This window comes from Quercus suber, unplaced genomic scaffold (assembly GCF_002906115.3).
Source record: "Quercus suber isolate HL8 unplaced genomic scaffold, Cork oak 2.0 scaffold_270, whole genome shotgun sequence".
NCBI lineage: Eukaryota > Viridiplantae > Streptophyta > Magnoliopsida > Fagales > Fagaceae > Quercus > Quercus suber.
This window is the reverse complement of record NW_027069726.1, coordinates 251,339-323,427: the sequence shown is the minus strand read 5'-3', so window position 1 is coordinate 323,427 and position 72,089 is coordinate 251,339. Positions and strand designations below refer to the sequence as shown.

General features: G+C 37.4%; 3 protein-coding genes and 1 pseudogene across 5 annotated transcripts; 2 read left to right on the top strand and 2 right to left on the bottom strand.

Annotated features, from left to right (window-relative positions):
* The first annotated feature begins 33,798 nt into the window (after positions 1-33,798).
* On the top strand, positions 33,799-35,055 carry LOC136070918 (uncharacterized). Its single transcript, XM_065781537.1, has one exon. The coding sequence runs from the start codon at positions 33,799-33,801 to the stop codon at positions 35,053-35,055; it is 1,257 nt and encodes a 418-aa protein (XP_065637609.1).
* A 2,494-nt stretch (positions 35,056-37,549) lies between these two features.
* On the bottom strand, positions 37,550-44,158 carry LOC112012106 (transcription initiation factor TFIID subunit 4b-like; annotated as a pseudogene).
* Positions 44,159-44,531: 373 nt separating this feature from the next.
* LOC112012107 (extensin) lies at positions 44,532-45,301 on the bottom strand. The gene is made up of 2 exons (XM_024044486.1): positions 44,726-45,301; positions 44,532-44,624 (listed from the first exon to the last, which is right to left on the bottom strand). Exons 1-2 carry the CDS (start codon positions 45,299-45,301, stop codon positions 44,532-44,534), a joined length of 669 nt encoding a protein of 222 aa, XP_023900254.1.
* A 4,156-nt stretch (positions 45,302-49,457) lies between these two features.
* LOC112012104 (type II inositol polyphosphate 5-phosphatase 15) lies at positions 49,458-67,473 on the top strand. Of its 3 annotated transcripts, none has more exons than XR_002882933.2 (11): positions 49,458-50,312; positions 50,784-51,036; positions 51,729-52,521; positions 56,115-56,239; positions 57,936-58,020; positions 59,614-59,919; positions 60,025-60,292; positions 60,641-60,764; positions 61,330-61,690; positions 66,507-66,992; positions 67,168-67,473. XR_002882933.2 is itself a non-coding variant. In XM_024044477.2 (11 exons), exons 1-11 carry the CDS (start codon positions 49,607-49,609, stop codon positions 66,861-66,863), a joined length of 3,276 nt encoding a protein of 1,091 aa, XP_023900245.1. In that variant the 5' UTR covers positions 49,460-49,606; the 3' UTR covers positions 66,864-67,473. The 3 variants fall into 3 exon arrangements, 2 of the variants coding, with proteins under 2 accessions (XP_023900244.1, XP_023900245.1); XM_024044477.2 differs by having other exon boundaries at positions 49,460-50,312; positions 59,614-59,779; positions 59,882-59,919; positions 66,507-67,473; XM_024044476.2 differs by having other exon boundaries at positions 66,507-67,473.
* The last annotated feature ends 4,616 nt before the right edge of the window (positions 67,474-72,089 follow it).

The following is a 72,089-nucleotide window of genomic DNA, read 5'->3' as shown; positions in this document are numbered from 1 at the left end:
CTTGTAAGCTTTTTCATCTATAAAAACCCACTTCATGTCAGCCTCTAGCCACTTCTTGTACCCCGAAGTTGAATGAAGGAATTGAGGAAAACAGATGCCTTTGGTCACCCTCCGTTGCGGCCAAGACTCACGGATTCTACCGAAGATCCTATCAATAAATACCAAGCTATGGAAGGAACCATCATCACTAAGAGCTCCTTGGCGATCATCAAATTGCCTTGTAATGCAGCATGTAGAGTAGTAGAAGCAACAACAAAGCCCAACGAAAGAAACATGGTTATCCTTAAAGCTGCGGTTGACTATGCTTGAAACGCACCACCATTCCACTACCCATTGAATATTTGTGACATCAATGTGCTTCATGAACTCAGTGAACTCATTAGAACTCATCTCAGTGCATTTGGGCCTACGGCCACAATAGTGCTTGGGGAGATATTGACTAGAAGGAATAGTGGGAGGATGAAGCAATTGAAACCTCTCATATAGCCATATATAAAAAAGGAAAGGGAAAAGAAAGTATGAGTAAAAAAGGAGAGGTAAAAAGAAAAAGGAAAAAATGATGACGAAGACATATAAGGAGCCTTGATGGGTTGAAGAACGAAAGGCAATCCATGCAAAAATTAGAGGGATCCCGCTAGGTTGAGAACCTAGGCAAAAATTAGGGATTATACCCGAAGAAGGAGAGGGCTCCTTGTAAAGAAATTTGCTTCCTTCTAATGGACTACATGAGGGTTTTAGCCAAGATCATGCCTACATGACTTCCCGCCCTCAGGTCACTAACCACCATGCACATTCATCGATTTATGCGATTTGTCTCATGTACCAAGAAGTGTCTTGCAAGAATGCACAAACAGAAAGCATTGAGATGATAAGAACATGACCTATCGACAACAGGAATAGTCAACTAAGAAAAGTTAGCAAAAATCGAGCGGATATTCAACTTGTTAAACTGTTAGGATTAGTGCCTTAAAATCCTATTGTATAATGCTATGTATAACATTATGTTATAAGTAATAAAGTTGTTTTATTATCTAAAATAATAGTAACATAAATATTTGGACATTATCATATAGTCCTTGAGATGCATAAGTGATTTATATGATTTAGTCACAAAAGATGTAAATCACAAGTTTTTTGTAAACTCAAAATCTTAGTTCGTAATTAGTGATGAAATTGGGCATTTCATCTGCGAAGACTATAACATGTCAACTAAGATGATTTGTCTTGATCATGGAAGTGGAGACTTCTAGTTAATATGTTAATATGTTTTAAGTGTATAAGACATTAAACTGGACCGTTGTGAGATTTATTATTCTATTAGCAACTGTCAAATTAATAATAAATCTCACAACCTTTATTTACATAAACTCTTAATCTTGAGATAATCGTGAACCCGACCATGAAATGTAGGTTGCTTTAATATATCAAGAGTGAAATTTAATCTAACGGTCAAAATCTCAGTATGTTGGGCAACCACACGTAGTGTTGAAGGAATATATATTCTCATTATAGAGATATAAAATATTTCCTTGAGATAAGTTTAATGAGTTTGGTTATTCAGAGTGTTAGGCCAACCACTTTAGTAAAGAATTACTAAAATTTATATTTTATGGAATTGGATTTCATAAATATATATATATATATATGAATAATTTAAAGGATTAAATCGGGTACTCAAGGATCAAGAGGTAGTAATTTTCAAAGTGATAGTTATACATTATGACTTTGTATTACTACGAATATTTTTATGAAGGGGTTAAATGTTTAGATAATAAGTCTTGGGATATAATTTATTAATAAGGCCTAGAGTGCAATTAATAAATGCTTTATTTGTCCCTTTTGGTCCCACTCCAAGACACACAATAAAGCCCAATTGAGCTGGCCTAAAAGGCTAACTCAATTAGATAATCAGTTGTTTATTTAACAAGAGTAATTAAATAAAATAACTGCCAAGTGCAAAAAGATATATCCATATGTTTAAAAGAGAAACATTTTGATTTTAAAAAAAGTCACTCTTTTACTCTCTTGAACAAGTACGTATAGAACTAATTAAGAGAGCACACATCTTGGGCATATGTGGAATTAAGGTGAAGATTGAAAGCCTTCCCATGTTCAATCTTCGTTTAGTTTTTAATTTTACTGCATCAAGGTATGCCTTCTTGTTCTTTGTTTCTAAATTATAAATGTTCCATGTTATCTCACATGAATGAAGTAGATCCCTTTATTTCCACTGCATGTTTTTGTATGAGATGCAAAACTATGTTTTTCCAACACAAACAAGCACCAATGCTGCACCGTGACAAGAGAAACACCCAAAAGAGCTTGGTCCAAGGCAAGAAGATCCCTACCAATAGTAGGAAGGATAAGAGTGCTAACTTCAGGTTAGCCCATGATTGCATTAAATTCTTCAAGAGTGGGGCATATCTCCACACCGTTGAAGTGAAAAACATGTCGAATGGGAATCCAAAAGTTCGTAGCAGCACGAAGGAGAGGTTCATCCACTTTGATTTGGTGATATGGAAAGATGCAAGAGATACCGAAAGGAATGAGAGCCTCTTTGAAACTAGGGTCGAGCTTCCTGATCCATGCAGACTTCTAAAGGAGAGAATTTTGCCATTGAAAAGCCTTAAAAAGTTTTTTTTTTTTTTTTTTTTTTTAAAGCTTAAAATAAGTTGGGAGAGGGTTTGGACCCTAACGGCTATTTTATACTTGAATAGGGCGACTAGGGTTTATCTGACTCGTGGCACACGAACGTAGGGTCAAAGCTACGTACGCATGGTCAAGACCTTCATACGCAAGCACGTGTATGCGTACGCATGAAGGTAGGCAAAGTCGAATTCCTTTTCCTAATTGGATTATGATTCCTCCACCAAGACCCTTCCCATAATTCCTACGACCTAAAGGACTACTCAAGGGACACTCAAGCTTAGATTTTCAAGCATCAAAGATCAAGAAAAGCAAAATTGCATAGAATTGTGCAATTATCCCCATAAGTTGTAAATTAAGTACATGTTTTAAATAAAAGCATAAATGTAAAAGATATTCTTAAATACAACCTAATGTCTTAAAAGAGAAGTAAAAAAAGAAATATGTTGTGTGTCTATGTCAATCTGTCTGTCTACAGTATCACTGAAAGTGCCTCTTCCTTGGCTGATAACTAGGAGTCGCCTCTGAATCGCCACCCCCATGACCACCATCACCATCATCATTATCATCATCACCCAGGTAAGGAAACCCTCTAGGATCGTAGATCTATTGGGAATACTTTGTCATCTTTAGCTTGAGGTTCCCCTTAAGCCAAACCAGCTCCTAATGCTCCTGTATAATGAGTTGAATTTTGAAAGAAAAGGGTATTAGGAGAAGTGTTGGGATGCAAGAATAGAAAGGAAAAATACAAGAATGAGGAGAACTCATTGCTCGTGTACCCTCATGAAAAGGGTAGCCCATGACATTTGTGTTGTGGCCTACCACATGCTCACGGGCAAAACTGTTAGGACCGTAGACACAGACTGAACACAATAAGTGAAGAGAGTCAATAAGAGCACCAGCAGTAGGGCTAGCCTGACATGAGTATCCCATATGAACATCAATATGCGAAGCAATGCAAAGGAAAAAAGGAAATGAATGAGAATGGAGAACACATACCGCAGGAGTGAGGGAAGGCATGAGGCGAGTGTCGTTGAATTCCTCATAGTCCAGCTTATCTAAAACCCGATGGGTGTAGGGGATGCCAGTCCTCCACAACTAATATTTTGCATTTGTCATGGAAGGCAGGGCAAGCATAAACACTGAAGGGTCCATCGAAACCTGTGGGGCATCCTTACCTACTAACTAGCAACGTACCCTCATCGCTAGGCAAAGCACCATCAAGCCAGCACCCTCGAAGGGCTGAGTAATCTCGAAAATGACAATGGTAACTGCCTCCAATTTTAGGTCCCCAACAGTAGAGGCACCTGCCCAAGGACTGTAAATGACTTGTAATAGCACATAGGGTTAAAGAAGAAAAACCCTAAGAGACATGTAGGAGAAATGACGAGAGGCATTAAAATTCTAACTCACCTCATCAAAAGATAGACTCTCAAGATAAGCCTTAACCGAAGAGAAGCTCTTTAGATCTACATTCGTACCATGAGCTATAAGACCGTATTGAACGACCCAACGTTGGAAAGGAAGGAATGGATATAGTTTACAAGATGACAATTTACAATATGATAGTTTGCAAGATGAATGGGTGCAGTTTGCAAGATGAATGGGTATAGTTTGCAAGATGACAGCTTGCAAGATGAATGAATACAGTTTGCAAGATGAAACATAGATACAATTTGCAAGGGCATGATATGCAGTTTCCTTTAAACCTTAATAACACGTAGGTGAAAATAATTGCCAAATTGAGAAGAATAAGAGCTACAAAAGATGAGAAAAGAGAACTAACCTCAAGGAGTTTCCAAAGCCCCACAGTTGGTGCAAAGTCCCCCAGTTGAGTGTGTCTAAGAAAGAGTACAAGTAGGCAAGACGTGCTTGCCCCCAGTTGGTCTCCTAAGCCTTCTCAAAGTCACAAAAGATGGCTAGCTACCTCAAAGACACCGTTTACCCTCCATTGGTGAAAAGGTACGCCCCTAAAAGGTATAGCAATAAGGCCCTAGCCATCTTAGTGCAGTCGTCGGCCGTCACCTATAGAAGAAGCCTATAATCCGCCTTGATATCAAAAAAGTGGATCGTCTCGGTAGTGTACCTTTTCCCGAGCAAGTCTATGCCTAGCTAAGTGTCCGACTCACTCTTCAAGTTTAGGAGAGCCCCATCACACCTAAGGCCAATCTTATGGTGGAAGTTATGGGGAGTCACATTCATCTCCCTATAAGCAATGTGGAAGGTACGAGTAGTGTCCCACCACATCTTAGCCAAAGTTTGCACCATAATGGCATTGGCAGACCTTTCAGTAGTAAACGGATACTTGGCTCGAAGACCATTGCATGAATGTAAGCCCTTATTTTTGCAGTAAGAACCCTACACCATGCCACCACACGGCTAGTGCTTCCCTTACTTGAAAATGGGGGCAAAGTCAGCAAAAGGATGAAAAGAGGGCGTTAGATTTGCATTTGGACAAGAAACAAATGAAACAAAAGTTAAAATAGGGCTCCTAATTAGCGACATGCGCATGCAGGCCCTCGGTTGTGTACGCAGGCACCAGGCATACATACGCAGGTTGGAAACCACATACATATAAACTCAAGAACTAATATGCGTACACTATGGACACAAAGGTTTGGAATCGCCTCCTAGTTTTTGCAATGGTCTAGGAACCATATATATAACGTCCCTTCAAGGAAGAACCTTTTGATCCTACTACCAAAGTTTGGGTTCGGAGTTTAGGTACACTCTTGGAAAGGTGTTAGGCACCCAAGATCGTCCAACCCTAAGGTTGGCCTCCCATCATTGTGCCTTATGTCTTAACCTTATTAAAAACTATTTAAATACTTACATTCTAAACTCACACACACACACACACACACTAACATGCATTTAACAAACAACATGGCATTTTTAAACCTAAACAAGCATACTTATCTATCCATAAAGCAAAAGAGAGCCAATCACAAAAAAAAAAAAAAAAAAAAAAAAAAAAAAAAAAAAACACCTAGCAATGATCTAACATGTGAAAACCTTATCAAGGCAACAGCTCCAAACATGGCAGCAAGCATATCATCAAACAATTCATATTGAAAACAAAGTATTAACACATTAGGAACTCTAATCATACATCTAAGCATGCTTCATCATATCAACAAAATAAAACCAAAACTCAAATGCATGGACATTTCTAATGTATAACTTACCCTTTACTTGCCTTGCAGCAACACAGTACCTATGGCATTATGCATGAGCACGTGAATGCATGTTCATGGAATCAAAGCAAGAAAACAAAACAAACCCTAATCTAAACATGTGATAGCAAACAAGCATGTGAAAGAGGTAAACAGGAACCTATAGAGCCTAAAACATGTGAAAAAGAGGCTAAACGGAACAAACACGTGAAGGCAGAAACAAAACAAACAAATAAAAATTTAGGGTTTCCAGGCAACGGCATCACACATGCTAGAACAAGCCTGTGTGTGTAGGCAAGATTATGTGTACGCAAGTCCTTGCCCAGAAAACCTAAAAACATTGAAAACAGAGCACAGACAAGGAAAAAAAAAAAAAAACCTAATTCTAACAACCTAGCATGCTCAGAACCTAAACAAAACTATATACTAACCTAGGTAAACATGCATAAAAATAAAACAAACTAAAAACAAGATCAAAACAAGAAAAAAAAGAAAAAAAAAAGTTGAAAAGAATACCTTTAAAGCAAAAGCTACTAGGCTTGATTTTGACCGTTTCTCTCAGTCAAATCTATTCGCAAACCAATAAGTAAATGATTAGCAATGTTAAACTAAAAGGATTGGGGCTAGAACAGGTCCCAATCAAATAAAATTGACTTGATGATATTTTGTGAAAAACTCCCTTTTGATTCACTATTTTCTAGTGAATCTTAGGTTTTTCCCATAGGATTTCTGTATGTGCTTAAAAATGTACCATGTAAGGCTTTTTATTGTTTAAAAAATGGGGTTTGGAACGGCTTTCATACAATGTGGGATTCATTCCAAACCTCAGCCATTATTAAAGAAAACTTGTCTTTCTTATACTTCTGAAACCCTAGCTGCATACAGGGGAATGTGTCTGCATATGCATGCTTTGGTCTGCGTACGCAGGTCAAGGGCCGCTTTGGTCATTTTATTTACAAAAATAGATTTTTACTTAATTAAAAGGTTATATTCTCCATTTTAACACTCCTCAAGTCAATTTGATATCTGATTGGGCTCTAAATTGGCCTTGGACCTTAAAGTTCAAGCATCATTGGGGAATGGGGGCCCAAGTCATAAGGGGTATAAAATGCAGTGTCTACATACACATGAATAGGTCCGTGTACGCATAAAGCCTGCTGTGCACGCATGAATGCAAGCTACATACGCAAGCTCGAGTCCGCGTATGCATGAACACTAACAGTGGATCGTTCTTCAACATTTTCAAGCATGCTTCAATCAAAACTAAACATGTTCCCACTACTCCTAAGGTATCAAGTTTTCATCTAAACCTATCCTACTGTAAAACCCAAGCATTTACATGTCCAAAAACAAATTAAAATGTAAGATCAAAGAAAAACTCAAAAATGAGAAAAGTTTGGAAAACTTATTGATTCGGTCCTTGCACCCCTTGAAAGATGATCTTGCAACCTGTATGTCAACGAAGGGGACTCATTCAGCCTCACTGCTTCATTCAGCCTCACTACTCCATTCCAACGCGTGAGATTGAAGGCGTCGTTAGAAAGCACATAGGAGATTTTCTTGGACTTGGGTGCCATGGAGAAAATGAGAAGGCTTGGAAAGGGAGAGAGTTTCAGATGAGAAGATTTGAGAGAGAATAATTGATTGTGAGTGGAAATGAGAGAGAGGTAAGGGTTTTGTAGAGAAAAAAAGATGGAAGTTAGAGAGTTTGAGAGAATGTGAAGAGACGAGGAAGATGAAGAGAATGAAAAGAAAAGAAACGTTCAGTAACCGTTGGAGAAAAATGAAGAGGCGGAAACACATTTGGTGACTAAACTACATGTAGTTGAGGCCCCCTACTAAACTACGTGTAGTTTAGTAAAAAAAAAAATTGCAAATATCCCTAGTGGATTCCCAGAAGGTAGTAAGTGAAAAAAGAAAATTCAACAATGCACCAAAATGACAAAAATACCCTCAATTGGGTAAAGGACACAAAGACTCTTAGAGCATCCCCAATGCAGGGAAAGCATCAAAAGCACCCCTTAACAGATCAGAAGTTACCAAGAAAACTCCCCCATGAGTTTAAATCATCAACCAAATCCCTAGTAAAGTACAGTATCATAGAAGGATTCCCCACGGGTCCAAGGCATAAAGGCAACCCTCTCGTGAGTTGTGAAGAAAACTTCCCCGTGGAGTTGATGAAACCCCCTCGAGGGTAGAATCAACACAAGTTCCCCAGTGAGCCAGGAAGAAGAAGAAGATTTTTCCCCAATGGACCATACACTATCAAGGACTTCCTTGTGTGTCACAATCACCGCCAAAGTTCTCAGCAATTTATCTACCCTAATGAACTACATACCAAGAAGACTCCCTCATGAGTCACCAACACACTTCTCAGCAGATCATACTTCTCAATGAGTCTTTCATCATCCCAGTAAATTCTTCACCCGAGACTCCTTCGTGGGTTGGTACATTAAGGCAACTTGTGCACACACACTATGGGAATTAAATATGTAGGCATCGGCCACATACCAGTCAAGCAAGTCAGAATACGGACTTGTGCACAGATCCCGAGGGAATTGAATATACAGGCATATCATATGGAACTTGTGCACATATCCCAAAGGAATTGAACATGTAGGCATAGTAGAAGAGGTAGAGATAGAGACAAAGACCAAGGTCACCCGGAGGCAAGAGCCTCACCAGAATAGGAAGAGATAGAGATGGAGAAGACAAGTTTTACCTAGAGGCGCAAGCTACCAGGAGAAGTTTGAGGCAAGAGTCCAAGATAGACACCATAAATATATATCATTTTAAGTTCATAAAAGCACCTTGTTAGTTTGGTTAATGGTTATGGCCACTGGCTTTGTTTATTTGTTTTTTTTTTTTTTTTAAATGACTCTAGAATAGTGAGTCACTCGCTTTTTGCTTGCAATTGGCAAAACATGTTCTGGGATAGTGAACTTGTAATTGCTCATTTTTTGAGCAACAAAGGTAGGAATTTGGACATATGAATCCCACGCAACTCTGTAGAGTTGTACCCCGCCCTATGTACGCATGTTGTGTGCCGTATGTGTGGGTTTGGCTCGAGCCGTACGTCAAAACAAAAGGTTTTGTCTCTTATTGTTTTGATTTCATTAGCGAAACTCATAAATCAAAAGAAAGGCATCTATAGACACTTCATTTTGTACCCCTTACGACTCAAGCCCCCGTTCCCTAATGGTGCTAAAATTCTAAGGCTCAAGGTTGGTTTATAGCTTGATCAGATTACAAATTGACTTGAGAAATATTAAAATGGAAAATATAACTTATTATGAGCAAATAAATCTATTTTTGGAAAATAAAAGGCCAAGCAAACCCTCGGTCTGCATACGTAGGTAAGGACCTGCGTACACAGGTTTGAATATTTTGCTGCTGAAGTGGCAAAGGAAGCTATTTGGCTCAAGTAATTCCTTTCTGATCTTGGTGTTGTGAGAATGGAGTAAGTTCCTATCACATTCTTTTGCGACAATAGTGGAGCGGTTGCACATTCCAAGGAATCACTAGAAAGGAAAACACATTGAAAGAAAGTACCACACCATTAGAGACATTATTGCTCGAGGAGATGTAGTAGTAGCAAAGATAGATAATGCAAATAATTTAGCAGATCCCTTTACTAAAGCGTTGCCCCAAAGGACCTTTGAGTCACATTTAGAGGTAATGGGAGTTAGATTAGTGCACAATAGTTTTTAGGATAAGTGGGAGATTGTAAGGATTAGTGCCCTTAAATCTTATTATATGATGCTATGTATGGCATTACGTATGACTTAATGTTGTAATTAATAAAGTTTTTTATTATTATTTAAAATAATGGTAACATGAATATTTGGACATTATCATATAGTCTATGAGCTGCATAGTATATGATTTAGTCACAAAAGATATAAGACACAAGTTCTTTGTAAACTTAGAATCTTAGTTTGTAGTTGGTGATGAAATTAGACATTTCATCTGCAAAGACTACAACATATCAACTAAGATGATTTATCTTGGTCATAGAAGTAGAGACTTCTAGTTGATATGTTGATATGTTTTAAGAGTTAAGATATATTGAACTAGACCGCTTTGAGATTTATTATTCTCCTAACGACTATCAAATGAATAATAAATCCCAAGACTTCTATTTACATCAACTCTTAATCCTAAAAGAATAATGAACTTGATCATGAAGTGTAGGTTATTTTGATATATTGGAGTGAGATCTAAAGTCACGGTCAAAATCTCAGTATGTTGAGCAATCACATTTAGTGTTGATGAAACATATATTCTTAAGATGGAATTCATAATCTCTTAACAGAGATATAAAATATTCCCTTGAGATAAGTTTAATAGGTTTGGTTATTCAGAATCTTAAGCCTAACTACTTTAGTAAGGAGTTACAAAAGTATATATTTATGAAATTATATTTCATAAATATATGATGAATAACTTAAAGGATTAAATCGGGTACTCAATGATTAAGATGTAGTAATCTTTAAAGTGGCAGTCAACCTACATGACTTTGTATTACTACGAATATTTTATGAAGGGGTTGCATGTATAATAAATTCTTAAGATATAATTTATTAATAAGGCCTAAAATGTAATTATATTTATATAATGGTATTAAATATATTTAATGGTAATTTTGGACTTGTCAAGAGTTGATAGAAAGCTCAAGGCCCATTGAAGCTAATGTCTTATTTGTTCCCTTTTGGTCCCACTCCAAGCCACATACTAAAGCCCAATTGGAATGGTCCAAAAGGCTAACCCAATTAAATAATCAGTTATAAGGAGATAAACATACAAAATTTTGTAAAAGAATGAAATAGTTTGTATATAAGTTTTGGACACTCTCTTTTTCTCCCTTAAACACATACATATAAACTGATTGAGAGACCGCACTTCTTGGATACAAGTGGAATTGGAGTGAATATTAAGAGTGTTCCCAAGTACTTCTAATTTTTTGTTTTGGATTTCACCAAGGTACACTTTCTTGTTCTTATATTCTGAAATTTACATAGTACATGTTATCAATTGCAAATGAAGTAGATCTGTTAATTTTCTATTGCGTATGTTTTGTATGCGATACAAACATGTGTTTTTCCAACAGATGTATGCTAGGGTTTGTGACATGATGATAAGCATGATAGATGTATGTTAGGGTTTGTGATGTGATGATAAGCATGATAGATATATGTTAGGTTTTGGATGAAATGTCATGTTATATATTTAGATGTATGCTAGTGTGTGTGTGTGTGTGTGTGTGTGTGTTTAAGATGTGATGTTTAATGTGTCTTTAATATGATTAAGATGATTAAGACGTAGGACAAAGTGAGTGGAAGCCAAGCCACGGGTCGGGCGGTTTTGGGTGCCTAACACCTTTCCAAAATCGTACCTATACTCCAAACCCATACTTTGGTAGTAAGATCAATCATTCCATGTAAGGACACTATATTTATGGTTCCTAGACCATAAAATTAAGTGGCGACTCCTTGTGTCTCTGCCCCAGTCCACTCGACCGAGACATACTCCCCAAAATAGAAAAGCGACATCAACAGTGCATTGCACCAACATAGGCCAACATCATCAAAGTAATAAAACATGTTAGAAAGGAAGGAGACATGCTAAAAAAGCTATAAAACATGCTAGGAAGTAAGATAAAGCAAGAGAATACTATGGAAACCAATAAAACATGTTATAAAGCAAGATAAAACAAAGGTTGTAGATTGTAGCTAAAAAGCTACATCTACACCCTTAAAACTTCCAATCCAAGGTCCCAATACCAAGGAGAGGAAAAAAAGCACAAGAACACTACCTCTTGATTGTTGAGAGAAGAGAGAAATCAAAAGTTTTTGGATGTGTTTAGGAGAGAATTTAGAGAGAAAATGAGAGAAACTACCCTAGAAATGCTTCGAAATACCTTAAATTATTTCACTTTTGGTCTGAGGGGGGTCTGGGGATTAAATAGCTAAAGAAAAGACCTTTTGTCTTCTAGTGGCCGCCTGTCAGCTCCAACAACCCTTTAGTGGCCACGAGGTTTGATGTTGACACCAACAATCTCAGTTTCTTACCCAATTCAACTTCAGATGCATATTTGAAGGTCTTCCTGAACTCCAATTGAGTTGATCTTAGTGTCCCTGAAAAGGTCTAGATGTCTAGTATCTAGAACACTAAAGAAGTTGAAATTCGGATGGTCATATCAAATGTTATGGCCTCAGGAATCGTGCTAATGCACTCTGCCTAGTTTTCATGATATCTCAACCATTTTAACTCTGATTTTGACCTATGAATAGTCATTAGAAAGGGAATTCAATAATCTTTACAATGACACTGGCTCCAACCTGTTCTGATGGACAGGTGAAAATTAGGGTTTTTGGTGCCTTCGGGAGTCAACCTCGGGTCAAATTTAGTTAAAGTTGACAAAAAATCTCTGAGTAGCTCAGGTTTGATGTAGAAACATGAAATATGTTGTTTTGGGATGATTTTGATCAACTTTGACTTCCAGTCAACCAAGGGTTGACTAAGGGCATTTTGGTCAATTTGACCTAAAACGACACTTCGAGTATTCTGATGTCCAAATGGGTTGTGCCATGTCAATCTAGATATTTTCGTGGCCTCATGGAGAAAAGTTAATATTTTTGGAATTCTCAGGATCCGGCATGCAAATTGAAAGTGGGCAAAATACAGTATCTACAGAGATAGGAAGGTGTTAAGCACCCAACTCCACCCGACCCATGGATGAGCCTCCACTTATTGTGTTCCACATCTAATTCCATTAAAAGGTTTTCTTATAAATTATCTCATACACACATAAACACTAAGCCTACCCTGAACATGCACCTAACATCCAACCTACCATTGATCTAGCATGGCATATCCTTCCATTCATTTAACATGCATAACATATCCATATTCATCGTCCATCTCATCATATCATGGCATATGTCCAAACATTCATCTAGGCATTTCATGCTTTACCTTATGGCATAGCTCGATACACATGTCATCACATTACACCCAAACGTAACAACATCATGTTCATAAGAGACAGTTGGCACATAGCATCACAATCATGGCATTAATCAAGCATATTCATCCTCCAAGCATAACATTCAACATGTTCTTCAAGTAATTCAAATTCACAATGTTAGACATGCATACTCATATTCTTATGCATGTCCTTACCTTCAATTACCTCACCGTATCATAGCAACACATCATCTATGCATCAAATTTAAGTTCATATGATTTTCACCCATTCATAAACCCTATTCCTAGATTTTATGAGGAAAGCACTATATCATGTTATCCTATCAACCTGAGACCTATTCATGCGCAAACCAACTCAAACAAAAGCTAAGATGTGTATTTAAACTAATAAAACAGGAGGAAAACAAAGAACAAACAAAATGACAAATCAAAGTACCACTTTAGGTTAAAATGACCAAAATGCCCATGTTCAACTCAGGGTTGATCGAAGGCCAAAATAGGTCTAAATCATACCAAAATAACATTTTCCGTGTTTTTCACATCAAACTTGAGGCTATTGAGAATTTTTATCAACTTTGACCAAATTTAACCTAAGGTTGACTCCGACAGTGACCAAAAGTTAACACTTGATCCAACCGTTCCATCGAGGTAAAACCAACATTATTGCAAATAATATTGGATCCCCTTTCAAATGAGTGCTCATGGGTCAAAATTGTAGTTAAGAAGGTTAAGATATCATGAAAACTGTGCCAAGCACGTCAGCTCACTTCTCAAAGCCATAACGTTTGACCCGACTATTAGTTTTCAAAACCTCAACTGATCTAGAAACTAGACATTTGTATCTTTCTAATGCCACTAGAATCAGCTCAATCAAAGTTAAGAAAGGCCTTTAAATAAGCAGCCGAAGTTAGAGCCAAAAAGCTAGAAAAAGGCTAAACATCGTGCCCTTTTTATGAGAAGTAGTCAAGACCTCATACTTCAAGTTGGTTTAACTAGATTGCTCCAGTTCTTGCCCAATCGATGTAGTTTGTTGCATGAAGTTGGTCCAAAAACTACCTATTTTTCTTTAAAAAATGAGGTATTTATTAGGGTTTTTAGTATTTTGTTGATATCTCATCCATTTTAACTCTGATTTTGGCCTGTAGACTATCATTTCAAAGGAAAAAATATGCCCTATAAGACGATCCAAAATTCAACTTGATCGGAAGGTTGGGTCAAAAAGTCAACTTTTTGACCATACCTGGTTAAGGTTTTGGCCTTAATTGCTGTAAAAAGGGTTTTCAAATGTTGTGACTCTTTAATCCACTATCTGATCGTATTGTATTTATTTGTTACCTTTTTTGGCTTTGAAACTTGCAATTTTCACCATTTTTCATTTCATTTATTTATTTTGTCATTTGTATTAACACATTACTGGAAAACATGGTATTAACACATTACTGGAAAACATGGAAAGAGAGAAGATAGATTAAACAAATGTATAAACAAGGAAAAAAAAGTGACAAGATAAGACTCAAATACTTACTTCTCTCTTCTCTAAGAATAAGACGAAGGATGTAAGCAAAGGGCTTCAGACCTAAAAAAATGATCGTACAAAGACAGTGAATCTACCAACTTGTCAAAATCATTAATGGTCAGAGCAAAATCCAAAGCTGCTTGGACTCTTCCATGGTAATGACTCTTTAGCTTCGGCCGAGTCGAAACTACCCAAAAAAAAAAAAATGAAAAGAAAAGTCAAAAGAAGATTATATGGACGACATTATACCTAAGGAAAGGAGAACACACACCAGGTGAGGGAATATCCCACTTGCGCTACAACATAGGCATCTTGACCTAGACTTTTTTAGAAACAATTTACCAACTTTTCCCCAAAACAAAGAAATACCTCTACTTCCAATCACAAAAGGACGAAGGATATTCACCGACGACCCTGGACTTTCTATCCCATAGTAAAAGCTCAAAGTATCTATAGTGAGTCAAGGGCTTTAAATGATAAAGATGGACAAACTCATTAACCTTTATCATATCCCCAACTTGGATGGTCGTCCATGTTGACATACAACTCATAATCGTCCTCCAAGCGTTTGGGACGAGTTGACCCGGGGCAACTTTCATATGGTTGAGTAATTCTAGAATGAAGGGATGGATGGGAAAATGAAGGCCACACAAGAAAGCAGTATCGTAAAAACATACATCATCATAAGCAAAGGCACAAGCCTTTTCATTCGGATGAGGAAGGCACACTTTTGTTTCAACAAGAAACTGAAATTTCTTTTTAAATTTCCTAATATGTTTCTCTTTCAAAACACAATTCTCAATAAGAGCGTGAAAGGGTTTGGATTGAGAAAGTGAAAAATGTTGGGGTTGGGAAGATGAAAAGGGTTTGGATACAACTGTATCTACCTCTACAAAAGCAGGGTCATCGCTAGATCGATAATCCCCTATCTAGCTCACTCGACCTAACATCTATTCCTTGCTCAACCATTTCACAATTCAAATGATGTTAAATCAAAGATTGGTGGATCAATGGGTAAAGCACAAGCAACATTGGTCTAAGGGCACAAATTTGAGGCACAAACAAACCCACCAAAGGACGTTAACCACTTGAAGACTAAAGGAAAACACCTAACCTAGCAAAGAAAAATGAAACGAAAGGGGAATCTAGCCTAATAGCAAAATAATCAACCATGAATTCAAAAAGGAGTTAGAGAATATGATAGGCCACAAACTGAATGACCCCTAATGATAGAAATTAATTTATTAATTAGCCAAGTTATTAATTAATTAATTTAACATGCAAACGCGTGGTAGCACAAAAAAATCACCAATAACCTAAATAAGCAGCGGAAAATAAAAGACACGGTGATTTGTTTATGAATAGGGAAAAACCTGACGGCAAAAACCCCATCGGGTGATTTTCAGGTCACCACTCCCGAAACTCCATTATTATCACAATAAGCGGTTACAAGTAAAGGAATCCCAAGTACCTTACCAACCTACAGTTGAACCTTTACCCCAATACGCAATTGGACTTGTTCTGTAGTGACATTTCCCCTTTTTCAATGCACGGCTCCTAAGTACGTGACTAACCAATTGTGCAAATCCCAGTACGCGACTTCAATCACCAACTAAAAAGAGATGTTGGTTGCAAAGTTCTTCAGTTCATCCACAATGAAGATCAAGAAGATGCTCGGTCACAAAACCCAAAGGTGCACATACATACCAACTTCTTCAGAAGAGATGAACTAGGGCAAAACTTTGCCTCCATTCACAATTTGCTTCAACAGAGTTTTCTCAATGCTTTTGCAACTTGTGAACACTTTGACGACCCTTAAAAAAATCCTTTTATATGTTTAGGGTTAGAAGAAAAGAAGACCCAAAAACATGTTCACAGATCCTAAGAAATCTGACTAGAAAATCTGATTTTATAAATTTCGACAGATAGCAAGGTGTCGAGCAGCTATCGAGCAGGTGTCGAGCTTTAATGAATTTGAACTTCTTCAGCTTATTTCTTGGACAAACTTGATGACTTCAACACTTGATCTTGAAACCTTGTTTCTTGAAGTATTAAAAACATCTAGAACTATCTAATTATAAGTTGAGTGCATTTTGTCAAAGAATTAGCCAATTACATAAAAGAATGACATATGTTCTTTAATAAGTGAAATCACATATGTCCTAACAATCTCCCCCTTTAGCAATCCGTAACAAAACCATAACAAACAAATGAACATATGAGAGATGTCATAAATCACTCAACTTATATTCACTTGTTGAATACAATAAAATCTATACTAACACAAACTCTTGAAAAACTTTGCAAAAAGAGAGTTTATGGTAAGTAGACTTTGACAACCAATATTTCTGAAACACTTTAAACAAAACTCATCAAGGCATCTTTGTGTAAAACAGAAATAATAAATTGCATACAATAATAAGAAGCATATGTATAAAGATAGAAAAGAAATAACACATGAAGAAGTAGGTGAAAGAAACATACATCCAATATATGAAGAATATAAGTACAATGTATGTAAAAACTGGTCACAAGACCTAATGTACAAGAACAATGTATCTAAAAAGGTAGAAAAGAAAAAGATACATCATATTCTCACTACATCCCTCAGATCAACACTCTCCCCCTAACAAAATGTCCTACACTAACTCTCCCTCTAAGTATGACTACTCTCAATATCCAAAACTACTCCCCCTTTTTGTCATGAGTAACAAAGAGTAAGAGTGTCAAGTAGACATCTCATCAGTAGAGTTAGCATTTTCATCATCATCCGAAGCGTCATCGCCATCACCATCATTATCATCATCATCCTCAGCATCAGAATTAGAAGCCATAGGAGGAGGTGGTGAAGGAGTAGCCTCAGAAGCAAAACCACCCATAGTCGCCTGCCGTCGTGCAATACGACCGACACGAACATTCACCTGATACAACTCAGCAGAGAGTGTATCAAGGCGAGCATTCATGCACTGCAGCTGCGCCATGATGTCTCCAAGAGATACATCGCTCATAGAGGAGGAGGGAGCGGATGTGGATGCCACAGCAGGGCGCTCATAAAAAGCAGCCACGAGCTCATCTTTGGATACAGTCTGTAGACGCTGACAACTAGGATAGTCAGGATGCTCTATCCTAAGAATCCGAAGCTCATCCACAATAAGCTGCGGTGTGATAGGAATGCACGTACCTCGAACGTGAGTGAAAAAGAGAGGTACTGAACGATCAATCCCGTGTATGTTGGAGTAAAACTCCTGAATGAGAACAAGAGGACATGTGACCAGGACGTCACACAGTGACTCCCATCCCCTACTATGAATGACAGAGGGAAGGTCAGTGGTGACGAAGTCCACCAAAATGACTTGGCATTCCGAATGAACACCTCGTCTAAAGAAGTTCTTCGAGAAAGCCTTACGAGCATCCTCATCACGAAACCGAATGTTAGAAGGAGTAAGATCAGAAGATGAAGATGTCCTAGAACATAGAGGGTTCTGGGACGGAGCAGACTTACGTTTAGGTGCCATAGACACAACTAATGTAAAAAGAGAGAGAGAGAGAGAGAGAGAGAGAGATAGAGAGAAAAAAAACAATCAGAAAAGTCCTAAGCAATTCAATTATATCAAATATATTGAAAAGAGAGTACATATGCATGGGAAATGCATGAACATGTGATATGTAAAAGAAAATTCATCATGGGCTCATCCCAATCCAATCCTACCAGCACACAAGCATATTACACACATCTAAATGCATGAGAATATCATTATAATGCAAATGTGATGCTTTTAAATGAAAACGCAACCCAAAATTTCAAGAAACACTCAACAATTTTGAAAAACCCCCAAAAGTTTTCAAAAATCCAAAAACCTAGGTTTTAAAACATGAAATGCATGAAGAATGAAGAGATAAGAGAGCATACCAAGTGATTTGAAGCAAGAATAGGCCGAAAATCACGTGGATTGAAGGTTTTGAGTGAGAAAAAAGTGTTTAAGAGTGAAAAGAAAGATTCTGTCAAGAGAGAGATCGAGAAAAGTGAGAATCAGACCGCAGAAGGAACTTATATAGGAACCTCAGTAAATCTTAACAGCTAAGGTGTCGAGAGGTATCGAGGTAGGTGTCGAGAAAATGAACGTCGATAGATGCAGGTGTCGAGAGGTATCAATGATCAAGAATCACCTTCAAAGAACAGAAGCTCGATCGATCCACCAGGTGTCGAGAAGGTATCGAGGAGGCAGGAACTTTCTCGATCGATCCACTAGGTGTCGAGGAGGTGTCGAGATTGTGATAAGAAAAAGGCTTGAGAAGCTTGACAGATAGCTAGGTATCGAGGAGGTGTCGAGCCAGCCTTTTTTAAAAAAAAAAAAAAGTTTTTCGAGAAGAGAAAAACATAGACATGAATGCAATCCAATAGGCAACTCAACCAATGATCCAATCAACATATTAAGCTCTCAAATTTATCTCTCAACAGAAAATATAAGCACATGGATCCTCAAAAACACACACATACAATAAACAAGTCTAACCAATTTTATATTTCAAAAACAAGTCAAGACAATTTAGTGAGTATACATTAGCACATACAAAACTTTTGTAATGGCCAAATCACATTGTACCTGCACAAGTATCAAGAGTAGTAAAGAATATTGCGTGTTATGTGTGGAAAACATCGCAATATTGCATATGTGTATACATGTTATGACAATCTGAGATATGAGAAAATAAATTTAACTCACACACAATCATAACTGTTTGATAGGAACTATCACCTTTGAGGTACATCCTATAACTCCCACATCTCCTAGAATACACGCTTGCAACCATATTTAAAGCATTTTTTTTTATCTTTTTGCTTTTTTTTTTTTTTTGCATATTTTCTTTTATTTTAGCATATGATGCATGGGCATATGAAAGAGAGAAAACAAATACCCAAGATATTAAGCTTTTGACACTACACTTTTGCTATGCCGAAGCATACAGGTGTCATATTATGATTGGCGGGCAATAGTGGTGAGATGGTTATTTATGCCTTTCTCTTGGGATTTTCTAGTCCTACCCGTCAAAAAGAGTGATACGAGTGTTAAGTTCAAGAAATGACTTAATCTTACTCATCACAAACAAGAGCCACAAAGCTCACTTACTTAATTGTGCATAGAGATGCTCATCTAAGTTACAAGAGATACAAAGTTTAAAAACTTTGTTTCAATGGCCATCTAAGGTACACAAGCACCAAAGTACACAAAACACACACTGTTTTTGTATTTTTCTGATTTTTCAAAAATTTTTTATTTTTATATTAAAAAAAAATAAACAAAACTGAAAGTAAACACACAAAAACATGTTAAATAAGGCAAAGCATAAAACTAAACCGACTTTAAAAAAAATGCAAAACACACAAGTAATGCAACAAACAAAAACAAGAAGATAGAAGAAAGTGATGAAATCACTTAGAGTCCTTTTTCTTCCACACCTTGGAAGAACTTTTCCTTTGATTAAACCCTTGAATCGGTAGTGAAGGGAAAGAATTGAAACCGTTCAAGTTCGAAAGGAACATGAGGGTTTTGAGAAGATCACCAAGAGGAGCAAGAGAGGATTGAAGCTGATTCTGGCTTTTAGATGTGATCATGTCATTGCTCTGTTGAGTGGCTAGCCACTTATAGCAATTTAGTCAAGTATGACCGGCAACTTCACAATGATGACAGAGATGCTGCTTCTTCTGTTTAGGCTTTTGAGAGTTAGCCTTCTTAGCCCTAAGGTTTGTAATATCTTTCTTATCCTGCTTAGAAGGTGCTCCTAACATAGATTTACCCTTGTCTAAGTTCTTACTAGTTAATTCAGTTTTATTATCAGTGTTCTCAGTATCAGTGTTATTAACAGGAGAAACAAAAACAATAGCACTAGTAGAAGCAATATGAGAGGAAGAAAGACCATACCCTAAACCTATTCGATCTGAAGCAAATTTCTAAATGTTGGGCATCTCATCAAGTTTTGCACTTGAAGTCCTCTCCAATTGAGCTCTGACTTGAACGAGCTCCACTTCAAGTTTCTTGGTCTTCTCAGCCAAGAAATTATTCTCAAACCTCAGTGCACCAATCGTTTGATTAGCCTCATCAAACTTTGTGGAAACCTCCTCACGATCAAGTTCCACATCACTGAACTTCTTAGTGGCCAGCCTATACAATTTCTCATGCTTCTCAGAAAGCTTGTAAAGCTTTTCATAGGTTGTATGGATATCATCTTGATCATCCATCTTCTCAAATTTGGATTTCACCAATTCTTCTTCTTTGTCCACTTCTTCAACAATCCTTTCAGTAGGATTGACTGTGGCAGTGAAGGCATTCAAAATTCCGTCATCCTCATTGTCGGAATCATCTTCAAGCTCAGTGTCACTCAAGGTTGCAGGAAGTGCCTTACTCTTCCCAATGCTCTTGAGATATGTAGGGCATTTATGCTTCATGTGACCAAATCCATGACATCCAAAACACTTTGGTCATACAGGAACAGTGTACTGACCGTCATCCTTAACATCATTTTTCCCTTTGTCTTGCCCCTTAGACTGAAAAGAATTGGATTGTCTGCGGTCCTTGTCGAAGCTCCTCCCATTGGCATTCTTCATAAACTTCTTGAACTGCCTTGTAATGTAAGACTTCATCTTAGAATCTTCATCCTTGAAAGACTCATCTATGTCACTACTCTTTGCCTTCAGGGCCATGCTCTTGCCTTTAGCCAACTTGCTAATCCTAGATAATCCTAGCTCGTAGGTCTGCAAGTTTCCAACTAGCTCAGTCAAAGGAATCTTGTCAATATCCTTTAATTCTTCTATTGCCATAATCTTGGCATGGAATCTCTTAAGTAGATATCTGAGCACATTCCTTACTATCTTGGGTTCAGGAATGGTTTCCCCAAAATTGAAGGCTGAGTTCACTACGTCCTTGAGCTTGGCATAGAACTCATCGAATGACTCATCTTCTTCCATATTTATTTCTTCAAAGCTTGTGGTGAGCCTTTGAAGTTTTGAATCCTTGACAGCCTTTGTACCCTTATAGGTTGTCTGGAGGATGGTTCATACTTCCTTTGTAGTTTCAGTAGAGGATATCTTCTTGAACTCCTCATTGATGACTGCGCTAAATAAGGCATTCAACGCTCTACTGTTGAAGTTTACTGCCTTAATCTTCACTTCATCCCAATCGGCCGGTGCTTCTTTTCGCTTGGTCCAGCCAATCTCTACAGCTTGCCACACCTTCTCATCTAAAGACTACAAAAAAAGCTCTCATGCGTACTTTCCAATATACATAGTTAGTGCCATCAAATAAAGGATGTATGATTAATGACTGTCCTCTATCCATAACAAACAGGGGTTAATGGATCAACACAACAAAGATTAAACCTAATCATAATGTGCCTGCTCTGATACCACTTGATAGGCCACAAACTGAATGACCCTTGTGATAGAAATTAATTAATTAACTAGCCAAGTTATTAATTAATCAATTTAACATGCAAACACGTGGTAGCATAAATAAATCACCAATAACCTAAATAAGCAGCAGAAAATAAAAGACACGGTGATTTGTTTACGAATGGGAAAAAACCTGACGGCAAAAACTCCACCCGGTAATTTTCAGGTCACCACTCTCGAAACTCCACTATTATCACAACAAGCGGTTACAAGTAAAAGAATCCCAAGTACCTTACCAACCTACAGTTGAACGCTTACCCCAATACCCAATTGGACTTGTTCTGTAGTGACAGTTCCCCTTTTCAATGCACGGCTCTCAAGTACGTGACTAATCAATTGCGCAGATCCCAATACGTGACTTTAATCACCAACTAGAAAGAGATGTTGGCTGCAAAGTTCTTCAATTTATCCACGATGAAGATTAAGAATATGCTCGGTCACAAAACCCAAAGGTGCACATACATAGCAACTTCTTCAGAAGAAATGAACCAGGGCAAAACTTTGTCTTCGGTCACAATTTGCTTCAACAGAGTTTTCTCAATGTTTTTGCAACTTGTGAACACTTTGACGGCCCTTAAAACAATCCTTTTATATGTTTAGGGTTAGAAGAAAAGAAGACCCAAAAACATATTCACGGATCCCAAGAAACCAAATTAGAAAATCTGATTTTATAAATCTCGACAGATAACAAGGTGTCGAGCAGCTATCGAGCAGATGTTGAGATTTAATGAATTTGCACTTCTTCAGCTTGTTTCTTGGACAGACTTGATGACTTCAACACTTGATCTTGAAACCTTGTTTCTTAAAGTATTAAAAACATCTAAAACTACCCAATTACAAGTTGAGTGCATTTTGTCAAAAGATTAGCCAATTACATAAAAGAATGACATATGTTCTTTAACAAGTGAAACCACATATGTCCTAACAAAATAAGAGAAAACTCACTAGGTAAGTGCGGATTAGTGGGTAAAGCTCGAGCAACACTGGTCTAAGGGCACAAATAAACCCACTAAAGGACATCAACCATTTGAAGACTCAAGGAAAACACCTAACCTAGCAAAGAAAAATGAAACGGAAAGGGAATCTAGCCTAATAGCAGAATAATCAACCATGAATTCAAAAAGGAGTTAAAGAAAAAGAGAAAACTCACCAGGTAAGTGTAGATTAGTGGGTAAAGTTCGAGCAACACTAGTCTAAGTGCACAAACCCGAGGCATAAAAAAACCCACCAAAGGACATCAACCACTCGAAAACTCAAGGAAAACACCTAACTTAGTAAAGAAAAATGAAACAGAAGAGGAATCTAGCCTAATAGTAGAATAATCAACCGTGAATTCAAAAAGGAGTTAGAGAAGATGAGAAAACTCACCAGGTAAGTATGGATTAGTGGGTAAAGCTCAAGCAACACTAGTTTAAGGGCATAAATCCAAGGCACAAACAAATCCATCGAAGGACATCGACCACTTGAAGACTCAAGGAAAACACCTAACCTAGCAAAGAAAAATGAAACGGAAGGGGAATCTAGCCTAATAGCAGAATAATCAACCATGAATTCAAAAAGGAGTTAGAGAAAGAGAGAAAACTCACAAGGTAAGTGCAACTCGAAAGCTTGGGGAAGAAAAAATAAGGAAGAAGGGAAACCCAAAAGTTTTTAAAAGAGCGAGCTTCAAGGCACGAGAAAATCAAGAAACAGCCTTGTCACATCTAGCTAATGAAAAGCCGATACGTGTCCATGTTAAATGCAAAAGAAAGGGGATCTCAAGAGTCACCAGCAAACACAAACAAAACTTTCATATTCTTGCAATTGTCCAGAAGTTTGACGAAGGAATTAGGGGGCAACTGATGAGAACTAAAATCTAAAGTCGTATATAGCCTGGACAGCCATACAACGTTGATTACACAGTAATAAATGACTTTGTAACTGATGAGCCGCAACGGTTAAAAAGGCAATTATAAGTTAGGTAACTCCCCATTTATGCCTAGAAATACGTTACTTTAATTGCCAAGAGGGTCATTAAAAACCCCCCAACGGCTATACAGAGAAAGACTAAAATAAGCCATCAAGCACTAGGAGAAAAGGTACACACACCAAATACACAAAATTACATTCTAATTCTTTGGGATATATTGAGAAGCTTACTGAGTTAGACATTGGAGAACCCTTAGCTTACACCACTCTGGTGCCTTTCTCTCTCATCTTTGCAAGAGGGAACATCACCTCGTCTAGAGCTTAGACAAGGTCCTTCACTGACGATCATTTTTGGCTTTATCAATACTATTTTAAGAGTTTTATATCCTAAAAGTGGTGTAGGCTTATAAGGATAATCAACAAGGTGGCTGGGTTGTTGTATCCTAAGGGCAGCACGTACAACGATGCTAGTCTACTACACCGAAAATCTCATAGACGACGTGTATCATCTCAAGATAGTGACATGGTCCTCTTGTGTTTTTAAGACAGAAAGGCATGGCCTTGTAATAGTATAACCCCTATCCAGTGACAAAGACTATTTTCTCCTGGTCCTCCTTGTCCATGAGTATTTGGTTGTATCTTGGAAAAGCATCCATAAAGCTTAATAATTTTTGTCCTACTATGGAGTCTACCAACTAATGTATCCTTGGAAGAGGAAAGCTGTCCTTTAGGAATGCTTTGTTTAAGTCGGTGAAATCAACACACATTCTCCACTTTCCATTTGCTTTCATCACCATCACTACATTTGCTATCCATTCTAGATAGTAGATTTCACGAATGAACTCTACTACCAGCAACTTTTCTACCTCTTCAATGACTGCTCAATTATGGTAAAAAGCAAAAATCCTTCGTCTTTGTTGTACTGCCTTATACACTGGATCAAAATTAGATGGTGTTGGATGATGGCCTAGTCAATCCCCATCATGTTTTCATGATTGCATGGAAAAACATCCTAATTCTCCTTTAGAAAGTTGACCAGACCTTCTTTCCTAAAAGGTGGGAGCTTGGTTCCTACCTTCGCGACTTTTGATGGATCTCGAGAGATTATCTCGGCAGTTTCCAATTCTTCTACTACATTAGGAGTGGAATTTTTTATGTCTAAGGTCCATGTATGGTTTTCACCCAAATCCAAGGTTGCTTGATAATATTTGTAGATACCGTATTTTGTTTACCCTCGATTTGTGTGCCAGACCCCAAAAATCTCAAAAATATTAACTTTCTTCCATGGGGACATGGAAACATCTGTATTAACGTAGCATAACTTGCTTGGGCATTAGAGCACTCAAAGTTCCATTTCAAGTCAAGTTGACCAAAATGCCCTTGGTCTACCTTGGGTTGACCAAAAGTCAAAACTAACCATAATCATCCTAAAACAATATTTTTCCATATTTCTACATCAAACCCAAGCTACTTGATGATTTTTGTCAACTTTGACAAAGTTTGATCCAAAGTTGACTCTTGGAGGCCCCAAAAACCCAATTTTTTATCCGACCATTAGAACGGGTTAAGACCAGCGTGATTGTGAAGATTATTGAATTCCTTTTCCAACGATTATTCATGGGTCGAAATCGAAGTTAAAACAGTTAAGATATCTTGAAAACCATGCAAAACACATCAACTCGCTTCCTGGGGCCATAACTTTTGATCCGACTGTTGAAATTTCAATTTCTTTAGTGTTTTGAAAACTAGACACCCGAAGCTTTCTAGGGACACCAAAATCAGCTTAATTGGAGTCTGGGAAGACATTCAAACAGGCAGTCAAAATTAGAACCAAAAAAGTCGAACCTTGCTAATATTAGTACCGGCCAGGCGCACCACTGAAGAGTTACAAAATCAATATAAATATTCCCAGACCCCCTCAAATTTTTAAAAAAAAAAAAAAATGGGCAATTTTAGAGCATTTTTCTAGGCAAATTCTCTATATATTTGTAGCTTTTTAGCTACAATCTACACCCTTTGCTTTATCTTTCTTCCTAGCATGTTTTATAGTCTTTTAGCATGTCTTTTTGCTTTATGTCATGTTTTACTACTTTGATATTGTTGGCTTAGCCTTCTTGGGCTAAGATATGCCTAAATAGTGTGCTTGTGCTTAGATCCATGAGCCTAGGTTCTTTTTGCCATGTTCATGCTTAGATCTACTTGTCTATATGCTCCTTGCCATGCTTATGTTTTGATCTATATCTTTGTGTGCTCTAGGCCATGTTCATGTGTCTAGATTTACATGTTGGTTGCTATGCCATGTGCTTTTATAGCCTTTTTGTCTCTTAATGTCCCTTTTTTCTTATGTTTTGGCCCTTTAGGTGGGGTGTAGATCTAGATTTTGTGGTCTAGGCCTACATCCATACACCTAGGCCTATATCAAAGGGTTTGGATCACTTCCTTTAGCATGTCTATGATTTCTTGCTTTTATGCTTTATCTCTATGTTTGTCTCTCTAGATCTAGACTTTGCCAAGCTTTGCACCCTCCGTGGGCTTGTGCTTGTTGATCTTTGGGGTCACTTGCTTGTATGGTTGCATATACCCCTCTTGTGGCTTATTCGGGTGTGACCACTTGTGAGACACATCTCCGTGATGTTGTGTGCTTAATATACACCTTTCTCTGCTCTGTGCGATGTTGTTGTGCTTGCTTTGTGCCACCCATTTGGCTTTCCTTGCTTCTTTGTATCTTTGCATGTTTGCCTAGATGTTCATGCATAAGTCTGTATGTCATCCATGTTCCAATCTCATGAAACTATAGACACTCGATCCAAACCTACATTTATCCTCCTAGGACACCCTCTTTTGTTTGATAACATGTTTGTTTGCCCCCATTTGGCACCTTTTGATGGCTTGTCTTTTAGCATGATTTCCTTCTAGTTGTTTCTTTGTTTATCTGTTGGCTTGTTTCCTTTGTCATTGCATGTACACACGTGGAGCCTGAACACTTGGAACAAGGGTGCAACCTCCTTGGCGCAAGCAAAAAAGGGCAAGGATGCAAGCCCACAAAGGGCAATGTTCAGTAGATTAGGAGGCCTAGCCTCCCCGAGTGGTTACATCTTTCTCTTTCTCTCTTAAACTCTTCTCTAGAGCAATGTATTAGGGTTCCCCCTCTCTTTGTACTCTTTATCTTTCTTGCTCTTAGCTTGGGCCGCATTCCCTAGGTATGGCAATGTCTGTTTTACATTTCCTATACCTTACTGGGCCATACCTTTGGGACGTTGGCAATGTCTGTTTTACTTTCCCACTCTGTGTGGTAGCATTGTGCATGATACATATATATATATATATATATGCTTGCGTGTGTGTGGGTGATCATGCACTTTGTATGATGGACTCTTATAGCTATGTGAGCAACCCTCTCTAGTCATGAAAGCCCTTGACCTTGTGGCATGAGTATGTGCTCAAGACATTTGCTGCAGGTGCATATTCATGTCATACTGTGTGCATAATCATCGCGATGTGACTGTCTCAATCCATGTCACCATGTGACATCAGCTTCCCTGTGTATGCAACACATATCAATATACTTGATGCTTTGAAGGGCTTTGGCTCGTCCTAGTATAAGCATGTTGGCACATGCCGAATACATAGGCATGAAACCTTGCCGGTGTGCCATAGTGCACCAAACACAAAACTCTACCAAATTTTCGTCATGAAAATGGGGCAACCCTATTGTTGTATTCTCATGTCGAAAGCTTGGTGAAAATAGTGTTTTATGTGCTATGATGCACCTGAGGCAAAGCGTTGCTGAATTTTCACCCTGAAAATAAGGGGAAATGCTGCCGAATTTTCGCCGTAAAAATTTGGCAATAATTCCAAACACACTAAGGAATCATCGATCGAGACCACACCCCTTCCAAAACCAAACCTCAAAGCCCAACTCACTTAAAGGCCCGAAAGCTAATGCCAATAGCTCATTTTCATTTGCCAATGTCCAAAAATTAAGGTTTTACCAAAACAAAGGACTGTCTATAGACAGGCGTTGTAGGGTGCCTAACACCCACGCGTAACCAAACTTCCGAACTCAAGAATCAAGATTTTTTACCCATCCACATTAGATTAGGAAAAACTCCTTTTTTCTTAGCCTAGGGTCGGTAATAAAATCAAATAGAGTCAGGTGACCAATCACACCTTAGAAAAAACACAATGATTGGTGGTGACTTCACTTACCTTTGGTAATTTCTTTAAAATTGACTCATATTCTAGTCACACACCAGAGGTATACCCTTCTTCACAACACCCAAGCTCTGAGCTTTATATGCATGTGCATATCCTCCAAAAAAGTGTGTCAGCGTCACCACGATGAGTGGTTGAACCACAGCGAGGCATCGACAGACATTCTCAGGCAATAACCTAATCTCCCTGAATCTCTCCCACTCCATAAGCTGCTAGGAACTTTACCTTCAAGCAATATGTTAAAGTGGCTACTTTTAGACAATTCAGAGGGCATTGTATGTGGAAGGGCAATCCGTTATTAGGAAGTAGATTTTCTTGGATATTTGAGCTGGATAAGTTCATGCAGCAATAGTTAGTGTAACAATCCCCTTAGGGTATCTCTTATCACCTATGAAGCTTACAAAGGGTGATGAGAATGGACATAGTTGTTCTGTTGCTATCTTATTCTACTATAGGGCAAGCAAGAAAAGGATATCTACTGAACTTCCATGGTCAATCATGTTTCAGCGAATATTATGCTTTTCTATTCTTAGCATAATGACCAAAGGATCATCGTGAGGCTGTCTGGTCCCTCTGGCATCCTTCTCGGAGAATGAAATGTCCAAGTCGTCCCTTCTATGAACTTTGGATGATGAATGGCGAGATTAAATGCTATCTTATTTCTCTCATGTATGCTTTCCCTAGAGACTTAGAAGATCCCCCCGTATTGAGTCCTCTGGAAATCATTCGGATTTCTCCGATGGTGGCTTTGGCTCTACTAGGACTTGATTCTCTTTCCTTATTCTTCTCATATCCATAGGGTCATCTTTGATAATCTCCTCTTCGCACAAACTTTTGCAACTTTCCTTGACGGATCATAGACTTTACTTGTTCTTTTAAGTGCCTGCATTCATTAGTATTATGCCCATGATCTTGGTGGAATCTACAATACTTACTTTTGTCTCATACTTTAGTTGGGGCTTTGATTGGTCTAGGCCAACTTAATGCAGGGTCATCCTTGATTAGCCTCAGCACTTGCTCAACAAGCATCACTAGGGGAGTGAAATTAGTGAATCTTGGCTTCTATTTCGGGGGGTTTCTTTTTCTTTTAGAGTTCTACTTTGTATTGGGCTGATCTTTCTTCTTCTCTAGACAGTGGTCCGCCTAGTCGTCTCTCTTTCTCCTTTTACTGACCATCCCCTTGGACGCATATGCATCCTTTGTGTTCAAGTATTTCTGTGCTCTGTGAAGCAACTTTGTCACTGCCTTAGGTGGGATTTAGGTTATAAAGAAAAAGAAATCTCCATGCAACAATCCATGTTGAAGGGATTTACATATTGTCTTAATGACCCCCCCTTCTTCCTGTTGGATGTTTAGTAGATGGCCTATCTCTTATGGAGTTATCCCCTATAAAATGACGAAGAAAGCTCTCACCTACTTGTTCAAAGTTTCCAATAGTACGAGGTGGGAATTTGCTAAACCACACTCTAGCTGCACCCTTCAAAATGGTTGGGAATGCTCTACACATAACTTCGTTTGTCACTGTCTTAGGTGGGGTTTAGGTTATAAAGAAAAAGAAATCTCCATGCAACAATCCATGTTGAAGCGATTTACATATTGTCTTAATGACCCCTCTTCTTCCTGTTGGATGTTTAGTAGATGGCCTATCTCTTATGGAGTTGTCCCCTATAAAATGATGAACAAAGCTCTCACCTAATTGTTCAAAGTTTCAAATAGTACGAGGTGGGAATTTGCTAAACCACACTCTGGCTGCACCCTTCAAAATGGTTGGGAATGCTCTACACATAACTTCGTTTGGTGTCATCTGTAGATACATATGAGTCTTGAAGGCCTTAATGTGATCTAGGGGGTCTTTTAGTCCACCAAACGACTCAAGCTGTGGAAGCCGAAATTTTGGTGGCAGTGGACAATTCAAGACTTCCGTGGTGAAAGGTGAATCTGTCCTTTTAATCATGCCATCCAGATTGACCGCGGATTTCTCCTTCACTATGCTTCTCAATTCGTTTATCTTTTTCCTCATGTCGTGGAGTTCTTCCTCCATTTTGTAGGAATTCTCTCCTTCAAGTGTTCCTCGCCTCCTATGATTCAACAGAATGACAGTATCTTTGCCATTATTGTTTTCCAGTCTTTCTTCATTCCTATGACCACTTTGGGCTTCGGCAATATGCCTTAGCTCTAGGTTTTATTGTATTAATTCTTCAATACTTGTTGTTAATGCTTGAATTTGATATGCTGCTTGAGCAGAATCCATCTAGTATCAAGAGAAATTCTTTTGTAAAGGAAAGGGAAATTGTATGGCTTTGCTAACGTTTTTCTCCATAGATGACGCCAAACTAATAATGCAAAAAATTGTTAGTTGAACTCCTTGCCTATACATATGAACGATGTCAAGTCAGCAACTATGGAATCCTGAAAAAAATTTTTTTTTTTTTTTTTTTTTTTTTTTTTTTTTTTTTTTTTTTTTTTTTTAAAAAAAAAAAAAAAAAAAAGGAGAATTAGTACCGGAGTACACCGATATGGTGTGTGCTAAAAAGTCTCTAATGGGCTAGTTAGTAAGATTAAAGCTCAATTGTATGGAGAATCACTGTTTAGCTAGTAAGTTTATGTGTGTACTTCTTTGATTCTTTGTGCCTTTTTATAGGTCTTTGCCCCTCAGGATTGGAGTAATTGCCGACCTTAATGGTTTGGATGGTTGGCCTTGAATGTTAAGGCATTCTAGACTTCAATTATCTTTTGCCCGTTGTCCGTCAGTTACGCTTTTGGTTGTCTGGCGTGTTACTTGTCACATGTATCATTTATGTGGATCTTATTTAAAGTTCATTGTACTCGTCCATGATACAAACAAAGATGATTCTTCTCTTCTTTGTTATAATGACAAGAGTGATTTTTCTCATCTCTAATTAGTAATAAGATTAGATATAAAATATGTTAATTTCAAATTATGACGTCCACTTCATAATGATTGTTTTTACTATCTGGTTACGATACAAACAAGATTTTAGTGTAAGTGGGGCTTTGAAAAGAGAAGGTGTCCATGGTGATGCAATAATAAAAATTAAAAAGTAAACAGTCAAAGAGTGGGCCTGTTTGGTAGGCCATTTCATGCAACACTTTGAGCATTTTAAACACACCAACACACATTTCTACGTACTTTTTCACCTACTCATATATCAAAAACACCCAAATCATTACTTAAACTCGAGGAAATGTGCAGAATAGTTATGCAAAGGAGTTGTATAGAGTTATGCAGGTATCATTTGAAAGTATAATGGAAACTAGCATCTCGAGTTTTAGAAACTCGAGATACTGTTTTAATCTCAGTCCACCGCATAGCGGACCAGTTGGTGAGCTGGACTTAATGTTGTCCACTTAGATCTCGAGTCTTTAAGAATCGATTTTTGGAACTCGAGTTCACCTCAATATATACTCCTTTTTAGAGACCGAAAAACAGAGCATAAAAAAAATGACTTACACTCAGCCTGACGTTAACACTCACCCATAACTCTCACATCACATTGCCTCTCACTCTCTCACTCACCACATTGCCTCTCACTCACCACATTGCCTCTCACTCTCTCACTCACCACACTGCCTCTCTCACTGCTCTTCCCTCTCAACAATTTCTTATCTCCAGTAAAGGTTTTTTGATTTTTTTTATTTTTTTTTAGAAGCAGGGGGGTTTTTTGATTTAACTGTTATTGTAGTTGGCTATTAGTTGTCTATGGGTGTGGGTGAAGGAGTTTGAGTATCAAAATACCTTAAAGTCTTCTTAAATAAGAAAACATGGTTTCACTTGCAGATGTGTATATACACAATATTCATATTTACACCTAGTGTCCACATCTTTTAAAAATGTTCACATTTAACTAACAATACTTTATTTTTTGAATATAGTGTTAGATTGTTATACTAATTAGATTGTTAGATTGATAACGTTTTCTAGAGATTGTGTATGGGTAAGTTTGTGATTGTCAAAAACTTATTTTTGTGGTTGGTAAAGTTGATGTACTACATAAAGTTTATGTTTAGACTTAAAAATGTGGCAGATAGCTCTAACAGATTGTGTTGTTTTCAATCTCTAGAAAATGTGACAGGTAGTGTTCACAATCTCTAGAAAATAATATACGGTAGTTAGGAAACTTATACCTGAAGACCCATATTCTAACTCCTGCTGTAATTAGCTTCTTGTATATAGGAAGGACAAATGGATTTGTATATGTCCAATTGTTAAATGTAGTCATACTACAGCCAAAATTTTAGAAAAAAATGTTCAGTTTGTATCAGGCCGAATGAAATTAAAAAATTTCTTGGCCGCTTCTTTTTATTAGAAAGTTAAAGACTTTGCTTCAAGTTTCTTTTAGATCAAGGAACTTTAAAATGTTTTTTAACTAACATAGTAACTTGACTTTAACAGGTTCACAATGCTTGAAATTGATATATTCCTATATCACGGTGGTCCGCTGAAGAATGCCAATGCGAACAAGGGATTGCCATTTGAAGGGCTAGGTATAAAGAGCTATTATACCCAAATTGATCGTAGGTTGAAGACCCTTGACGAATTGAAGATGATGGTTATGGAAGAGTTGTGTGAGAATCTTGCTTTGCACAACATACAAATTACTTATCGTATGCCAAATGAAATCCTGAAGCACCGGATTAATTACAAGTATATGGCAATAGAAACAGACAAACATGTGAAGATCATGTTTGACAAGTTGGAGAGAATATCTGAAGTAACTAATATTGAGTTGTACATACAGTTCGAGCCGCATGTAGAAATTGGTATCGAGGAAATCCAACAAATACAAACAAGTTTATAGATTACAGTTCCAGATGCTCAATATAAGTATTTTACACATGTAGAGCATGATGATGCTCATGCCGATGATGTTCATGCTGATGATGATAATGATAAGGATAAGAATGATGATGAGGATGAGGATGACAATGATGATGACGACTATGTTGATGAGAGTACTGACGGGGACGGTGAAGATTTTGTCGATAGAGATGAGATTGAAGACAAGATTGAGAGAGGGGACTTTAGGGACTTTGAGAGGGACATTGATGATGAGACATTGGACGGTAATGAACCCGATGCAGACAATGTTCTTAGTGTCCAAAACATTACAGACACAATCCCTACCTACGCACCTCCTGCCTTGTCATTTTCTGCAAATACTTGGGAAAATATGGTTGATCATTCACATATTGAGACACCATTTGTGTCTACTTGGAGAAAGGGGATGAATTTGTGGAAAGGCTTGACTTTTGCCAATAAAGGTGAGGTGCAGCGTGTATTAAGAATTTGTGCCCTCAAGGAAAACAAACATTTTATGATCAGTAGGTCAACCATGACAAAACTTTGTGCAAAATGCGTGGATGAGTCATGCAAGTGGTATGTCTGCGCAGTCATGAAGCCCAATCTCCAGGGGCTATGGATGGTCACCGTGTACAAGGGTCCTCACACGTGTATACGGAGTGGGGTGCGAAATGATGGTAGAATGATGAATTGTAATTTTATTGCATTAGACATCCTTAAGCAGTTAAGTTAGGATCACACTACCCCAATTAAATATCTTAGATTTATGATAGAGTTGAAATATGAGGGTCATAAGCTTTCTTACTACAAGGTATGGGACGCGAAACAAAAGGCGATTGGGAATTGGGAAGAGTCTTACCAAAGGTTGCAAAAGTTGCTTATGGCATATATTGATTAGGATCCGACTACCTAGGTGTTCTATCGTACGACATCCACCGATGAAGATGACACTGTATTTTTGAATTATGTGTTTTGGTCTTTCGGTCCAAGCATTGATAGATTCAAATATTGCAAGCTGGTTATTAGTATTGATGAGACCCATCTGTATGGTAAATATCGGGGAAAGTTTTTGGTTGCAATGGCAATCGACGCTAACAACAAGGTATTCCCTCTTGCCTTTGCTGTTGTGGGTTGTGAGTCAGGGTCCAGTTGGAGGTGGTTTTTACAATGCCTTAGAGATACGATTGACCACGTGATACCTAATGAAGGCATTTGCATAATTTCTGACCGACATCTCGGTATCAAAAATGCCATTGCAAACTGGCCTAGAGGGGATGATGGAAGAACACGGGTGTTTCATAGATATTGCCTTCGACATGTTGCTAGTAACTTTAACACACATTTTCAAAACTCGACTCTAAAGTCAACTTGCTTGAAAGCAGGATATGCTACTCAGGTAGTTAAATTTGATACCATAATGGAGTCCATTAAGCAAGTGAAAATGGAGGCCATTTGGAATAAGAAGAAGGTGACGGGGAAGGATGGGAAGGAAAAGAATCAAGATTATCTTCCATACACATGCCTATTGAGTGAGTCTATGGATATGTGGACCCAATCACATGATGGTGGGAGACTTTTTGGGGCAATGACAACCAATATATCAGAGTGCTTCAATGGTGTACTGAAAGGTGCACGGGGCCTTCCTATTGTCGCGTTGGTTGAGTTCACTTGGTCCAAACTTGTTGAATATTTTCACAACCAGCACAAAGAATACCTCAATCGCTTGTCAGAGGGTAAGAGGAGTCAATATGCCTTTAACAAGTGGGAAGGAAATAAGCTTAAATCTGAGAAACACTATCTCAAGCCATTTAGCAATGAACAGATGATATATCAGATAGTTACTTCATTCACGTGTAGTGCAGGAGGGGGAAACCACAGTTATGAAGTTCGGATACGGGAAAGAACATGTAGTTATGGGAAATGGCAAAACATAGGGATCCCATGTTCACATGCAATTAGAGTATATGACTATTTAAATATTGATTTGACCACATATATTCACCCATGTTATGGTTTGGACAATGCCCTTAACACTTATCAGCATGCATTTGTGATTCCCAAGTCACAATCATTGTGGAGGGATCCCATGGGGCCAAAATGGTTGCCTAATCCAACATTGTTGCAGGCCAAAGGTCAACTAGTGAAGTCAAGAATAAGGAATGAGATGGATGGAGTGAGGAATAAGGATCGAGGGTCGGGATGGCGGAGGGAGGACACAGATTTGATAGAGAATCAACCCAAGCAAACATGTGGATTGTGTCATGCTTCCGGGCATAACCGTAGAAAATGTCCGCAGTCCCGTGGCACTTCCACAAGCAGTAATGTTCCACAGTAGGTAGGTAGATGGGAAAATATTATGCATTGGTTAAATAATTGTTGTTCATTCTACCATTAACTAATGTTTACTATCTTCTCTCCTAACGTGATTAGTCTACGTTTTGTAGGCATGCTTCCATGGACGCCGTTTTTGTTGTGCAAACTGCTAATCTTAGGAAAAGTGACTACATTGTATTGGCACAATTAACTTTTTGGTTTTTGTTGAATGTACTTATAATTCTCTATCCAATGTACCTCTATGAAGATTGTGATTTGAGTAGTACGGTTAGAATTGCAAAGTAAGCATGGTTGCGCATGTTTAGAATGTCGATATATTGAGAATGCCTTTTGTTGTGATGTAAATGCATTTGCATTGTAGAACTATATTTATGAAGAGAGCGTAACAGTTTCTATAGTTTGGTGCCTAGCGAGAACGCCTTTTGATGTAATTTATGTGCATTTACATTCTCAACTTCTCTGCCTCTCAATGAGTGTTAGATTACATTCTCAGCTTCTTTATCTATGTTTCTCGGCAGGTGCATGTACACATTTCAGTTCTTGATTTGCCTGCATGTGCAGGAGAAAAAAAAAATCCCCAGTGGAACTTGAGTTTCATAAACTGGAGTTCTACTAGGAAAAACAGAGCAAAACAGGGGAACCAATCTGCCTGAACAGAGGATTTGCCCAAGTAAAAAAAAAAAAAAAAATCCTAGCAAAACTCGAGTTTCATAAACTCAAGTTCCACTGGGAAAAATAGAGCAAAACAGGGGAACCAATCTGCCTGAACAGAGGATTTGCCCAGTAAAAAAAAAAAAAAATTCCCAGAAGAACTCGAGTTTATGAAACTCAAGTTCCACTCGGAAAAACAAAGCAAAACAGGGGAACCAATCTACCTGAACAGAGGATTTGCCTAAGTAAATAAAAAAAATTTCCCAGTGGAACTCAAGTTTATAAAACTCAAGTTCCATTTGCTAAAATCTCATTTTTTAAATACTCGAGTTTTTCTCATAATTTTTTTAAAATCTCGATTTGCTAAATCCTCAGGATCTTGTGTTTTAAACACTCGAGATCTTCTAATTTCTATATAATACTTTAAATCTCACAATTTTTTTTTTTTTCTTTTGTACAAATGGGCTTTTTTTCTTAGCTGTTACTTTTTTTTTTTTTTTTTTGGTTGTTGCTTATTACTATTTTATAACAAAATTACCCATAATTTCCTTTTTAATATAGAAACTGTTTGCTTCATCATTTTTTTCAAATCAAAATCATATTGTTATAACTGAAGTTGAGATATGAGCTTTTTCTTCTTGATAAAAACTTGAGAATACAAAATTTGAACCAAATTGCATATATTATCAATGTTAAATGATTTGAATGCATTAATAGCACATTAATAACAATATGATTCTTCGAGATACTTGCACAGAGCTCTCTTGTTTGCCATAGCACTTGATGAAGGAAGGCGCTTCCATCATTCTTCCGTAACATACCGCATAAAAGGATGAAGCAATCATAGCCCATTCTCAAGACACAACCAAAGTGTGTCCCCAGCAAAGAAAGGCTTAATTGCTTTAATAAAAACATCACACAGTTGGTATTGCCACCATGAATACACAGTACTTGCTACATTTGAGAATTTATACAACTCCAAACTTGCAATACTTTTGAATATGGCTCTGTTTAATACTGAAAGTAGCCATTTACAGCTAAATGACAAGTCATCCGGATTTACATTTGTGGTCGGAACATAATCATCCCCAAACTTAGTCATAGCGAATCGTACAGCATTCCACAATTTACGCAACTACTGGCGATACCCTAACCTTATCTCTTGGATACTAGAATTAAACAAATTCACAAAAAACTTGCAACAATTTCTCAAGTATTATTACCTGTGTAAAAGTATCTGTTTGGTTAAGTGGTGGAGTGATTGCTTCATAAGAATTTAAATTTTCTCGTACTTGTCTCTTCCTCTTTATGTTGTTGTTGTTGTTGTTGTTGTTGTTGTTGAATATAAATTTTTTTTTGTTTTTTTGTTTTTTGTTTTAATTACTTTACGGTGAGTGCAAATATGATTAACTGATTTAACTTGACACTGGTGCATTAACTGATTTAACTTCATGAATAAAGTGATAGTTTTTAAACAACAATCAAACAAAATAAAAATGATCCAAATCACTTCTTGATAATGTATAATTATCTTCAATAAATTATAATTTATCAGAAACGATTCCTTATCTAAGACATGGAGTTCCTCTAGAATCTACTCATTGTGATATATATTCATTTTATACTTATATTCAGCTACTAAAATAGTGAGATTAACAGAACAGTGTTTAGGATTTCCAAGCGCTTGTGAAATAACAAACTTGCTTCCTTTCCACATTGCAAATGCTAAAAATCACTACTGTCAGGTATAACATTTTTTTTTTTTTTTGATAAGTACTACTGTCAGGTATAACTTGAAAAAGCTTAGGCTTTCTAATTCATAGCTTTTTAGCTGAAGCACAATGTTAAATTGAAAAAAAAATGTTATTTATGATTGTGCTTTGTCCTACTTAAACAAACATGCACGAGGATAAGAAAATATCCCATTGGCTTCATAGAGAATATGCCGACAACAACTGATTTTATTCTAAAAGCTGAAGATACTTAAGACAACACAGTAAGTTTGCTACGCTTCTAAGCTTGAGTACAAAACATATCCACTAATGATAGCAAATTGACCTTTCGAACATTAACTGACCTACTTGACTTTGGTTTGTGGGTACCTTTACCAATAGGCATGAGGAGCAAATGCATTTGCAAGCTACTTGAGGTACAACACTACAGTTAGTTCCTCCATTTATATGAAGCACTTGGGTTACATCATACCATGGAAGCCAGCCGAATCCAAAAGTACTGCTTTGATTTGCTCAGGCAAGACATCCTGGCCTTCCCTGCATTGCTGATGAACGAAGGAAAAAAGGAAATTAAGTCTTTGGATAACCACAGTTGGCTAAAAACTGATAAGTGATAACACACTAGATTGAAAAAACAAAAAAAAAGTGGCAGGCCACAATTTACAAGAGAAGAAGCTCCATGAACTATGCATTTAGGATGCCACCAACAAAAATATGATAAAAAGGTCCATTTTCTATTGCACAGGATTTCTAAGAAATCTAATACGCATTACTACAGAATCTAGTATCAGCCTAGCTTGTGACTTGAGTACCTGACATTCAATCATCAGGTTTATCAATGGAAATTTGACGATCAAATTGGCCAGGCCTCAACAGAGCTTTGTCTAAAATATCAGGTCTATTAGTGCCAGCAAGCACAACAACACTTGAAGTGGTTCCAAAGCCATCCATTTCTACCAGCAGCTGATTTAGAGTACTTTCACGCTCATCATTAGAACCTGAGAAGCCCCCACGCCCCCTTGCTCGACCAATTGCATCAATCTCATCAATAAAAACTATACTAGGAGCACACTGCCTTGCTTCTTGAAACAAGTTTCTCACCCTGGACGGTCCAACACCGACAAACATCTCCATGAAATCTGAACCAGAAATGGAGAGAAAAGGCACACCAGATTCCCCTGCAGTCGGTTTTGCTAGAAGAGTCTTTCCTGTACCTGGGGGACCTACCAAGAGAGCACCTTTTGGAATTTTTGCTCCCAAATCCTCATATTTCTTTGGGTTCTTTAGGAAGTGCACAAATTCCATGATCTCTTGCTTTGCCTCATCCCAGCCAGCAACATCTTTAAAATAGACCTGGACCAACACAGCCAAAAAAAGAAAAGACGGACTCTTGAGTACCTTTCTTGCAACATAATGAATAAAAACAGTGTTATAGCTATTACTAAGGGTGGGTAAAATAATATGAAAAATTGGATGCAACAAAAAAAACAACACTTATGGAAAGAGAAAGCTAACCTTATTCTTGGCATTTTTATCTACTTTTGTAACATGGGCTTTTCCTATGTTGAAAATTCCACGGGCACCCTTTCCACCACCACCACCACCACCAACACCAAGCCCACCTTGCATTCTCCACCCCATACACAGTAGGGATCCCAAAATCAAGAGAGTTGGTGCAAATCTCATTAATTCTTGGTACCAACCCATTTCAGAGACATATGTTATAGGAACAAAATCATGAGAATCTATCCCTAATGCTTCCTGGGCTTCCTCTAGCTTCTCCTCAAATATTCAACACTTCCAATGTTAAAATAGTATTTATACTGGCCCCCATTTCCTTTTGCAGGGGAGCCACTAACAGGTCCCTGCACAACATCATTACTTGTTTGATTTTGTGGCGAGCTTCTCACATAAACCTTCGCAACTGATTTCATAGAAGAGAAGCAAACTTCCAATGTAAGTATAAAAGAATATGCCAGCCTCTTCAGTTTTAGTGTCTGATTTTGTAAATAAGTTAATCAAAATACTGTTCAAATAAATAAATAAAATGCATTTACCCGTTTGGGGTTCAGAGCGAACTCTCTCATACAAGCGATATATCAGAGAAGACCTAGACATCTGGGGTTCCCTTTCTAGGACTGCAATCACATCTTTAATGGAGATGCTCCGAGCAACCCTAGTTTAAGCCAGAGTAATTTGATTCCTTCCAGATTTTCTAACAGTCCCAGCTGAAAGAAAAAGAATTTTGGGGAGGGGGCGGGGATGCAAATTCAATGAGACACTACACAGAGAGAAGGTATATAGGACATTTATTCAACAAATAATCAACTAAGGCTGTGTTTGTTTTGGCAGGAAATCATTTACCACCTCAGCCCACTGTTTGGAAGGCAAGGAAAATAGCATTTTCTGGAAAATAAACTTCAGTTGACCAAAATTTTCACCTTTGACCCAGAAATGATTTTACGGTTTTAATTTCACTTCAAATCATTTCCAGAAAATAGAGAAGCAGAGGGAGAACGAACCACCAGCGAGAGAGAGAGAGAGCGAGAGAGAGAACGAACCACCCCGAGCTCCGATCCACCACCACAGCCCATCGTCGGCGTCCACGATCTTCGACTTTGCCGGCGCCACGAACGGACGAACCCATGAACCGACGAACCCACGATCTTCGACTTTGCCGACGGCGCGAACCCACGATCTTCGACTTCGCCTTCGCGCCACAAACTGATCTTCGACTTCGCCGGCGAACCCAGAGCCCAGATTACCACCGAAGACCGATCCAACGAAGATCGCACCCCACCGACGAACCCACGAGGCTTCGACCTTCGACCTTTGAACCATTGCCTTCGACAACCCAGCCCTTCGACCCGGAGCTCGTCGTCGACCCAAACCCAAACGGCGACCCATCGCTCTCTTCCTCGATCTCATCAATGACTCTTTTTTTTTTTTTTTTTTTTAAGTTTGATTGTTGTTGTCGTTGTTGTTGCCGTAATTTTTTGTTATTATTGTTGTTGTTGTGTTGTTTTTTTTTTTTTTTTTTTTTTTAAGTTTGATTGTTGTTGTCGTTGTTGTTGCCGTAATTTTTTGTTATTATTGTTGTTGTTGTGTTGTTGTTGCCGGAATTTGTTGTTGAATGGTTAGGAAAATAGCATTTTCCTAATACAACCAAACACATAAAAATATTTTCCACAACAATTTTCATAATACAACCAAACACTTAAAAATATTTTCAGAAAATATTTTACAGGAACCAAACGGACCCTAAACTAATAATAAAATAAAATAAATAAAATCTTGCTTGCCAGATCTATTGGACGAGGCTGGTGGTAATAAAATCTAATATTAACTTTAGAATATTGCCAGCTACATAACTTTCAAAATTGAAATCAAATTAAAACACACTTACCAGAAGCAGCAACAGGAGTTGCATTGCCCCTTTTCTCTGTTTCTTGGTTGTCCTTTCTTCCAGATGTTTATAAAGGCTTGCGACTCATATCTTTACTTGGTTGAGAACCAGATGTATCCACCCCTCTTTCACGTTTCTGCCGGGCTTGCTCAGCCATTAGTTGCCATTTTGAAAGCATGTCATCTCCTCCAACAGTAGCACGGGCTGCAACGTTTGCCGCTGTTGTCCTCATTTTGTCATCTTCCTCTTTGTTTGCCTGTACCGAAGCAAATAGCAAAGTCAAGAATTTTGATATTTGGTTGAGTGGTGAAGATATATATGAATTATCCTGTATACCTTAAGTGATTTACCACGACCATCATCTTTCTCCTTGTCACCATCAACTCCATTATTACCCTGAGGTTGCATTTGGAGAGATATATCATACAATATCAAATATATAGAACTTTAATCAAACCCAAAGTAAACATTTTGTGTGTGTGTATTTTACAACATTCAAAAGAAGTATATTGCAATATGCTCATTTAAAGAAGGGATACTTTAAGAATTCAATTCGTCGTCTCATAAAGTGCAGAGGCACTCACATCATTAAGTCTCCGCAGCTTCTCTGCTTCAGCCTGTTCTTTTTCCCATTCCTCCCTAGCTTTCCTATTCATTGTCATGATTTGTTGTTGAACATCTGAGGTGACAACAGTTCGGTGTCTTGGTTTCTCAATATCAACCCGCTACAATGATCCACTAAAATTCAGAACCATTTAATCACCGATAATTCAAGTGAGAATAAAAAAAAAAGGAAAAAACCTGACCTGTTTTGACAGTATGATTAGATTACTTATTAGTCTGCACATTCTTTCTTCCACGCACTGAAGTTTTAGTTGCATTGCATAAGAAAACATGTAACTTGTAAGCTTTAATAAAGAAAAAGGACCAAATAGCTAGCATCTCACCATTGACAAGCATCACTCCACATCGTTGCTTATACACTTCAAACCACTTTTGGCCACTGCCAGACAGACAAACACAAACATGCACTATATATCAAGCTCTATTATTTTTGTTGACATGCAGTTAAGCACAAAGTGAATAGAAGTACAATTAGAACACTTTTATAAAGAGGTATCAACTAATGTATTAACTGATCTCAGCCAGCCTTTTTTGGAGAGGAGCTTTCTGCAAAATCAGCCTTTCTTCTTCTTCTTGCACAACTCTTTGAGATGCTTCTGAAGCTCGACTGTCCTCCTTGGGTCCAGAAAATAGCTGTTCTTCCTCTTCCTATTTAAGAGCAGAATGACAGGAGAGTTTTGAGCTTGTCTACTTTACGTGTGAATTGTTTAACTTAATTAGCTTATACTTTGCAATAGGTAGAACTAAAAATAGGAGAATAACATACCCTAAGATTAACTCCACTGACAGCAGTGACATCATTTAGTTGTTCAATGCTTTGATCTAAAAAGGCCCCAGATACTTTTTGCTTTATACTGTAGGATATCAGATAAATTTTACATAAAGAAAGAGTTTGACACAATGTTAGGTGGAAAATGAACAAAATCACATTGAAACCATTGATAATCATCCTCAAGTTGTAGTACAACAGAAAAAGTTATACACCTTGGCAGAGGTGGTAATGAACCATGTGCTTCGAGTGGTTTCTTCTGGCCAATAGAAGGCTTTTTGGGAGGTGTCCTGGCATTAATACCAGCAGAAGAGGCTATAGATGGGATTTGAGTGCCTTACTCCTATATTGCAGAGGCAGGAAGCAGGTTAGCCATCATCAACTATGAACAAATGATTACATGACACATACATTTACTTTGCATAATTATATTTTTGCAGCACAAAGTAAACCAGAGAGAAAGTAAGTCCATTTTAAAATTATTCATCCACACAAGGTTTTTACAATAGAAGTTAAAAGGAAAAATGTAGCATTTAATTTGAGGTATATAAAGCATATACTTTAACATAATATTGCATGACCAGTAATAGCTATAAAATGTAAACATTCCTATCAATAAATGTATATATAAATATGTACATACAAAAGGAAGAAAATAATATACCTCCAGTCTTAACACTACAATTATGAAGAAGCATATGATAGAGAAGTGACAAGACATAACACGTCAGAATAATTTGAGTTTTCATGAGTCTTGAGTCCAACTTCAATGACATTTTCTTGGCAAAATAATCTGACACAACTCAAAGAGTTTCAAGTATATCATATCATGTTCAATCAATGCTGCCTTAGGGTGTTATGGAAAAATATTAGACAACGAATGAATTTGATGGCCAATAAACAAATTTAAGTGTCCTTTATGAGCACTATAATTTTTTATTGGTCATTACACAAGAATCCAATGGTCTTGATCCCACGACATCACCCTTTCATTGTTCTTACATGGAGGAAGAGATACTATTTGAGCTAGAGCTCATTGGCCTTTTACAAGCTCCATATTTGAAAATGCAAAGTGATCATTGATTTGCTTTGCAACTTTTAAGTCTATCTTTGCTCCAAAATCTCCTCCACACACATAGCAGCAAGTCCCTACTTTCTTAAATATCACTTAAAAAACATAATTTTCTCGATATGATTAAATAAAAGCACCAAACCACCCCACCAGGGGGGGGGGGGTTTTTTTTTTTAAAAAAACCAAAGGTTTTCAATTATAGTATACTTGATCAGGGAGATTTTCTTAATTAATATCAGGGAGATATTAATTAAGATTACTTCTTGAATTGAAGTCCACTCTTCATTTAAAATTGAAATAAAATTGTAAAAACATGGGAAATCTATTGATCAAAACCTCAAAAATTATATGCAATAGAGAAATATTGATGATGAAGATGAGATTACCAGGATAGTAGATTCCAATTGTGCTGTTATGGAACGAGAAACTGAATTTGAAGGCATCATGCTCGTAGAAGTTGAAAGACCCATCCTAGTAGACTGCTTCTCTGAAGATTCTTCCTTTATAGTTCCAGGAGTTGTATTTCCCTATTCTACCTGTGCAGCAGAACTGAAAGACAATCCATGTGGATGGGGAAAATTGAGTTTGTGCTGCTGCTGAGTAGGCTGATCAATCACTTCCTGTTTTACACCAGCCATTAATGATGAAGGGGCAGAAATTTGTTCTTTATTTGTTGCTGATTGCCAAGGAACTGGATTCTGTTGTGGCCTAAATCTGTTCATCTCCATTTGGAGAGTTGCCCAAGAGTAAAGTCGTGTAGGAGTAACAGCCATTACTCACTTCATCTGTAACTCCATTTCCCACCATATAACCCTGCATGCTACGACTTCAGATCAGACAGCTTTCCATAAATTTGAAAATTAACAAAAAGACTAGTTAAAGATACACACCTTGAAGTTTAGAACGGGAGTTACAGCAGCATCAATTCCTATAAAGATTTTAAAAAAAGGTCAAAATATTGCAACTTCAATCACATTATATGGGTTTACAAGTATGATATAACTTAGATTTTGAAATCCATAAACCCAAACTACACACATAGTTAATAAAACTACAGAAAAGATAAATTTTCAAAACTCAAAATCCATCATATTTCTCAAAAACCAATTGAATTCAACATACAAAAACTTTGACATTTGAGAATTTTCTATGACATATATCTCACATGCACCATCCATAAGACAAAGTAATTTGCTGCATGCATTTTTAACAAACCTCTTTTTCAAGGTTCACTAATTTTGCCTTTTTTAACCCTCGTGTAATGTTTGGGCGGGGGAGGAGGCTGCGGGGCATCATCCTTAGGCTCATCATCATCCTGCAAAGACATTAGATGCATACAATCAATATTCGGTGTAATTGTAAAGAATAGAGTGAACTGCAAAATAGGCATATACAGGGAAATTAATGTTATCATACCATAGAGCTGCGTTTGTGTCCTATTTTATGTCCACCTGTCCCACAAGTGGGAGCTCTTCTAGCATGTTGCGGTCTACCTCGTGGGGGTGAAGGCTGAGGAGGGGGATTCTTGTCCGATACATCAGTATCTGGCTGTGGAGTGTCAGTCCCAATCGGATGTCCTAGAGGGTCGGATGAGGATGAGGTAGGTGGGTAATGATGCTCTGTGTAAAGGCCAGGAATGGGGATCATTGTCATGGGTTCAGTACGGGGTGGGTCTATGGGCAAAGTGGGTGCACTAAAGCTGGTGGGTGGGTATGAGGGTGTCTCGAGGTGCAACGGAGGGGTCAACTGAGAATGCATACCGAGATCAAAACTGGCCTGTGAAGGTGGGGTGGGTGAAGGAACCTCGGGCTGAAAAGATGCATCTACCATGGGTGGAGGGACCTCGGACTGAGGAGATGCATTTGGGATGGGTGAAAGGACCTCGAGCTGGGGAGATACATCTACAATGGGTGGAGGGACCTCGGATTGAGGAGATACATCTGGGATGGGTGGAGGGACCTCAGGGTGGGGAGATGGGTGCAGGTATCTCATGAGTACTTACAACCCGAGGGGTTGTTGCACGCCGACCACGGCCCGTAGCTGCACTTGTGCTTGGGCTTACTGTAGCAGGCCGACCACGGCCCCTAGTTGTAATTAGGCTTGGGCTTGCTGTAACAGGTCGACCACGGCCCCTGGCTACGCTTATGCTTGGGCTTGCAGTATCACGCTGACCACGGGTCGGTGTAGTTACGGGTGCTGCACTTATGCTTTGGGCTGCAGTAGTTGCTGATTCAATCTCAATACGGTTGTTTGCCTACCCAGTGGCTGCAGGATCACCACCAAGCCCAGCCACATTATATAGGATGCGCCGAACATGGTTGTGTTCTCAGCTGCCTACAAGAAGCCAATTCAACAATGTTAAATGACTTTTAATCTAAAACAGAGAAAGAACCAGTACAATCAAAATTTTCCACATTTACGTAACAATTATAGAATGCATAATATAGAACTTATTAATCTACTTAAATACTCATCTAAACTAAGAACTGAAAGTTTTATTATGATACTATATGCAACAGAAACTCTTTTTAATTGGATGTCAGTCAGATCAAACCAAATTTGTTCAAAGAAGAAATCAATTGATTCTACGTTCGTACATGTACTAAAGAAAAAACAAAGCAAGCTGGGAAATATAATTAGAACACATTATCAGCTGATGTAATCTAGCGCTGTTGCGGTCGACATACTTTCGAGTGACCGGACGATACCATTGGTAATAGTCATGATCGCGGGCCATCTCACCAGTCTGAGGAGGTGCACGGCAAAGTCGTTGTTCTCTGCTATTCCATGAAATGATATACGGTTCATGCTCCTGCCTCCAATTCTTTTCCACCTTCCCACGCAAGTCTATTATATGCAGCCTTTCATCGTACACAACACAGTCAGGCCGCTCTTGTGCTAACCCAAACTATCAAAGGACATGATCCGGGTGGTGTATCTCCACTATGCAAAAACACACAAGCGGCACCCTTGCTGTCCATGTACCCCTTCCTGCAACGCAAAAGTCAGGAAGGTGGACGAAGTGTGCCTCGTATGGCTGCCACACAATCTACAATAGAAACAAAAAACAATTATCATAGCATCTTAAAATGTGAAACAAGAATACATAGATACAAGGAAAAACAAAAATTAAAACGGAAGATATGTTAAAGTATGAAGCAATCATATTCTTAAGGAAAATTAACATAACCAAACAGAATTTTTGAATATTATTACCTGGTTCGGCTGCATTGTAACTAATTGCCCACGATAGACGACTAAGGCCGTCTTGGATGGCCTACTCTTCGAGCCTGGCACCTGCACCCACCTACAGTTACCAGCGAATAACATAAGATAAGTAGCTACTTAGTTACTAAGAAGAGTACATTGCATAACACACTAAATATCAAAAAAGTACTTACCTAACGGCAAGTGGAGCATACAGCCACGGGCCATAATCACATCCAGGTGCGGGCTTTATCCTCGGGCACAAGAATGGCAACCTTGCCCATGCCCAATACTGGACCAAGGTGCACGCCCCACCAATCTGCGATGCCCCTTTCTCGCTTACCCAACACAACTCTCTATACAACCAGGGCAGGCAATTACTGCCCCAACTATACTATGGCGGATCACGAAGGTTCTGCAGTTGCTCCAAAAACATCAGATGCACCCTATCTCTAGACTTGTCCATAAAAAGCTTATCCCCTAGTAGTGCTAAAATATAACACTGGACATACTTGTGTATCTGAATCTCTATTGCATCATGAGGCAATGGCGTTGCAATGGCCTCAGCAAGGCGGCTGACAAGAATTCTTTGCCCCACCAAAGTTTTGTTGTCATCCGCCGGAGTAAAACCAAGCAACTCCATGCAAAGAGTGCTCTAAGTTCCAGCTAACACAGCAATCGGCCCAACCAAGGCCTTACCGTCTATAGGAAGTCCGAAAATGACCTCCACATCTTGTAGGGTGATTGACATCTCACCATGTGGAAGATGGAACGTATGAGTCTTCGGCCGCCATCGCTCAACTAGGGCTGTTATAAGACAATTATCTACCTCTTTGGAATGGGCCCTAAACAATCCTTCAAGCCTTAGCAACTTGATAATGTCAATCACCCGATTATCTCGCATTTGAATGTTTGCCATCTCCTTAGTGCAACCACGGCACGTAAGTGGGCCCGGGTCCTGCAAAATCAATAAAAATTATAGCAGTTGTTAGAACTACAAATACAACTTTGAAAGAACTAACTAACTAAAAGTCAAAGATAACGTAAAAATTAAAGCAGTTGTTAGAACTAGATATTTCACCTCGCCATTCCAAATGTCCTCTAATCGATGATGTCGTTGTCGCATCAACAATGACCCATCACTAGGACCAGGCTGCAAGATCTGTGGCTCCTCATCAATCCGAGACTCCATACTGCAAAGAGTGCTACTGTGAGATCATTAATAGTGTGGGGGCAAAGGAAGGGGCAAAGAAAATAATAGATATAATTCATCTAAAATCAGTTGATTTAGGAAGCTAATTGAAGCACGTATAGATTCAATAGGGTCACTAGCTGATTCAATTGAGCATGACAAAGATCCACAAAAAGAGTTTAAGTTCTTCAATGATTTAAACCAACTTGACAAGCTTAAACTTCTAGCCGGAGAACATCTTATCTTCCAAACAATTAATTAGTGCAATTGTTCTAGTAAGTAACTGTGAGATGGAATCATAATAAATGTGCCAAAATTATAAAGCAATATTGAACTTACACCATGTTTGGAAAATTTCAATGAAAATAACTTCCTAATATGATTGCATGCTAACTTTCGAGGATTTAGAGGCAACCTCCCAACTAAAAAGAAATTGTCAAGTCAAAAGAAACATCTTGGTAATAAATCAAAAGACAATTAAACAAATCGTTGAAAATGTTATAAAATATTTTGGAGTGGACATGGATATTACATGAACGTGGTAATGTTAACAAGAAGTTAAAATTTTATATAGTGAGTGAATGAACTTGGTAATGTTATGAATCAAAACTAAAAGAATCAATATGTACCTATATATTCATTCATGTACATGTTCATTTAAAATTTTGACTCTTTGTTAATAAGTTATGCAGAGTTTTCCGAGCATGATGGAACTTTTATTTCTATGGCCTTAGTTACAATTATACTTCCTAATTCAGGACCGGTTGGTATTATCAACATTACTCAAATTCTTTGTCTTGCTAAGGAATTCTAGACATTATACGAACTGCAAACAAAATATCCTCTTATTTCACCTTTTTCTTATTCCTATATGGCCATCCAACAACACACATAGCAAAGAATACCCATTTAGTTTTTTTATCACTAAAGAAAATTAAAATTTGAATTTTTATTAAAAGCCCATAAACACAATCTTGATTCTTGAATGACAAACAAAATAAAGAAAACTCCTTAATCCATTTATTCTCAATCCCACCAAAACGAAATTCTGATTTCAATGACATCTATGTCTACAAATATAAAGCAATTTTAAACAAAACCCAAATGGGCATGTATCAAAAGCAACTGAAAACCCAAGTAAATCCATAACCCAAAAACAAAAACAACAGCAGCAACAATGTGTAACCCACCATGCAAAAAGCCAAAATCTATAAAATAAATTCAGCAAAAGAGGAACGGAGAACTTTTACCTAGCAAGCGAGCTGAAGAACGAAGAAAGGAAGAATGAAGAAAGCGAGATGAACGAAGAAAGCGAGATGAACGAAGACAACAAACAAAGCAGAAGAGAGCCCATGGAGACTGAGAGCATAGGGTAGCTGATTTGGGAGTGCGAGTCAGTGAGTTTGAAATTTTAGAGTGAGAGAGTGGAGTTTGAGAGAGTGAGACTGTTAATGTGAGAGTGCATATATCCCATTTTAAGCGGTCAAAAAAGTGACAAAATATTAAACAAAAAGCGAGTTTTAAAAACTCAAGTTCATAAAGTGAGTTTTTAAAACTCGCTATCCAAGTGGAAAACTTAGTCCAAATCAGCATATGAAAACCAACAAAAACGAGTTTTAAAAACTCAAGATTCATATTAAATCTCGAGTTTTAGAAACTTGAGATGCTAATATTATATATTCTTTCGTAACGGGACAACTAACAAAATTCTTAGTGTATTACAGTTATTTAGAAAGGGTGTTCCTTAAACTTCTCTCCCAAACGCCAAAATATGAGAGAGAGAGAGAGAGAGAGAGAGATTGTTAGGTTTTAGGACTTTGGGGGAGAATATGAGTTGAGAGTTGAGACTTCACGATAACTCTCTCTCTCTCTCCCTCTCTCTCACACACACACTCTAAATGGAAATGAATCCACTACCACCACTGATCGACTTAAACGACGACGACGACGCACCTCGCTTCTTCGACCGCTACAGTTCCTCTCCATCCTCCACCGCCTCCTCCTCCTCCTCCACCTCCTCACCCACATCCTTAAACGGCGTCGTCCCTTCCTCCACCACAACCAAACGCCTCGACTACATGCTCCAATTCCTTGATCGCAAGCTCTCTTCCGAAACCGCCACTACCACATCTCTCCCTGAGTTCATCGCCAAAGGCGGTGCCTCCGCCATCTTCAATCCTCCGTCCCGCTCCGTTCTCCACCCTGATCGCCCGCCTTCCCTAGACCTCCGACCTCATCCGCTTCGCGAAACTCAAACCAACCGTTTCTTACGAACCATAGCTTCTACGGACTCTCACTTGTTGTGCGGAAGCGAAAATGGAACTGTTAGGGTTTGGGACTTCAAGGACTTGTACGAAGCTGGAAACGAAGATGAGGAGGAAGATACGGCGCCGTTTTTGGACTCTTCTTCTTCTTCCTCTTCAGCTAGTCCGACTCTGTGTTTGGTTGCGGATTTAGGGACTGGAGTGGTGTGGAGTGGACACAAAGATGGGAAAATCAGGTGCTGGAAGATGACGATGACGAATAGGAAGAATCCTTTTAAGGAAGGGTTGTCTTGGCAGACGAATCACGGGCCTGTGCTTTCCATGATTGTTACGTGTTATGGTAATGTGCCTCTCCCCGTTAACTGTTTGATCATTGAATTTGTTTTGTAGGATGAACATTTTGAATTTATTTAAACGGTTTTGAATAAGTAGGATTAAAATAGAGTACATGGAACCATGTAGCTTTAGATTTTAGTAAATTAGAAACAAAGATGAAAGATTTGACTGTTGAGAGAATAGATTAAAGGATGCAAATTTCTTAAAGTTAAGTTAGAGATCATTGTGAAGTAAAAAGTGTGTTCAAACATTCTTCAGATGTTTGATTCTTTCAAGTTTTAAATATAAAATGGAATTCACAAATCTCCTTTTTTCCCAAAAAAAAAAAAACATTTCAGAAGTATTAGTTATGGCTCTACCTATTCCGCTTTATAAGGTTTAACCTTTATCAGCCAATCAACATTAAAGGCTTGGGGTTACAAGAATTTATCATTGTGCTTTCTCCTTTGCTCACTTCTGTTTGACTTTCGTTTAGGGGATCTGTGGTCGGGTTTTGAAGGTGGTGGTATTATAATATGGCCATGGGAAGCGATTGAAAAATCTCTCTCTGTGATGAATGAAGAAAGGCCCATTGCTGTTCATTTAGTGGAGAGATCGTACATTGACCTGCGGAGCCAACTCACTGCCAATGGTTTCAATAACATTTTAACATCAGATGTTAAGTACTTGTTATCTGATAATTCTAAAGCAAAAGTTTGGAGTGCTGGTTATCTGTCATTTGCACTATGGTATGTTTTAACTTGCAATACTGTTCTTTATTTCAAGTTTGATATTGTCTTTCTTTGTTCAAAGATTCTTTTTAATAGACTCTTATCAAAAAAAAAAAAAATTTACTTATCAAAAAAAGATTCTTTTTAATAGACTGTTTTTCAAACATTAGCAAAAGCAAGTAAAAAAAAAAAAAAAAGAGTGAGAAGGAATTGTGTTTGATATTTGGTTCACTGACTAACTTGCTGGATGAAAAATCTGTCATTTGCCTATCATGTTTTTCTATGTATTAACTTTGGTCCATGCTGGTCCATTCATAGCAATCATAAGAACATAAATTCTCCATTATCCATCTTGGGAGCTGCCCATGCATCCTGTGCAAAAGATAAAGCTCAAAACTGCTTTATCTGGTCTGATACTTCTTTGAATGTGAGGAGGCAATTTGTTGGTCATCAGAGGGGGAAAATTTTGATTATAGTCTGCCACTATGCCGCTTTTAAGTTTGGGCTTCCTATATGTTGGGTTGGTGCACGCTTAAGTTGTGATTCCAAATATGCTCAGAATGAAGGGAGAGTTCATTAATGACTAAAAATTGATGCTTTTATGTATATTTTTAATAAGCATATTCATGCGTTGCTTCTGGTTCGTCTAATTGCATTTGTTTGTTTTTCATAGGTCTATGGATTTAACTTGTTTAGTTGTTATCTTACAGGGATGCTCAGACAAGGGAGTTGCTGAAAGTTTTTAATACTGATGGTCAGATTGAGAATCGAATGGACTTTCCTTCAGTACAGGACTTTTCAATGGAATATGCCTCTAGTTCAAAGAAAGAAAAAATTCAGAGTTCCTTTGGTTTCTTTCAGCGCTCACGTAATGCTATAATGGGAGCTGCAGATGCTGTGCGTCGAGTTGCAGCGAAGGGAGCCTTTGGAGATGACAATCGGAGAACTGAAGCAATGGTGTTGACTGTAGATGGAATAATTTGGACAGGGTGTACAAGTGGCTTGCTTGTGCAGTGGGATGGCAATGGCAATCGCATACAAGAGTTTCAGCATCATGCTTTTGCTGTTCAATGTTTTTGTACATTTGGGTCACGAATATGGGTAGGTTATGCAAGTGGAATTGTACAGGTAATGGACCTTGATGGTAATTTTATTGGAGAGTGGGTTGCTCACAACAGTCCGGTGATAGGAATGACTGTTGGAGCGGGCTATATTTTCACCTTGGCTAATCATGGTGGTATACGTGGATGGAACATCACATCTCCGGGACCTCTGGACAACATATTGCGTTCAGAATTGGCTGGCAAAGAATTTGTATATACAAGGATAGAAAGTGTGAAAATATTGACTGGTACTTGGAATGTTGGGCAAGGAAGAGCGTCTCATGATTCACTTGTATTTTGGCTAGGATCTGTGACCTCAGATGTTGGGGTCATTGTTGTTGGGTTGCAAGAAGTTGAAATGGGTGCTGGAGTTCTTGCAATGTCTGCAGCTAAAGAGACTGTAAGTACTACTTTTCAGTCAAAATCTCTTGTCAAGTAAGTCAAAAGTTTACAACATACAAATTGTTCAGTTTGACTTAGGAAAGTATAGACTGTTAGAAGATATTGTATAAAAAAATAAAATAAAATCCAGTGCATCAAAACTTATCCATGAATCCTCTTTCAAATGTACATTTGGTAATCAATGTTATGGTGTTGGAGAATGGGTGGTTCCAACTCAAGAGGGTTGGTTCAAAATAAAAGAGTTGGCCAGGATAAAAGAAATACAGTTTTAATATGCCATAAATAAGACAAAGATTATCAAGAATTTTGGCTATTTGGATATCTTAAGAGAATTTTTAACATTATTGGTCTGAAACCTCTAGAAATGTGTGGAATGCTGTGGAGACATTAGCGCTAGTAAGAGAGATCAGAGTTTCACGCTCTGCTGAGGGGCATTATAAAGTTGAATTTGGACTGGATTGTGTTGATATTCTGTATTGAAGGCCTTGTATTATATTGTTATTCTAGGCAACTCATGAAAATTGCTTGAATTGTGTGGTTAAATAATTAAATTTACCATATTCCAATAGTTTAAATTTTTGGGACAATCGGTAATTTAACATAGTATCAGAGCATGAGGTTCTGAATTTGATTCTTATCTCCTCCACTCTACCTCCCATTTAAATTCCCATGTGTTGGGTCTCACTTATTAAAAGGTAGTTTCGGCCCACACGTGAGGGGGAGTGTTTGAATTGTGTGTTTAAATGATTAAATTTACCATATCCCAATAGCTTAAGATTTTGGGACAATCAGTAATTTAACAACAACCAACAAGCTTATATCATTGTTTAAAATTTTGCTAATTTAATATGTTAGGACCCAAATCCATGGAACATGAATTTAGATACATGACTAACTTGCTAATCTTGCATATCTCAATAACATAATTAATTCTAAAATTAAATAAAACTCCAAATAAACAATGCTCTTAATAATCCTCTTACAATATCTAAAATCCACAATTTAGAAATAATCTTCAAATACCTTAAAATCTTAAGGGAAATAAAAATAACTATAAATCGTTTAAGACTTCAAGCTTTATTGAAGTTGCCTAAAAACTCCCACGCTCTACTTTGCACCTTACAAAGCAATCTAAAGGTTATGTTTCCTAACTAAACTTTAATATGAAAATTGTAATTGATGGGGTGAGCCACACATCTAGTAAGCAATTATATACAATACAAAACAGAATAAAATCAAGCAAAGCAAAGCACGAGTATTATGATTTCACAAATTCACTCAATGATATCAAATATAGTTTTCCAAAACATATAATGAACCACTTAATACATATGTAATCAAATCTCAAAATCATTTGGTAGCACATACAGATAATTGATTAGAGCACAGTGTCACGTATACACATCATATATTCTCGCATACCTATGAGCAAATAGTAACATCTAACCCTTGCTGGTGAGGGCTCAACACTTATTTTCACATACAACACTGTGAGCAGGTTTACACACATATCTGATTAATTTTAAAAACATTTAATGAGTCACATATCACAAAAGAAAAGTTTTTAAAAAGTAGAATAATTTACTTAACTCAAGGGATGCTTGACTCTTTTAGGGAATGAATAGGAATAGAGGAGTTTATATAAATATTTTACAATTCTTGAGTAAGTCTAAAAATTCAATTCTCTAAAAGAAATGTTTTAAATACCATTTGGAAAATAGGAATATGACTTTGAAATCACTTGGTTTTAAACAAATTTAAAGAATACGAACCTTTTTAGAAAACTTATCTTGAAACTCTATTCTTTTTTGAAAATAGTTTAGTTTAGGAATCATCTATTAAATGAGTTTTGGTTGTTCAAAACGTTATTTAAAATTTGAAGTTTCTCTTTAAAACATTATTTAAAAGTTGAAATTTCTCTTTCAATGATGTAAAAATGCTTTAAATAAACTTTAGAAAATGTGTGCTTAAAAACATAACCTTTGGAAACCTTTGACTTCTAGGAGCCTAATGAACAAAACTTGGCATATTATGCATAATTACTTACAGCACTTGAATCTCTCTGAAAGTCCAGTTGAAACACCCTCCAAATAGTCTCAAAACACTCTTAAATAGGACCTATAATCAACCATGGAAATTACTTAATTTTCTCCACAAAATAGAAAGCTTATCAAATTATATAAACTAACTCACTAGGATTATACTTTGCTTAGACTAATAACACTTTGACACTGATGTAAAGTTTCTCTAACCAATAATGTTTCCTTGCATTGGGTCAATTCTCATGTTACCATTAGAGAGGCAGGAGCTGAAATATTCTAGATTTTGGATTTAATATTCCCATTGAAAACATAAGGGTACAAGGCCACCTTTAGAATTAAAGGTTATAATCATGAAGTCTATATTCGAATAAAATCTGTAGGTAACTTAATGAAATCATGTACTGACTATTAGAAATTTAATCTAATATATATCGACCTTTGTTAGACCCAAGGTCTTAAAATTCAATGGGTAACCAATATAAAATACAACACTACCATAAACTTAAGAGAATTACCATCGGATCTTTATCTGAATAACGCTTATATATAAACATCTTTCCACTGTAATCGAATAGTCAATATAGTTGACATAATCTTACCATGCTGCCAAAACCATAAATATATCTCAAGATTTATAAAACAGTATAGTAATATTGATCATCTTAGAGATGAAGGTTCTCACCTTGATTTCACAGCCAAACCTAATGCCCCTAAACAATTTGGCCTCCTTCTGTCACGCTGACTCTCTATCTCCCTCTCAAATTTTCTTTGGCATCCACGTTTACTAAGAAACCCACTTAGTTTAAATAGTCTTCCAAGACTTTAATTTCCAATTAACCTAAAATTAAGGTTTATCTTTTTAGATAGGCCGGAACTCCAAAGGATCCCAATAACTCAAAACTTCTAATCCAAATAGGTTTTAATCTTTTATCATTTTTCCTAACTGATAAGAAGACTAAAAGTTTTATATGAATAACCTACAAAGTAACTCTCCACATTACATCTTCCTTTTTTTTTTTTTTTTCTTTTTTTTTTTAAAATAAAAAAAAAATTTTAAAATTTGACGGCGTGTTTTATGTCTGCACTAAAACTTTAATTTTCTCACCTATTTTGTAGCACCACAAAATTTTCTACTCCCATCTTACTGTGCACACGTGCAGTACCTCAACTCTATAATAATAATAGTAATGATGATAAATCGGGGTATTACATAATACCCTTTAGATTAGTTTTATTGCTTGGGTGGGTTATTTGATATTTTTTATTTATTTTTTTAATGTTGAGTAATATTTAAAAGGGAACACAATATATTCAACAAAGTGGATGAAACTTACCCTTCCTAAAAGAAACGGGAAGAAACAGAAAGAATTGGTTATCACCCTTACTACCCAAAACATGCCTTAATTTTGAGCCAAAGGACTGGAATAGATTACTGTTTTTTTCTTGAACGCTTCTTTATTTGTCATTCCTGTAATATATTCAGATCCTTAATGAACTTCTCATTAGGATTTTTATCTCCTCTTGTTTATATTTTCCCCATTAACTGTAGGTAGGACTTGAAGGGAGTTCTGTTGGGCAGTGGTGGCTGGATATGATAGGCAAAACGTTAGATGAAGGATCAACGTTTGAACGTGTTGGTTCTAGGCAGCTGGCAGGCTTGCTCATTTCTGTCTGGTGAGTATATGTGCTGGGAAAAGAGTGTGTTTGGATGAGCTTATTTCCATTGGCTTATTCTGTTTAAAATTAGTTGTGTAACAGTAGAGTTGTACCTGGAAAAAGTAAGAATTTAAAAATCTGTCCATAAGCTGGCTGTGAAAATAAGTTGGCATTTTAAGCTAAAACAAATAAACCTTAAATTTAGCTCTGTTGGCTTTTTAAAAAATCCAGAAATTAAGCTCTTTTTTTTTTTTTGGATAGGTAAGTAGTGCAATTTTATTAATCAGAGAAAAAAAAAAAAACTTTGAGTTCATGATGATGAACACAAAGGAAAAAAGGAAAATACAAAAAAATTATAAGGCAGGTCTAAGTGAAGCTAGGAACTCAAAAACAGATGAATAATTAGAAAAAACCTAACACTGTGCCCAATCAAAGAGTGCGTTGAAACCCAGATTTTGATTGGTCCAATGAAATCAGGTTGCCCTCAAACAGGTGACAATTCCACTCTTTCCACACAATCCACATCAAACAACCCGGTACCATATTCCATATTACAGGCCTCCCAAACCAATTCATCCAACAAAATAATAAAGCTGCAACAGTTCCCAGCATAACCCAATGAATCCCAAATATCCGAAACACATCTCCCCACAGAGCATGGACCCCATTACAATGAAGTAAAAGATGATCCATTGATTCCCCATTACTCCAACACATACAACACCAATTCACCAAAGGCAACCCCCTTCTCATTAGATGATCCAATGTAAGGATCGAACCTAAAGCTGCGGTCTGCATAAAGAACGCAACCCTTTTAGGAACCTTAACGGACCAAATGCCCTTCCATGGAAATGGGGACTTAGTAGCAACCCAAATCACCTGATTAAAAGACTGAGTATCAAACTGGCCCTTACTTTTATGGCACCAACGCATCCTGTCCATCCTCTCACCCCTTGGAACTTGAGAATAAATGTACTTAAGAAAAGAGAAGACTGCCTCTAGTTCTCAATCATGAAAATCTCTCTGAAATCTCAAATTCCAACTCCTAAAAATCCCATCCACTTGGTGATCCAAAACATCAGAGATAAAGCTTCCTTATCAGTTGACATACAAAAGGATTAGGTTACAGAAGCTTAAGAGGAATATCCCCAGCCCACCGATCATGCCTGAATATAGGAAACTACGAGTGCCAAATGTTGAGAAGCTCTTTCAATGTAATGAGGAGTTCAGAGAGTCTAATTAAATTTCATTGGTTTCATATTGTTACAAATAATATTTGAAATGAGTTAATCATATTTATCATGTTAGGTGAGGCTATCATTTTTTTCTTCACACTTATAATAATTGGCCAATTTTGGATGGCCTTGCCTCCTTTCTCGTGGAACTGTTGATCTGTGTCCTGAAATGCAATATAAAACAATGGCCTAACGAAATTTTTGTGATGTTCAGCTCCTCCATGATGTGTGTGTGTGTGTGTGTGTGTGTAGTTTGCCTTTCTCAGGCCATTAGTGTTGAGCCCAGTGGTATAGCCTGCTGTCCTTTCCTAGGAGATCAAGGGTTTGTATCCCCTCTCCCCGTGTTATAACTATCAGATATATATAGTTTGCCTTTCTCTTTCTTTACTCAGGCATTTACTTCTTTGTCTTTAATCTTATTTAAGGCATCTATCCTTGTTGACTTTCTCATCTATGATAGCTAAAGTGTTGTATTTCAGGGTTAGAAACAATATTAGAGCTTATGTTGGTGATGTTGATGCTGCAGCAGTTCCTTGTGGCTTTGGGCGTGCAATTGGTAATAAGGTATCCTGGGCTCCATCTTTTTTGCTGATTTTTTTTCTTCAAAATTAATACTTTATTGAAAAAATGAAGAGAGTTTATGATTACAGAAAATATATGCAAACCTCTTCTAAAGAATAGTGTGGAAAGCAGAATTAGTCTAAAAGAAAGAGAATCTATGAAATCTACAGGAGGTGCATGTCACTGATTCCCATGCACTGATACCACTTACACAATGATCTCACAAATGAAGAGTTCAGCTCAATAATTGACACCTCCACCCCATAAATAGTACTAGAATTCCTTTACTTCCGAAGTGCCCCACATTAGATATGAGGGGGCCATATGCCACACCATATATCGGCCATGTTACTCAAACAAAAGAATTATTCTGCAACATTCTTAGGTCATAATCCTATAATCTTTTCAGCCGATGTTTAGTGTATGATATTAGTAAATGAGTTTATTTCACTTCACTTTTATTTATGTTCAGAAAAATGTCCATTTTCTTTCCATCCCACCTTTGTCGCTACCCAAAAGAGGGTGAAGAATTAGAAAGAAAAAATACTAATTCCCTCAAACCTGAGGACACCAAGACTAAAAGGAAAATAATTTTTTTTGATACGAGGGTTACTGACATAGGACAAGGGGGAGCAAACAAAATCTGATTTAGAACACCTGGGGCAGACCTGGTATAGCTTGGGTTTTGAGGAATTAGGGTTAGGTTTTAGTGAGGAATAGGCTAGAACATAATAGGGATTATAGGGTTTCTAAAGGGACAATGATTAGTAGGGTTTGGGGATGAAACAAAGGAGCAGAATCAGGTTTGGGTTGCTGTGAATAGTGTTCTGAACAGTAACCGTGAATAGTAAAATAAAAGATAAATATCTAGGAATCACTCCTAGGGTTCCTTGGCATCACACCTTGGAATAGTTTGCACACCTTGGAATAGTTTGCATCAAACAAACCATAAACAAAGCTTCATAGCTATAAACTGAATTTATTATTGTTAACCATCTCAATAGATGGCATGACAACTATTTAAATAGAAAGACTAATACCTATTCCTGGTAGAACTATAATTTCTTATAACCCTAATAAGACTTGGACTTGGACTCCTTAGGCTTTTACTACTAAGCCCAACTAAATAACTAAACTTAAAATTAAAATAAGATCCAAAAGAAGATCTAATGGACTGTTAGCACAGCCCATTCCAGAATATTATGAAATTACAAAATTGCCCTTGATACATAAAATCAAATAAAATATAATAAATCTGTCTCTCCAATGCCTCCTGCATCAGTTACATTGAGACACGTATTATTTTTTACTTGGGATGGCTTCCATTGTCTTTAGCTTGGTGCTGTGCTATTTTGTGTTAAGATTATTTATCTGATGAGGTTCTGATATCAATTGTCAAGTAGTTGGTGACTCCTGTATCACATTTTCCAAAAAGTATAATTCTCTAGATGTGTGCATCTGCGTTATAACTACAGACATGCTTAGACCCAAAGACTTAAATTCCTTGGTTTGTATGAAAGTAGTTTCTTGTTCTTAATCAACTGCATATTATTGGTGGTTATTATATTATTGATGCGCTAATCATTGTTTGATCAGGGAGCTGTTGGTTTGAGGCTAAGAGTGTATGATCGGGTAATGTGCTTTGTTAACTGTCACTTTGCTGCACATTTAGAAGCAGTTAATCGTCGCAATGCAGACTTTGATCATGTATATCGAACAATGACGTTCTCCCGACCAACCAACCTTTTCAATGCTGCAGCTGGTACGGTTCTGTACCTGTTCTTCTTTTGCTCACTTGCCTTCTCAATGTATTTAGTCTGGCTTGTTTATAGATCTGGCTTGCCATTGGTCCTTTCTGTTGCAGCTGGTTCTTCTTCTGTTCAAATGCTTCGCAATACCAATGTATGTAATTATATTGATTGGTAAAGCTGCCATTTTGATTGTTAAGTTACTTTCTGTATAAATGATTTTGTTCCAGTTTGTTCATAAAGTATGATTCCCCTACAGGCTATTGGCGCGCACACTGCAGAAGGGATGCCTGAATTATCTGACGCGGACTTGGTCATATTTCTCGGTGATTTCAATTATCGGCTTGATGGTATCTCTTATGATGAAGCAAGGGACTTTATCTCTCAAAGATGCTTTGATTGGCTTAGAGAAAGGGATCAGCTTCGGACAGAAATGGAAGCTGGTAATGTCTTCCAAGGAATGCGTGAAGCAGTCATTACATTTCCTCCCACATACAAGTTCGAAAGGCACCAAGCTGGTCTAGCAGGTTGGTCTTACCTTAACATATATGAATTCTTAGATTAACAGTACTGGCTAGGGCCTCAAAAGAGGGGAAAAAAGTATAGTTTTGTTGGTTATGACCTGCAATGCTGAATGAGTTGATTAAACATTGTTCGGTGACTTGTTGATTTGTTTATGACTCCGATAAGCAATTTCCCTGTTTATAAATGCTTTTCTTTCTTTCTTTCTTTCTTTATTTTTGTTTTGTTTTGTTTTCTCTATTTTGGTGGGGAAAAGCATAAAACCCTTTTGAAAGTTATTGGCATATGAAGTCTCTTAGATTATCTAATAAGGGTTGCCCAAAATCTTCTGAACTTGTGTAAATTGTCTGCAGGGTATGATTCTGGTGAAAAGAAGCGCATTCCTGCCTGGTGTGACAGAATTTTATACCGTGATAGCCGCTCAGCTTTGGTATCTGAGTGCAGCTTGGAGTGTCCTGTAGTCTCTTCAATATCAAGGTAATTTTCCTGGTATTATTGCTTTCTGCACATTTATAGGGAATAGTGAGAATGTTAACACCTACAAAAGAAATTTGTAAATGATGCCTCAGATAATTTAGCAGAGTGTATATATTATGGCCACATTAGATGGCATTTCTGTGCTTATCACATTTCAATTTGACTGGATTCTTTTTTTATTTAACCTGCATGCAATTTCATGTGATTTGGATGGTATGTGTCCAAAATATGCTAAGGGGATGCTAAGAGCCTTGTAGCTCAACTAGCACCTTATGGTTCCACTCTCCCCACCCGAACTATTGACGTATCAAAAAAATCCGAAGGGGATGTGATCAAAATCAAATATAGTCCAACTAAACTAGTCATTCTTTTGGTTTTATATAAAGTGGTAATGGGTGTTGGCTATTATACTAGATGCAATTTGATATCTGCACTTGCTTTCTCTTTCTGTATGTATATGCAAGTGTACTGCCATTAATATGATTATATAAAGCCATCAACATACATAAGATTGTTTTTCTTCTCCCTTGAAATACTTTCCAACTTGACATTTCCTGTTTAATAGGTATGAAGCTTGCATGGATGTGACAGACAGTGATCACAAGCCTGTCCGCTGCATATTTACTGTTGATATTGCTCGAGTTGATGAGTCAATAAGGAGACAAGAGCTTGGTGAAATTCTTGGATCAAATGAGAAAATCAAATATGTTCTTGAAGAACTATGCAAAATCCCGGAAACTATTATCAGTACAAACAACATAATCCTTCAAAACCAGGACACATCCATTTTGCGTATTACAAATAAGTGTGGGAAAAATGATGCTTTCTTTGAAATAATTTGTGAAGGTGAGTCTTCCATTAAGGAAGATGGACAAGCATCGGATCATTGTCCAAGAGGTTCCTTTGGCTATCCACGATGGCTTGAGGTGACTTCTTTAACTTGAATTAATTTGTGTACTTTTATTTGTGACATCTGGACCTAGAGTTGGCTTTGGTCAAATCGGAAGTGTTAAGAGTTAATGTTTGAGCTTGTTATAGATTCTGGGTCATGGTATTAGAGCTGTGGTTTGATTAATTGGTCTTGTGTTTGAAGCTATGGAACCAGGAACCCCCGCTTGTTTCTGTTTCATTCATATACATGCAAGGCCTGCATTTGGTTTTAGCATTATTGGGTAGCCTTACAAGCAAGGTTGGGTATTATATTTAATATATGTGAACTTGATGTACATTATTTCTCCACTTCTTGACAGCTATAGGTTTTTTTTTTTATAAGTAATAAGTTTTATCGATATCAAAAAGGGACACCCTAGTACACGGAGTGTACAGGGGTCAACAATCAAGTACAAAAATTACAAGAATCAAGAAAATCAAAGAAAGAGGTGAATGATTGGTTTTGCAAAGCAAGCAACCAAACCAATAAAGTTATAAAGAAAAATAAGTTGAGGTCTGGATTAATATGTTTCTTATCACCTGAAATCTACCTTTGTTGTTGACTTTGATGTTTATAATTGATTGGATTGATCTGAATTCATTCATGATTAAAGTACTTCAAATTTTGGATCAGAAAACTCCAAGGGCGTCATTGTTTTTGCATATTGACTTGCTTATACAATATATTATTTTGTTGTAATTTTATTTGATGTTTATATCATTGCAAATTCAAGTCCAAGTAGTTGAGAGTTGAATAACCTGTCAGTGTCGAAGAAAGGACCTTGAGGTGAATAATATTCTCTTAGTTGTTCAAAAATATTGTTTAGGCAACAAAGCTTGGATAATGTCCTTAATCCTGTATAATGTTCTTTTGGGTATATGTTATCTTTTATTATACAAGTTGAGTCGCAAAGGAACTTGAAACAACATGCTCATGAAATAAATCTAGTGCCTTCTAATTATTCCCAGAAGCTACATAAAAAGCTTCAGGTGGTGTTTATTTGATATATAGTAGTGCCTTCTATAAAACTCTGTATCAAGAGTCTGAGGAGTGGAGACCTTTTGTGGAAGGTTTGGAGTTTGATCAAATAGGGGAGTTGGAGAGGGGCTGGTTGGAGAGGAGGTTTGAGAAAGATGAGATTCTATCAGTGGTCAGAGATTTGGAAGGGGATAAAGCCCCAGGTCCAGATGGCTTTTCTATGGCCTTTTTCCATCATTGTTGGAGGGTAGTTGAAAGAGACGTTTTGGCAGTCTTTGAAGAATTCCATCAACATTGTAAGTTTGAGAAATCTCTTAATGCTACATTTATAGCGTTGATTCCTAAGAAAAATGAGGCCTCCAACATTCGTGATTTCAGACCTATTAGTTTGGTGGGGAGTCTATATAAAATCTTGGCCAAGGTTTTGGCAAATAGACTGAAAGTGGTTTTAGATCAACTAATATCTGAATCTCAGAATAGCTTTGTAGGAGGTAGGCAAATCCTTGATTCAATTCTCATTGCCAATGAGTGTGTTGATAGCAGAATGAAGAGTAAGATTCCGGGAGTTATTTGTAAGTTAGATATTGAGAAAGCCTATGACAATGTGAATTGGGAGGCACTTCTGAAGTTGTTGAAGAAAATGGGTTTTGGGGAGAAATGGTGTAGCTGGATTCGAACTTGTATCTCTACAGTGCAGTTTTCTGTGTTGGTTAATGGGACCCCAGCAGATTTCTTTGGTAGCTCCAGAGGTTTGAGACAAGGGGATCCGTTGTCTCCCTTATTATTTTTAGTTTTGATGGAGGTGTTTAGTAGGATGGTGAAGAGAATGGAGGGGGCAGGTTTACTTAGTGGTTTTAGGGCGGACGGTAGGAGGGGCAGAGGGGAAAGTGTTTCTCATTTGCTATTTGCGGATGATACTATTTTGTTTTGTGATGCAGAGATGGAGCAAGTCCTTCATGTTCGATTGCTGTTACTTTGTTTTCAGGCTGTGACTGGCTTAAAGGTTAATGTAGCTAAAAGCGAAATGGTCCTATAGGGGAGGTTATTAATTTGCATGCTTTGGCAGAGATATTGGGTTGTAGGGTTGGGGCTTTGCCAATGACTTATCTTGGTATGTCGTTGGGGCGTCCCATAAGTCCCCCTCTATTTGGAACCCTATTTTGGAAAAAATCGAACGGAAGCTAGCTGGGTGGAAGAAGTTGTATTTGTCGAAAGGAGGTAGGATGACTTTGCTTAAAAGCACACTATCCAGCCTTCCCACATATTTTTTATCTCTTTTCACCATCCCTACACATGTGGCAAACAAAATTGAGAAGCTCCAAAGGGATTTCTTGTGGGGAGACCCTAAGAATCATTTAGTGGGATGGGATAAAGTGTGCTTACTTATTGCTAATGGTGGCTTGGGTATTAGGAAATTGACTACCTTCAATAAAGCCTTGCTAGGTAAGTGGCTTTGGCGTTTTGGGATTGAGGAGAATAGGCTTTGGAGGAGGGTGATAGCTTCGAAATTTGGGGAAGAATGGGGGGGTGGACTTCTAAGTTGGGTAGGGGAACTCATGGTTGTGGTTTGTGGAGAAGTATCCGGAAGGGTTGGGAAGTTTTCAGCAAATATGTCCAATATAAGGTTGGGGTGGGGGATAGAGTGAAATTTTGGACAGACAGGTGGTGTGGAGATCTTTCTCTCCAATTGGCTTTCCCAGTCTTATACAATTTTGCTGCAAACAGAGAGACTTCAGTAGAATCATCTTTGATAAGTCAAGGAGCAGGGGATGGGAGAACTTGGAATGTTCGTTTTAATCGAGGTCCTAATGATTGGGAGGCTGCTGTGGTGGTTGATTTCTTCCGATTCTTGGCAGCCAATTTACCTTCAGGGACTGTTGGTGATCGGTTGAGATGGAAGTTGACCAAAAACGGGATTTTACTATCCGTTCATATTATCATAAGTTACATGGCCCTTCTTCTGTTATTTTTCCTTGGAAAGGTATTTGGAAAGTTAAGGCCCCCGGCGCGTTTCTTTCTTTGTTTGGACAGCCGCATGGGATAGGATCCTCACGGGTGATAACTTGCGGCTTAGAGGCTTTAATTTTGTTGACTGGTGTATTATGTGTCGTTGCTATGGTGAGACAGTGGATCATTTGTTGTTACATTGTGGAAAGGCTTATCGGCTGTGGTGCTTTGTCTTTAAGATTTTTGGGATTTCATGGGTTTCCTCATTTACGGTGTCAGATTTTCTGTTTAGTTGGTGGAATTGGTTGGGGAAGCATTCATCTTACATTTGGAACTTAGTTCCATTGTGTTTGATGTGGTGTATTTGGAAGGAACGCAATCGACGGACATTTGAGGATTTGGATAGATCTAAAGACCAAATGCATGCTTTCTTTTCTGGTTCTCTGTTTGATTGGGCTAGGGCTTGGGGACTAACATCTAGTGACTCTCTTCCTCTTTTCCTTAGCTCTCTTTCTTTGTAATTTAAGTTTTTTTGTCTTTGCTTTTTCTTCCTTTTTGTAATTTGCCCTGCTGGTGCTTTTTGCATCTAGCAGTTTTTTATATATTTTTTCTTACCTATCAAAAAAAAAAAAAATTTCAGATTGGAGATTTTCCAAAATGTTGGGCGTTGATTCCTAACACCTTAGGTGTTGATGCCTAAGTTTTATTGCTTGGTGCTGATTCCAGGCAACCCCTAGGTGCTGATTCTTAGGTTTATCTTTTAATTTTCTTGTTATTTTATTTTCCTGTTGATTGTCCTGCAGCAATTTATTAGACCAGGCAACAGCAGAGATCCTACAGCTGCCTACTTTTGTTTTCTTTAGAATAATTATTCAATTTAATTAGTGGGACGGGGACCCATCATTCATGCAAGATGTGAGAGTACCACATTGTTGTATTCCAGGAATATTGAATAATTTTCCACAAATCTAGGGCCCGTTTGGTACTAGTGTTTAAGTATTGTTGTTCAGTTTTCAGAACTTGAAACAACATGCTCATGAAATAAATCTAGTGCCTTCTAATTATTCCTAGAAGCTACATAAAAAGCTTCAGGTGGTGTTTATTTGATATATAGTAGACGATTAATTAATGAAATTTCAGATTGGAGATTTTCCAAAATGTTGGGCGTTGATTCCTAACACCTTAGGTGTTGATGCCTAAGTTTTATTGCTTGGTGCTGATTCCAGGCAACCCCTAGGTGCTGATTCTTAGGGTTATCTTTTAATTTTCTTGTTATTTTATTTTCCTGTTGATTGTCCTGCAGCAATTTATTAGACCAGGCAACAGCAGAGATCCTACAGCTGCCTACTTTTGTTTTCTTTAGAATAATTATTCAATTTGATTAGTGGGACGGGGACCCATCATTCATGCAAGATGTGGGAGTACCACATTGTTGTATTCCAGGAATATTGAATAATTTTTCACAAATCTAGGGCCCGTTTGGTACTAGTGTTTAAGTATTGTTGTTCAGTTTTCAGTGTTGTGGAAATACGTGTCAGAAGTATTATTGTTGTTTAAACATTGAAAACTGTTGTTTAAAAGCTACTACCAAACAGGCCCCCGAACTTTTACAGCGTTGGTTCCATATATATATATATTGTGTTTCATTTTTTTTTTTTCATACATGAAATCATAACTATAAATTTATGGACGAATGTTAAGCCATCATGGTGCTTCAGAACTTTCAGATTTTCTATTGGATCTAGATTTAAAACTGGCTTGTTTATTTGCCAATCAACTCTAGTTCAAATGTTACCCTGTCTCTTTGTAAGAGCAAGACCCACCAGGTGTAACTTACCAATTAAATAAATAAAAAAGCTTATCTATTATTCTTGTATTTGAACCAGGTCGCTCCAGCAGCTGGCATAATCAGACCTAATCATATTGCAGAGGTGTCAGTTCATCATGATGAATTCTTAACTCTGGAAGAGTTTGTTGATGGTGTCCCACAAAACTCGTGGTGTGAAGACAACAGAGACAAGGAAGTTATATTGGTGGTTAAGGTGCGGGGCAGGTATACGATGGAGACAAGAAATCACCGTGTTTGCGTGCGCCATTGTGTTACAGCTAAGATAAAACGGAGTGACCCTGAACTGAACAGCGCTAGGCAAATCCAAGGAACTGTTCTCCACCGGTCTGATATTCAAAGCCTTAGCAGTTCCTATGACGTGGTTGACCACCTACGGAATCTGCATAGCCCTTAAAGCATCTCTGTTAACATGAATTGTCAATGGAGAAAACAAGGCATTGGATGGCCAATTCAATTAGCCTAAAGGGATCCTCCCATGTCTACATGGTCCAGTCATACAAGCATCTTGATGTAAATACTTGAGGTGCTTGGTTACCTTTTCATTCTTTAAGTTTTCTTTTTTCCAGTTGATTTGTGTCTATAGAATTTTCATTTAGTTCATCTGGTGCCAATTCTTTTGAACTTTCATGAGTTTGTTGTGCAAGGTCTCATTCCAACTTGTGATATTTTGGACTGATTTTCTGTTTTCAAGTGTACAGCTAATACATCGAGCAGCAGGAGGGGGTGAATTTTTATTTGACCTCCTGTTTATAAGTGAACCTATTTATTGTGTGAAATATGAACAGTATCCGTCATCAATTAGATCAAGGAGCAGATTCTGCAGTGAGTTTCCATATATGGCATGGAATTGTTTTCTCTTGTTTTTCAGTTGCTGCTGCTACTGCTACTGCTACCACTGCCAGTTTTAAGGGTTTGTTAAATTATTTTATTGGTTCGAATAGAAAATTCCAAATTCATGATTTTCTGTTTTATAGTGAATAAACATTATATCTATCTTAATCTTACCCCATATACTGAAATTTACTTTGCTGGGGCAAAGCCAAATCGGGCATGGTTTCATTTGTATATCGGTACCAGCTGAGTTACTCTTTGCCTTATAATCTGAAAATATTAATGTAGGATTCAACTAATCGGTTATTTATTTTTTATTTTATTTTACTTTATTTTAAAATTAGTTATCTTTCTTTAATTAACTTTTTATTCATGAAAGATAATGATTGTATAGTGCCTATTGTCATGCAATTTCAAATAATCAATGTGCACTTTACCTTTTGAGTATTGAATACTCTAAAGTCATGTGAAGCACCTATTATGGGTGTGACTTGCTGATTTTGCAAGAAGGGAGCTTCCCTTGGTGGTGTTAGGTTTTTCAGATTGATCGTGCTTTTGACTACTGCTGCTGCTGCTGCTGCTACTAATGAAGGTTTTTAAAATTAATTTTCTAGTTTTATTAAAGAATTTCAGTATTTTCAAATTGACTGCAATTTCTCGTTTATTCTTGGTTTCATTTATTTGGATGGTTTCAACTTTGAAGTCAGCATTTTAGAACTGCTCACCCGTCCTCTTTATAGCTCTGTGGCATGAATACTTATGAGTATCAAGTCATAGGTTCGAAAGCAGGTGAGACAGCAATGAGAGAAAACTGAAACCAGTATATTGAAGTTAGGAGTTGAAAAACTGTTCACCAACTTAGGAATGCAATAAAGAGGAAGTCTTCCTAGAGCTGCTTGATAGAAGATCATATGATTCTCAAAAGCAAAATTCAAGATGAGTTTATTTTCAAACTAGTTGAGGGAAACTTTTCAAACTTCTCATATATCTTTATTTTTGGTGTGAATCATGAAAATCTAACCGTTGAATTTTATGTTCTTTATGTTCTTAATATACATATCAAATTTCTTTCAAATCGAATTTTGTTTACTATTCGATTAATAAATTTATTTTTTATACATAATTTTAAATTATAAAAATTTCAAATTTTAACATGTGTTTAATGACATAGTAATTGATGTTTGATATTTTAAAATTTTGCAAGCATGAATGATATAATAGGAACATTCAATCAACGGTTAGGTTTTTAGAATTTACACTTAATATAAAGATATTATGAGGAGTTTAAAGGATTTCTCTTCAAACTATTTTGGACAAGAGCTTTGTTTTTCTTTTATTGTGTGGTTTAGCATAAAAAAAACCTTTCTTGGCAACTACAATGGGGTTGTAGGGAAGATGTTCAATGTCTCTCTTCATGGGAGCTCAGAAAAGTAGGAACTACCTCCTATGAATGTTTTTAATTTATTTAAAAAAAAAAAAAAAAAGGAATTGGGATAGTCTTCTTGGGAACTGTATTATTCTTAAAAAAATTGGCGACTGTGCTTCGGGGTTTCACTTGGATTATATACTATTGGAAATTAAGGCTCTATTTGGATTTTTTTTTTTTCCATCACTCTTCACTTAATTTTCGTCACTAATCACTCGTAACTTAAAATACCCTGACTCTTTACACAAAGTCTGTTTGGCACCATCACTTAAAATTTTTAACTATTTGTGGGTCCCATATCTGTAATTTGGTGTAGTTTTTTTTTTTTTTTTTTTTTTTTTTTTTTACCTTAAGTACCCAAACTTATCGAACCCAGTGATTAAAAAAAAAAAAAAAAAAAAACTTAATGAAGAAGACCAAGACCCAACGTGAAAGGGGGAAAAAAAAAAGAAAAAAGAAGAAGAAGAAGCCACCCAGTGTGAAAGGAAAAAGAAAAAAAAAAAAGATGAAGAAACTAAACTCACCGAATTAGTGAAGGAAAAAAAAGGGTCAAAAGTTGCGACTAACTTTGACAATGAAATTTAGTATGTAGTTTTAATTACAAAAATGTCATTGAAAACAGAGTTATGGAAACTGAAAACACATTTTAAATTGAAAACATCTAAAATGTGTTTTCAGTTTCTTAATTCATCACTCAAGAATCAGAGAATTGAGTGATGAAAACAATAACTGGAAACAAAATCCAAACAAGCCTTTCAGTGATGGGTTCTATCATTTTTGAGTTATGAGTGATGGAAATAGAGTTATGAATTATGGAAACATGAAATCCAAATACTTTAAGGGCTATTTGGATGCTTTTTTTTCATTACTCAATTTCTGTCACTTATCACTCATCACTTTAAAATACCTTACCCGTTTTGCACTATCACTTACTTGCCATCACTCAATATTTTTCACATTGTTTGTGGGCTCCATACCTATCACTCGATGTAGCCTTCCCCCCCCCCCCCTAGTGCCCAAACTCACCGAACCCAGTAAAAAAAGAAAACGAACTGAAGAACGAAAATTAGAGGTGATGAAGAACCAAAAGAAACCCAGAAACTCGAACCCAGTGTGAAAAAAAAAAAAGAAAAAAAAGAAAAACCAAGAAAATTGAACAAGTGAAAGAAGAACAAAAAAAAAAAAAAAATGAAGAAGAAAGAATGGAAGACTAAAAATTAGAGGTGATGAAGAACCAAAAAAAAAGGATGAACAAACAGACCGAACCCAGGAGAAGAAAGGAAAAAAAAAAAGTCAAAAGGTGCAGCTGACCTGACTAGTGGGTCCCTCCATGTGTGTGTGAGAGTGCCTTTTTCCTTCAGCATAGCGGCCCAAGGATCCTAGGCCAAATAATTGTTCTTGGTGGACTATGCTTAGTTCACCGCAGCTAAAAGACTGTTTAAGAACCAAGTGGTGCACAAAGCAAATTTCCTACAACATAAATAAACTAATAAGCAAAAATATTTATATTGAATGACAACGAAAACAGCAAAGAAATGCACAGGAATAAAAAATACAGTAAAACTGGGGTTAGGGATCCTTGAATTAATGAGAGATATTTTATTAATTTTCTTTGGTTATGATTACAATTTGCTCACTAAGACGTGATACAAGGTTCAACTAAATTCAAAAAATACAGACTTTGATGGCTATTCAAGTCTCCAAGGCTTGTAAAATTTGAATCCTTTTGAATCCAAGTATGTGCTATAGTGGCTGTCTCTAGGATACCGGGAGAAAATTCCTTTATTTTTCCTTGAACTTTACAGAGTTTCTTTCTAAAGCTCTATTATGCTATCTTTTCTAAGAATCTAGAAAAATGGCGATGAATGAATGTCCTTTAGCATGGGTTTCTCATTCCTTTTATAGTGCGACTCTAGGGCTTCGAGGTACCAGCAATTTCCCTCTTTTACCCCTCAGAGCTCGTGCTGTGTCAACTTACTTAGGGGCTGCTCGTTTCCTTCTTTCTCATAATTTCCTCCTTTTGGTGCGACTAAGTTGAAAGCCCCTAACTAATTTTTTATTTCAAGATCCCCTTAGGTTGCTAATCTTAGCTATTTGGCCCTTTTCTTCACCTTTCCAGTTTTTGGTTACACTCCATCCTTGTCATTTTTCCCAAACAGTTGGAATCTTTTACTGCTGGGTTGAAAACTTCCTTCCAGTCACTTCTTCTTATGGTTTTCTCATTCTTGGTTCCTTGAGGCACAACTCTTTCGTTCATAAATGTTTGCTTTGTACTTTATGATCCCTCACTGCATGACTGGGCGCTTGAGACCTGCCTGCCCTTCATCCTTTGTGCTTTTTTTTTTTTCTCTAAGCCATTTTATCCTTACTTAGATTGTGTTGCGCGTCCTAGGGATCCCCGGCCTCTGGTAACCTTTAGGATCCCGACCCAGCTCTTTCTTTTGGGTTTCTTTTGGTTTATTGATCTTGGCTAGCTGGGCCTTTCCTTTGCTTTATGGATTTTAAAGCCTATTTCTTCATAGGTTTTTGGATCCCAATTCTGTGGACTTCTCACCCTTTTCTTTTTTCTTTTCCTCTTTTCTTCATTACGTGAGTCCAGCTTTTTTATTTTTTTCTAGCCTCATTTCCCATGAAATTAGCCCAATGTGTTATTTCTTTGGGCCTTGGGTTGTGATTAATTTTGAACCTCAACAGTGTGTTTAATTACAAAAATGCCATTGAAAACAGAGTTATGGAAATTGAAAACAGCTAAAATGTGTTTTCAGTTTCCATAACTCATAACTCAAAAATCAAAGAATTGAGTAATGGAAATAAAAAACTGAAAACAGAGTTTTGTGGTGCCAAACGGACTTCTCAGCTATGAGTCCTACCATTTTTGAGTTATGAGTTATAGAAACAGAGTTATGAGTTATGAAATAACTCATCCAAACAGCCTCTAAATCTCTTACCAGTGTTGATTTTGAAAATTGACATGGTTGGATGAACAAAATACTCCAAAGAATCACGATAGAATTTTAAGAACGAAGAAGCTATATATAGAGCGATCTACACAAATGTTAGGTTAAAGTCCACCTATGGGGCCAGCTATATAAGGTGGTATTGGTAAGTTTGTAGGGAATGAGCCCGTAGCCCAATGGCCCAATCCGAGGACAGCAATCCGTTCGAGGATGATTTAATAAGGGTATGATACGAATAATATAAGAAGAAGAGCCAAGGATTGCAAATGAAAATCCAAAATGTGTCTGAGGAGAAGATTCACCTCAGAATGATAGTTCGAGGTGAGTGTAACTATCTGATTACCCTAGATAGTCCATAAGGTTGTATTGTAATTCAGAAACGGATATGGGATAGTGGAGACAACAA

Bases quoted from the DNA above. Each gene is read 5' to 3' on its own strand.
- LOC136070918 (XM_065781537.1), top strand. From the start codon at position 33,799: ATGGCAATCGACGCTAACAACAAGGTATTCCCTCTTGCCTTTGCTGTT.
- LOC112012107 (XM_024044486.1), bottom strand. From the start codon at position 45,301: ATGAGATACCTGCACCCATCTCCCCACCCTGAGGTCCCTCCACCCATC. The intron at 44,625-44,725 runs GTATGATAACAT...ATGTCTTTGCAG, and splicing joins GACACAAACGCAGCTCTATG to GATGATGATGAGCCTAAGGA.
- LOC112012104 (XM_024044476.2), top strand. From the start codon at position 49,607: ATGGAAATGAATCCACTACCACCACTGATCGACTTAAACGACGACGAC. The intron at 60,293-60,640 runs GTTGGTCTTACC...AATTGTCTGCAG, and splicing joins GCACCAAGCTGGTCTAGCAG to GGTATGATTCTGGTGAAAAG. The intron at 60,765-61,329 runs GTAATTTTCCTG...CCTGTTTAATAG, and splicing joins GTAGTCTCTTCAATATCAAG to GTATGAAGCTTGCATGGATG.